We start from the raw sequence: 70143 nt of genomic DNA on the forward strand, positions 1-70143 counted from the left end.
TGTATTGACAATAATGTCGATGCCAATTGAGCTAAGACTCAATCGGCACTATGACATAATAATTAAATATTTTTATGTTACACAACGATATTTAAACATCATGTAAGGTTAATTTTAACAACCATAATATTTGGTTTTAAAAGTTTATACGTAACAATATCATTATGGTTGTTTAATTTTATTTTATTGTAAAATATAATCCAGTATGTGATAAAAATATGCAATGACAATCTTAAAGATACTAGTTCAAATATTAGGAGAGAACGCAAATTCAAATCTTAGAAACGATATTTTTAAGAAGGACAACTCTGAACTTCGAACATAAACTGCAAAATGGATATGAAGAATATAAAAAAAATTAAAATCTCTTTGATATAAAAATATTAAGATGGATATTTTGTAAGGTTCTAAGGGTTTGTTTGGCATTCAATAAAATATCAAGTAAAAGTGAAGCACATTCAATAATAATACTAAGGGTTATTTTGACATTGCAATTCCAATTTAAAAATGCTTTTAAAAGCCAATTAAGTTTTAGTTCAATTAGTATGAGTATTGTTATTAATGCAGGAGAACATGGGTTCGAGTACGTTGAAGCGCATTACCCTCCTATTTATAGGTTGGGGAGTGACCGTAAAAAAATATGATTACAAATTAAAATGTTTATTTTAGACATAAAGCTGAAAAATAAAAAATAAAATAATTCAAACTATATTTAATTAATTTAATATAATAATATATGAAATTTAAATTTTAAATACTTTTAAATAATTAATATAAATTATTTTTAAAATTAATGATACATAAAACATTTTAAAATTTTAAATATAATAATAAATAATATTTAAATAATTTAATATAATGATATTTGTAAATAATATTTAAACATTTTTAGGAAAAATATAATAATAAATAATATTTAAATAATTTAATATAATGATACATTAAATAAAAATTAATATAAATTGAGTTTAGATATACAAATACTTTCAAAAATTGATTTTGATTTTTAAAACTACGTGCTTGACAATGTTTTTTTTCTCTCTATTTGTATTTTTGGCATCTCAAAAATATTACCCATCCAGCGTATATATGAAATGGATTAGTTTAATCAAAAGTAAATTTTTAAAGATTAATTAAGTTAATATTATATTTTAATACGGATAAAAAATTATCAAAAAAATTATTTTTTATAAAATAATAAACATTATTATAAGAATATTTTTTTTGAAAAAGCAACTAAATATTATTAAAACAAAATTACTAAATTCTTTCATTCATGTTTTATGTAAAATCTAGAAAAATATACATAATGATATTTAAATTAATTAAAATATTATATTTTTTAATATTTTAACTTTATCATTTCAATTAAAATATTATCTATTTATTATATTAATTTTATAAATATATTTATTACATTAATTTTTCACCCAATCAATATGCCATGATCTAATAAAAAATAACTTTAATAAAAAATTCAAATCAAATATTAATATTTTAAAATAAAATTTAATAAATTTAAATTAATGCAACTCAAATAGAACCTTATCCATCAATTTGCGGGTCTAAGATAAAGTGGTCAATAATTGTAATTATGAGAGTGCTAACATGTACCGCGGCCGAGGACACGTAAATAGTACAAATAAAAAAATAAAGGAAATCTATCTTGGTAGTTTTTTTTTTCTTTTTTTTGGAAAAAGTATAAATTAATAAATTCAAATTGTTAAGTCAAAAAAAATTGAATAGTTAATAAAATTTTTTATAGTTAAATTATTAAAAAAGAATTTATTAATAATTAAGTGATTATAAGTATAATTTATCTTAAAAAAATAAAATATAATTATGCGGATGCGTGGAAAATTATATACTTAAAACACACGTAAGCATTTAAAAATAGTATACAATAAATAGTGAAATGAAAGATTTGAAATTATTAATAATAACACATATAATTTGCACCAAAATTAATCTTAATTGTGAGTAAAAAAAATTTAAATAAATAAATATATCAAATTAAGAAAGTTAAATGCACTCTAATTATATAATAATATTGAAATGTATTAAGAAAAAGTTTTGGTTAAAGCGGTAATTAATTTTATTTTATTTATAAATGTTAATTGTATTAATTCAAATCTCAACATATGTAATTTTTTCACTGATTTTATCAAAATAAAAAATAAAAAGATAAAAATATTTTAATAATAATATAATTTACTTATGTTGGACATATACTACTGCAAAACGAAATCATTAACACTGACAGTATAAATAAATTGAACATAAATAAATAAAATAATTATTGTGCCGGAAGAACCATTAAATATATATATTCATAAAACATAATTATATTTTTATTTATTTTAATATACATAAATATAATTTTAAAATCAATTTATAACTTGAAGACCATATTTATTATGTTGATTATTTTTTAATTTAATGCTTATTTTCTTTTCTAAATATTAGTATGTTAATTATGTACTATTTTTATGAGATTGCACATCAAACTTAAAATTTACCAATAAAAAAATGATAAAAGGTTACTTTCAATGTATATCAATTTGTTCATAAAAAATAAAAAATCAAATAAGCGTGCTTATTTCCCAATTAAATTACATATAACACACATGCTAAATTAATGAGACTTTATTAAGAATTGGATAGTCATTCATTTTTGGAGACACATATTTTGCAATGGCAAAGGGTTGCAATCCATTTTTGGTTATTGCATTGATTATTATATACTTCAATATTGCTGTGTATATTCAATAAAATAAATAATAAATAATTGAAAATATTAGTAAGTTATCGAAGAGTTAGAGGATTATTTTAATTTTTTTAAGAAAGACGTAAAGATATTTAACAATGTTCGAATTTTAATTCTAAATAATGATGATTAATGTATTTGGATTCTAATAGTTTTGTCATTATTTTTATTGTTTATTTATTTTAATCTTTTTAATTAGATCAAGACTTGATAAAATATGGGTTAGTTTATAAAAAAATTATTGAATATGATACTTTTTATACAATATTATGAGTGGAGATAGAGGTAACACGGTTCAAACTTATGCTAAGCGAGTGTCTGATAATAATTTTAATCACTACTCTGTACAAATCAAAATTACTAAAGGGGATACTTATATCTAGCGCATTGCGTATTTTCTTTTATACACGATCTTGTTGTATTGTTATGCTCTTAATTGATGAAGAAAATACTTGATTATTATTTAAACTAATTAAAGTGGTATCTCTGAAAATAAGTTGAATTATCTAATGAAAACTTCCTAGTGAGCAAACATTTTAAAGGATGTCGCTTTTACTCCAAAATTTAATATGGAACAATTTTTTTCCGATTATAATGTCTAGCAAGAGCAAATCATGCAAAGTCCCTAATACTCATTCTATCTTGAATCGTGTGGTATTTAATAAAGATAATCTGAATCTATAAAATTTCTTTATTTACTATATTATATAGTATATTTATTCTATAAGGCCATCTATTTAGTGAGCTATATATATTTTTATCGAAATTATATATTAGTATAATGTTACAATTTTTTCCATTTTTATTGTTAAGGGGGATTAACTTTGAGAGAAAATTCTCTGAAGTGTCGTCCGTCAAGTAATTAATGCAGCCCTTAATAATCGAAAGTATTGTCTCAAAATTCGAATTTTGTCTTTCAACTTTGTAGAGAGCCTCGTGAATTCATAGAGTGGAAATACCTCAATTAGTGGAAAAGGTATGTAACTAAAGTATGTGCAAATATTTAATCGTGAAAGATATATGCGGAAGATATTAATTAACTAAGTTAAAATTAAAATATTGTTTACTATAAATCAATTATGTTATGACTAAAATTTTAGCAGTTAGAATTTTAGAAGAACATTTAACATTTTTAAAAGGTGAGCAGCTTGCTTTTTTTTTTAATTTTGAGAGAAAAAGATGATATTAGGTTTAATTGTATGGTTATTAATTTCAATAATTTGTTTAAAAGTTAAAAAATTTAAATGATAATTATACCCCTATTAATATCAATGGCGTTTAGGATTTACAGTTAAATTATAATAAAAATCATAAAAAATAATCCATCAACAAAGCAGCCTTTGCTATCTATTTAGTAAAATCAGTTAAATTTATTATTACTAACAAAGAGTTATACAAAGACACAAATCAGACATGTATATATAAGAAGGGATTGTATGAAATTGTAATTTTACGTCATTTATATCCTTTTTTAATAGGAGAATGACAAATCATATTTCATCCTGATTTTCAGCCTTTTTCTCATGGAAAGGGATAGGGATGACATAGAATCACAGTTGCACACAATCCCTTCTTGTGTATATACATATATATTGAGAATAAAAAAGAAATAAGTCGGTTACTAAATAATGGGAAAGAACTTACAACCTCACTTTCTCTAGCATTAATTTTACGATTATATATAAAATAGGAAAATATTTGGTACATTGTTTTTCGACTTTATAAGCAGCGGTGAGGGGTCTACAAATGTCCTATAAAAGTATAGTAAAATATAAAAAAGAGACGTGACAATTTTTTAAAGTTACTTGTGGAATAAAAAAGTACACTGTTAGTGTACCAAATATTAACCTATATAAAATATGTAGTTTATTATAATACTTCGTCCCGCGATACAATTTCGCCAACTACTACTTTGTCTAAAGAAATATTTCGCCAAGGCTAGACTTCGAGAATGAACATTCATATAACACAAGAAATTCATTTGATCTATCTCGTGAAAGGTTGGTGTTAAAATTTTCTTTGCATAGCTCATATATGAGACCCTGCTTAATTAAGCATCATCCCATCTAGAAGTAAGGGCAAAGCCAGAAATTTTTTTGGGAGGTCGAAATTAAGTTGTATATTTTTATAAGAGCTAAAATGCAATTTTACCATTTTAATACTTTATATCTTTATAATATTTTAAAGGACTAAATCAAAATTTTATTATTTTTGGGGTTCAAAGTGCAATCTTACCATGTACTAACTTAAAAATTTAAAGGAACAAAATTAAAAATTTCTATTTTAGGGGGAAGGGGGGGCCTCTGCCAACCCTCTAGCGCCACCTCTATTTAGAAGGCTATAAGGCTCCCCAAGTGGCCAACCTTGATGAAACCTGCACCATATACATGTCATGTTCCAAGGCTAAGAGATGGTCACCCTTTCTTATAAAAGCTCGTCCTTAACCTAGGAAAGGCATCATATCTCTCCTACTACATATTTTTCTCCATGGAAGTAAAACACTTTGAATTCGTAACTCCATTTAACTTTATCTTTTGCAACCTTTAGCAACCTCTTGATTTGTCCCTCAACATAATTGCCTAAGTTGCTCTAATTTTGGCCCCTACCCCTACCCAAATAAATAAATTTTCTTATTATAGGGTCATTTATACTACAGATAACGTGATTAATTGAGTTAATGTCACAAGTCAATTTGGCATCAACTCGATAAGGAAAATTACTTAAAAACTATCTTTTAATATGGTAATAAATTATCCTAATAGTTCAAGAGTATGCTAGGATCTCACATGGGCAACATCTTTGTGGCTTTCGGATGAAGGGTCATATCATTAGGTTTGGGAAAATGCAAAGGCAAAAGGTAAGGTTCGAAGCTCAAGTCAAGGGACTGGTGGTCGACATAAGTACTTTACAACTTTTGGTGATTCCATCAATAAATGTGATACATGAACGGATGTGGCGAAATTTATTAAAGTAAATTCAACCTAGCTGTCAATTTTTAAGTTTAGAATATTAGTCGACTTGAAACTAATTTTTGGATAGAATACAAAACATTTTTGGGCTAAGATGTCTATATAGAGTTTGAAGATCTACCTTTTAGCTTCGAAACGTACTTTGAATCACTCAATTTTGAGTTCAAGAGTTCAAGTTATGACCGTTTTAGTGAAGACTGGGCAAACGAAATTTTTGGACGAGATTATTACGGGAAATTATGAGTTTCAAGCTTTAATTCGAGTTTAAATCGTATTGAGTTCGATTAGTAAGCTTAATATTTATTATATATGAGCTAAATATTGTATTTATTATATTTTATTATTAATTTATTCTGAATTTTAAGATTTGTTTAGGAGTTATTATTTATTCCCAATATTTTATCTATTAGATTTTTTTATTATTTTATTCATATTGAGTTGTTTAGGAGTTTTATACTTCTTAGTCAAACTTGAAAAATTGTTACAAGTCGACTGATCTTTCAAATTTTAAAATTTGTCAACTTGGTTGAATTGACTTTAATGAATTTCATCCCTTCGGTGCATGCATCATAATAGGCTTCAAATCTCAAGGTGAAAATTACTTCGAGGAATATGGTGATGTTGGGGACATTTATGTCGTGTACCACAATCTTTCTTTCTTAACAAATCAAAGGCCCTCAAAGATGATTGGCTCTAAATAGCAACTATTGGTTTTTTGATACAAAGGAAGAAAGAAAACATAGCAAAGATCAGCAATCAAATGCAACTTGCTATTTTTCAATTCGATTACACTTACAAATTACATACAATGTATAACTTTAAATAGAAAAACACCAACTGCAACTTGACAAGTTGGCAAATCTAAATACATGTAATCTACTCATTGGCTAATTTTTGTCTAATCAGCACTGTTTATATTAACTTATCAAAATGAAGATAAATAAAAGAATCTAGCAGCTTTATATAATAAGTTTGCAGCTTGTTAGCTTGTAACAAAAGCTTCGAGGGAGTTGATGGTTAAACTATTCGTCACATCGGCTTGTCTGGCACTCTTGGATTGTCCGTTACATTTGGACCATTCGTCATATTGTTTGCCAAAGTCTGTTTGCTTGATGATTCGCCAGCTGATAGTGTGCCATCATTCTCACTTTTAACTTATCTGCCAAATGACAGCTCGCCATTTTGGCATTTAACCTGTTTGCTAGATGTACGAGTTGTTGCATGAATGACTATCTCACAACAAGTGTGTTTTTGTCAAGGAAAAAGACGTTGAAAGAAAGATTTCCTGAAGTTGAAAATAAGGGTAAATCTGATAAAAGGAAAGTTGTAGCATAATCAAATGTAGTTTAGTATGATGATTATGATTTAGATATTTCATTTATTACATCAATAACTAGCCATTTTGATATATGGATGTTGGATTTAGCTTATAGCTATCATATATGTCCGTATTTGGAGTGGTTCTTTAATTTTAAAGAACTAAAGGGTGGCAATGTCTATAAAATAAATAATACTCCTCTTACTACATATGAGATTGGTTCTGTTTAATTGACAAATCATGATGAATCAATCATAACTTCAGATGATGTTCGTTTTATGCCGAATTTGATGAAGAATCTCTTTTTTGTGGGAACCTTAAATCAAAATGTTTTGAAGTGAGAGCTAAAGATGGTGTGATGAAGATTATTTTTGGTGCATACGTGGTAATGAAGGGGGCCCGCAAGAATAATAACCTGTGCCACTATCTCGGTCGTACAGTTTACTGCGACATCAATTGAAAATTAGGAATTAGAAGCATTTAAGCTATGGCATATGCACTTGGGGCATGCAAGTGGAAAATCCTTGGAATTACTCATAAATCAAAGATTATTGAAAGGAGAAAAAACTTGTAAAAGTAGATTTCTGTGAGCATTGCGTCAAAGGGATGTAGTTAATGGTGAAGTTTGGGATTGCAATCTATGATACTAAATGCATATTGGATTATGTTCACTTAGATGTCTAGGGTCCCTCTAAACTAAGCTCTTTGGGAGGAAAACATTATTTTGTAACTTTTATTTACGATTATTCTCGAAGAGAGTGTGTATATTCAATGAAGATAAATGATGAAATGTTAAGAGCTTTCCTTAACTGAAAAAAGATGATGGAAAATCAAATGGGCAAAAGGATCAAGCACCTTCACACAAACAATAGTGGAGAGCATAAAAGTGATCAATTTGCAAAGATTTGTGAATATGATGGCATCATTAGACACTTCACTATCAAATCTACACCACAACATTGCTAGAGAAAGTTCAATGTATGCTATCCAATGATGGATTGGGTAGAGAGTTTTGGGTTGAGGCTATAACATATGCATACCATCTCATTAATCGCCTACCATCTACTGTAATTGAAGGAAAAACACCATTAGAGAAATGGAGTGGAATGCCTGCTACAGATTATGATTCCTTACATGTGTTTGGTTTTGTCACATACTATCATGTTAAGAAATTATAGTTGGATTTAAGAGCAAAACAACAATGTTTTTAGGGATCACTTTAGGCATAAAAGGTTTTTGCCTATGGTGTCCAGAAACAAAGAAAATTATCTTCAGCAGGGATGTCATCTTTGATGAATCTACCATGTTTTCAAAGGTGAAAAAGGAGCAGTCAGGTGATACTCATAAGTAGGTGGAGTTTGAAAGACTGATAATTTCAGCAAGTGAAGAAGTGAAAATTTGTTGAGGTGGAGATTTGTTGAAGTAGCATAATCCTACATCTAAAAAATACAAAGCTGTGGAGATTTTGTTCTACTATAAATCGGGGTTGTTTCTCCACTCTTGAATCATCCCCAGACTTGTCATATTCTTCATAAGGCAGGTTTTTCCCTCTCATTATTTCTAATATTTCACTTGTATCTTTTGCAGTGAAATATATCTAGTGGTGTTCAAGGACGTAGACGTAATTTGTTGAACCTCGTTAAATACTTGGTATTCTTTATTGATTTTTATTTATCTTTCAATATTTTGTAGGGTATAATTGTAGTGATATATTATGCTATTAAATTACATTGTAAGGATATTTTGTTTAGGAGGTTGGGTTTAAGTGGGACCGTTTGTGATCCTCTAATCTTTCTTAGTAATTAAACCTAGTTTAATTTTTTAGTACAATAATTCACTCTCTTTTAACCTATTGGCACAAAAAAGACTTAAGTTTTCACTAAATTTTCCCAATGGGATGTTAGCTAATAAGCCCTTGAGCTAATGGCCTTGTAAAACCTCCACTTCCTAACCCTTGTTCAGTTTAGTTATTAGACATTTAACCACATAGATTTTCCTCCTTTTTCAGATGAGCGTGTGAGCCATAAAAATAGTAAGATTCTAAAATCTTATCTTTCATACAAAATTTTTAAAATAATTTATTTTTACTAATATTATACGAATAATACAATATAAATTATTCAGAAACTTCTTTAAACTCATTTCTGATCAGTGCAAAATTTGATACCAAAATTTTTGGGATGTTATATGATTTACGGAAACTGGTTTGGTTGGGGTTAGCTCCTCCAAAAATCATAGTCGTTGTGTAGTTGCTATTGAGTGGTAGATTAGCAACGGAAACTGAGCTGGCTAAAAGAGGGGTGTTGTCACTTAACTCTAACCTTTTCCTAGTTTGTCATAGCAAACCCGTAATCGTGGAGCACATGTTCTTCTCTTGCGATATTTCGTGGAATATTTGGCAGTACTCTAGTGCTTTTAGGGGTATCCAAATGGTTAATCCAATTGCTTCTTTTTCATTCACGGATGAATGCATGCTCTCTAAGAACTTATCAGTTGTTCTGGAAAATGTGCTTCTTCGTTGTTGTCTAGTCATGTGGCTGACCAGAAATGATATTATTTTTAGAAGAAAAGTCCTGGACTGTATGAAACTTATTGACGTGATTAAAATTAGGCTTGGAAACGTTGCTGATTTTTTTAGTGCACCAAGTAAGTTTTGTCCTCCTATAAAGTCTAAATCTTTTTTGCAAGTGAAATGGGAACCTCCCCCTTGCGGTTTTGTTAAATTTAACATTGACAGTGCCGTAAACCATTGCCTTGGACCTGGTGGAATTGGGTGCATTCTCTGGGAAGCTGACGGGAAGATGCTAGTGTCTTTTTCTAACCATATTGAAGAGGTTGATCTGATTGAGGTCGAATTGGTAGTTGTGAAGGAAGTCTTGAGTATCTTCTTTGCTTCTAGGTGCCGAACCATCACAAATTGACTGTGGAATCTGACTCTAGTGAAGTTATGAATTGGGTGCAATATCCTAAGAAGGCATCTCGTGTATAGGAATGTCATCCACTCTTTATTGGACACAAGTGAGGATGTAAAATGGTTCATTCCTTGGATTCCTAGGATGAAAAATGGTGAGGCATATAAGCTTGCCAAGGCTGTGATCACTAGACGTAATCGTATGCTATCTGTTCTGTAATTGTGGTGTTCTTTTTAAGAATGGTCTTAGACTAGATGATCTGATGCTGCGAGTGGATTTCATGTTGCCTATTACTATACCGGATTGTATTTACCTTTTCCGATTTAATTTATTTTTACCTTTCAAACAAAAATAATTATAACAGTGTTATCATCTTTTTCATATTTTTATATAAAATTTTTAAATAGCATAATTAAAAACAAACCATATATTTAGAGAGATTAAATTCAACATTGATTAATGTGAGCATAAATCTTTATTACTCTATATATGAAATGATTGATAGTAAATCTTAGTAAATATATTTTTATATAATTTTTTATTTATATAGTAAGTGTATTATAATATAATATATTTAAAAAAAGCTTATGAATAATAAAAGGGAAAAGATATTAACCTAAATATATAGAAATAAAATATAATCTGGGATGATATTGCAATCTTCATAAATATGAAATTTAAAATGATTTGTTGGCCAAAATTAATGGAACTGTTTAGCTGTCATTTTTCAGTGATTTCTTGGTTTCTACTCCCCAAGCTGACTTTCAAAGTTAGCAACTAAGTAATTGCTAATATTTAAATATAATTAAGACATTAATAATCGGGATCCTAATTAAATGTCACATGCTCATCTTCAATGCTTTTTCTTAAGATTCGAGTTAATTTGAAAAATGAAAAATTGAAATGTATTGAAATTTTGAAGTTTTTCTCTATCAAATACATACGTGTATATATGGGTAATTATCTGTTTACATTTGCTTAAAAAGATGATTTTATATTTTTTTCATAATTCTTTTATGATTAATGTTTTAATAATTTTATAATTAAATATATATTTTATTCATATAAATAATGTAAATTAAGTTTAAAGTAAACAATTTTTTAATTATTTGTTTTATATAAAAGAATTTATAACCGTTAAATATATATTAATGTAGATAATATGTTAGATTGATATGATAGAGATACTGAATCGATTCGATTCAAAATTTTATATGTATAACAAATACAATTATATTAATAAATTCAAAGGTTAGATTATTAAGATATTAATAGAAAATTATGAAATTTAACGGTTAAATTATTATGATATTATTAAAAAAATTATGAAATAATATAAAATTATGTTAATTTTACATAGATGTAAGAAATCTTTATATAATTTTGGAAACTATCTTATATAAAATGAAACAATCTTTGATGGAGAAGTTCATAGTGCGCAAGTGGCGAGCTTTATAAATTGACTCATCAATATTTTATAATATTTAAAAAATTAAGACTTACTGTTAATGACAATAAAAAATATTTTCATATATTTTTGAAATTAATTTAATTGTATATTTAATTTTGAAATTAAATAGATATTAAATTATACCTTTTTTAGACAAATAATATGTTTTTTTTTCTAATCTTTGTACCTAAATTTTTTTAGGTAACAAGTGACACCTATACTACTTTATTTTCCTAAGTTGGTATCTCTATTAATTAAAATGTTAGTTAAACGGTTTAGTTTTTTTTTTTTTTAAAAAGGCTTAACCCCCAAGCTAATATCAAAATTATACCCTTCTCCCAAGTTTATATATATTTTTTTGTCACAAGTGGTACATGAAATATATTTTTCTTGTTACCCATTTTATACAAAAATATTATATTTATTAAAAAGAGGATTCGGCTATCAATAGACAGTCACATCATAGACACTTTGAAAAATAATTTTTAATTACATTAATTAGTTTTTTTGGTACATTATCTTTCTCTCTCTCTATTTTTTTTTCTAATTTTCATTTTTCTATATTTATAATGTTTGACAATGCCAGCAATGCTCGAAATCTCCATCCAGGGGTTAAAATGCTAGCAATTAACTTTGTTTTCGAACTTCACCGCTTGCTTGCTTGCTTGACCTGATGAAATAAAAAAAAAAGTTCTTTCATTGATAAAAAATAATGTTTTCAAAACCGAACCGATAAGACGGAGAATCGACTGGGGTATCGGTTTGAAGATAGGGGTTGGACCGATACAAATCAGTTGAATCAGGCTAAAAAAATAGTTGAACTAGTTGAATCGGTTTTCTCTATTTTTAAATATATATTTTTTATTTTATGAATTTTTAGTAGTTTATTTGATCGAATTGAATTAACCGATCGAACCGAGAATTAGTTGCCTAGTCAAATTGACCATCGGTCTAGCTCTGAAAACCTTGATCGAAGTCATTAAGCTCAAAATGCTTACATATGTAGAAGAAGCCCAAAATGGGAGGAAGAATATATATATATATAAGAAAATAATATTTTTTGTCCATTTTAGCAGATAAGATAGCAGCAGAAGACATTTTGCCACATGATAAATTTTAATTGACTACCTTTTTTTAAAAATAGTCTTAATGATTGACAAATTGTTGAATTAAAAGAGGTATTAACTTATGAAAAATAAAGTAGCTTAGGCACCACTTGTGACAAAAAAAATGTCTTTGTAACAAGATGGAAAAAAAGGGTATAATTTAGGTGCCAATTTTTATGTTAATTTTGTTTTTTTTTTATAAATAGACTTATCAATTGGACTAATGAAGGTATCTACTTGTGAAAAAAATGTAATTTAGGCATCACTTATGAAAAAAAAAAGTTAAGGGTACCAGTATAAAAAAAAATTGTATAGTTTTAAATACAAATTTGTGGATTAATCCATTTTCTAACGTGGACGCTTCTAAATTGAAACAAGTTGTGCTGCTTTCCAAACCTTCTCTTATATTATTAAAATAACAGGTGGGACCTCACATCAATCTCTATATATAATATTTTGGTTATTTTAAAAATTAATATGAATGATAATTATTTGGTATATTGGTGGTGAGAAATTTCAATTTCACAAGCTGGTTGAGATTTTGCTATGTATCCTTAAGTTGTATCTAAAAAATTAGAAAATAGGGAGATTTTCGAAATGGCCTACCAGGATTATTGAAGTTTTCGAAACAGTTATATTAAATATTTGTTTATTATAGTAGAAAACTTAGTCAATTTTTAGAAAAGATAACAAGTTATCAAAAACCGTTTTAGATTAACCTTCATATGTAATGGTGATCGTTTTTAAGAAAAACTTAGTTAACTTTCCATTTATTTATTACCCTCAATTTTACTAAAAACTAGCAACGAAAAAGTGACATTCAACTTAGTTTTAATTTAATAAAAATAAGATTTTTTGCATAATTAATGGAAAACCATATTTCAATAACCGAGAATTAAATTAAGTGTCATACATACTATTTAAACTCAAATTTTAAGTCTTATGCCACAAATCGAAATTAAAGCAATTACAGTATTTGAATAATAAAAATAATAAATAATAAATCTAAAATATTTTAATAAGAACAAAAGCAAGCCGAGACCCTTCGGATGTTGTGTCTGTGTCCTAACCTGGTGGGTTATCTGTAGAAAATAGAAATAAAAAAAAGGAGTGAAATAGGAAGCTCATTGTGAGTTCCATTACAAGAAAATTAGTGTAAACGATTAAGCATGCAGAAACACGTCATATAGTATAATTCACAATAGTAGTTTCAGAATATCGATATTTCAAATAAGCTCAACAAGATATATAGTTATACCATCTCAAAAATCTCAGAATTGTATGCTCATGCTCTATGAATGTAATACAATTTTGGTTTAATAGAAAATATCCTATCCAAACGCTACACACCTTAGTAAAAGTTCCCTAAAACTCATCCATCCCTACACACTTGGTTGTGGATAAACCACAAAGTTGTAGGTTAATATGCTGCCAAATGGTTTTGAATGCACAACATATTTGCAGATAAGAGCTGCCAAAATATGTGTGGATGAACCACCAGTGTTGCAGGTTAATACGCTGTCAGATAGTTGTGAATGCACAACATATTTGCTGCTAAAAAAATGGGTGGGTGTACCACAAGTGTTGTAGGTTAATGCACTGCCAGATAGTTGTGAATATACAACATGTTTGCAGATAAGAACTGCCGGAAAAATTTGTGGATGAACCACCAATGTTGCAGATTATTAAACTGCCAAAACTTCTTCCTTTCAAAAGTCTCACCTCACCCCATGCAATGTAATATGGCATGCTTATAACAGATCAATACAGTCACGATTAATATGCTTAAAACAAATCGATATGACAACAATAAATACGCTTTTGACTAATCAATACAGTAGTAAAAGACATGTTTTTCATGGATTCGATTTAATAGTATTATAAGGCGAGTTGAATGTACAATCAATAACATAGATACAATATACATATATATTATTCACTTGTCATGCGTATATATAATAGCAATTCAGTTAATCAGATCATGGATTCTAGCATTATTCATATTATCAAGGACTCAATTAAATAAAATAAAACACTAAAAATAGTTTTGGGGATATCTAAGGACTAAATTGCACATAACACAAATTTTTGGGCAAAAATATAAGCAAGGGACACACGATCGTGTGGCCAGGCTGTGTAACAGACTGCGGCTGTGTAGAATTTGCAAAATTAATCTATAGGAGAGGCACAACCATGTGGAGGGTTCTTGGCCGTGTGAGATTCGAACTAGCCTAGGGTTTCAGAGGTACATGGCTGTATGAAGTATCGTGTGGTCCACATGCCTGTAGACCACACCCTCGTGTGGTAGATCGTGTGACCCAAATTCTAGGCATAGTTTGCCCCGATTCGCTTGTAAAAGAACACACACCTTTCACCGAAAGCTCGATCGACATCCCTCACAATCAAATTTAATCTGATGCACCTATAAAAAGTCCTTCAAATGAAATTTATACACGAGTTAATGATTGATTCCAAGTTTTGTCAAGATTATCGAAAGATTCTACAAAAACTGAGAAAAAATGTGTAATCGGATTACAAGAGTAACGTGGATAGGAGTTCTACAGAAATTTGAGATTAAACACTAGGTTTGAGATGTATTTACTGAACTTGGATGAAAACAAATGGGTGTTATCAATGAAGAAATCGACAACCAGTAGGAAAACAATTCAAACAAGAATTGATTTTGATTCGGGAAAAAAAAATTTCAACAATAAAGAGAAAATATTATGCAAAGAAGAAGATGGAAAAGAAAAGGGGGAAGAAATTGCGAAAAGAAAGAAAAATTCTATTTGGATTTGAAAAAGAAAGCAAAAATTCTAATGTAATTAGGAATAGGGCAAATACGTAGGGTTTTCAAACTTTAGGGGGCTGCATGGTATTTTATCTTTGCTGTTGAAAATAAAAGGAAATAAAGGGGGATTTGTGTAGCTCGAACTCAATATGCAAAGGGGGAGAAGCAAGTGTGTAACCATTAGGCCTAAGCCCATTACTTGTTAAGTTTTCACTCTTAACAATATATATTTTAGTGTGGTTTTTGTCCTAGTTTGCTGGAATAAAAAAAAAGAAGTGGGAGAAGAGTGGCTTGAACTTTGTACCTTTAAGGAGTGCTCTAACTAGTTAACCATCAAGCCTAATTTCGAAGGCCTTACTACTGAACCAGTAGGCTCATTCTTACTACTTCTTTAAAAGAAATAATTTTTAAGGCATTCTAAATTCTCTTACCCTATGCTTTTAAAAAAAATAAAAAAAATTTAACTTTTATCCCTATTTCTTCTAGTCCTATTTTTGGGATGTGACAAATCTCCCTCTCTTAAAAAAAATCCATCCTCGAATTTTAACTTACCTTAATCGAACAAGTGAGAATATTATTGACGAATCAACTCCTCGGGTTCCCACGTTCCTTTTTGGGTTTCATGGTTATGGCCTTAACTAGAGAAATTTACTTATTTATTAGAGTTTTAACCTCACTATCGATAATTCTAATTGGTTCTTCCTCAAAAGATAAGTCCAGTTAGAGTTCAATCTCTTCAACGGGAATGATATGGGGAGGATCGGAATGATAACGTTGTAATATTGACACATGAAATACATTGTGGATTCGATCTAACTCAGGAGGTAGCTCAAGTTGGTATGACATTGGGCTACTCCGCTTCTATACTCGATAAGGACGAATAAAATGAGGACTCAATTTTCCTTTCCTACGGAACCTTAGAACTTGTTTCTAAAGTGAGACTTTTAAGAAGACTTGTTCTCCTACATCGAATTCTATATATTTTCTATTTAGGTTGACATAGGACTTTTATCGATTTGAGGTCATTTTTAATCTTTCTTGAATTACTTGAACTTTATCTTTGGTTTCCTACACCAATTTAGGACCCATTATTTTTCTTTCTTTCAATTTCATCCAACATAAGGATGTACGACACTTTCTCCTATAAAGTGCTTTGTATGGTGCCATCTTTATGCTTGCTTAGAAACTATTGTTGTAAGCAAACTCGGTAAGTGGTAAAATTCCTCTCAACTGCCTCAGAAGTTGATGACACAGCTTCTTAACATGTCTTCTGGAATTTGGATAGTGATTTTAGATTGTGCATCAGTTTGTGGGTGGAATCTTGTGCTAAAATCGAGTTTTGTTCCCAACACTTCGTGTAGTTTCTTCTAAAGCCTTGAAGTGAAACAAGGATCTTGATATGATATAATTGAAATTAGTACTCCGTATAATTTAACAATCTCCAAAATATACAACTTTGTTAATTTTGTTAACGGATAATTGGCTCGAACTGGAATGAAGTTGGCTGATTTGATGAGTCGATCCATAATCACCCATACTGAGTCTTTCTTCGTGGGAGTTAGAGGTAACCCACTTATGAAATCCATTGTTATTCTTTCCCACTTTCATCGTGGAATGTTGATTGGTTGTAACGTCCCAGACAGAATTGATGTTTTACTTTTAATTGTTGACATGTCAAGCACTTTGCTACAAAATCTGTCACGTCTCTTTTTAATTTTAGCCACCAATATAATTCTTTCAAGTTTTGGTACATTTTATTACTTTCGAGATTCATAGAGTATGGGTTATTATGGTTTTCTCAAAGTATCTTTTGTTTTAATTCTGGGTCGTTTGGTATACATTTTTTTTGAAGTAAAGAACTCTGCCTTCACTGATTGAGAAGTCTTCAGTTGATCCATCTTCTACCCTTTTTATGTGCGGAAACAACTCAACATCTATAGGTTGTTTGGTTTTTATTTACTCCTCCAAGGTTGGTTTAATTTGTAATTCAGCTAGGATGCCTACATCATTGTAAAGGCTTAAGCTTGCAAGCATTGCTCTTAGTTTTGTTTTTGCCTTCCTGCTTAGAGCGTCTACTACAATATTTTCTTTCCTTGGATGATATTCAATTGTACAATCATAGTCTTTGAGTAGTTTGATCCATGTCCTTTGCGTTAAGTTAAGTTTTTTTTGAGTTAGGAGGCATTTCAAACTCTTGTGGTTTGTATAAATTGTGCACTTTTCTCCATAAAGATAATGCCTCTAAATTTTAAGTGCGAAGACTACTACGACTAACTCTAGGTCATGTGTAGGGTAGTTGCACTCATGAGTCTTAAGTTGCCTTGAAGCATAGGTGACCACTTTTCCATCTTTCTTTAAAACACAATCGAGTCCCACATCTGATCATCGCTATAAATAATATATTTTTTTCTTGATTCGGGCTGGATTAGAATGGGTGCTTAAGTTAGAACCAATTTTAACTTCTCAAAACTATTTTTTTGCTCCTTAATCCATTTAAAAGGCGTGTCTTTCTTTAGTAACTTAGTTAAAGGGAAAAACCCCTCGAAAAATCTTCGTTAATATCCCGCTATGCCCAGAAAACTCTAAATTTTTTAGACATTCTTTGGTTGCTTCCATCCTAGGATTGCTTCTATTTTCTTTGGATCTACTTAGACTCCTTCAGCAGATATAATGTTACTTAGGAACATGACTTTCTTAAGCTAAAATTTACACTTTCTAAGTTTTGCGAAAAACCTCTTTTCTCGTAAAATTTGTAAAACAATAATTAAATGTTTGTCGTGCTCTATTTTGGACTTCGAGTACACCAATATGTCATCAATAAAGACTAAGACAAATTGGTCAAGGAAAGGTTGAAACACTCGATTCATGTAGTCTATGAATGATGCTGGTGTGTTTGTTAACTCTAATGGCATGACTAAAAACTCATAGTGCCCATAGCGGGTTCTAAAGTTTGTTTTGGCTACATCCTCCTCTTTAAATTTTAGTTGGTAATACCCCGATCTTAGATCTATTTTTAAAAATACAAGGACACCTCGAAATTGATAAAACAAGTCATCTATCCTTGGTAAAGGGTTTTTATTTTTCACAGTTAACTTATTTAGTTGGAGATAATCAATGCAAATTCGAAGTGACCCATCCTTGTTTTTCACGAACAGCACTAGCACCCCATAGAGAACTACTAGATCTAATAAACCCACGATCTAACAACTCTTGAAGTTAGATTTCTAATTATTTTAACTCCTTTGACGCCATATGGTAATGAGTTATTGACATTGGTGTGGTTTCTAGCATCACATTAATTTCGAACTCTACCTCGCGATCTAAAGGTATCCTTGGCAGCTCTTCATGAAAAACATTAGGAAATTCACTAACGGTTCGAATGTCGCTTACTTTGGGTTCGACAACTTTAACATATTTGACATAATATAAAAATGACTCGCAGCCCTGACGAACCAACTTTTTTGTGACCATGGTTGAGATCACCTTTGACAAATAATTTTTTATGTTTCCTACCATTACAATTTCTTTGCCTTCTTTGGTTTTCAAGTTTGCCCTTTTTAAAGAATAATCCAAATTTACTTAGTGTGCCACCAACCAATCTATCCCTAAAATTAGATCGAATTCCCTGAATGGCAATTTCATTAGATTGGCGAGAAAATTTCCTCTTGTAATTCCAACTGAAATCTTTCATAAATTCTATCTATCTGAACTATTTGTCCTAATGGGCTTATTAATGTCATAACATTATTCGTTTTTTGTTTCTATTTTTTCTTTCAATTTTTCAACCATATTCAACGTTACATATGAATGACTAGATTCCATATCAATTAAAGCAAATAAAGGCACAAAATGGATAAGGAATGTACCTATGATGATATTGGCATCATCCTTATCCTATTGTCCTCTTGTCGTATCCACTAAGGTTGGTTGCCTCACTTTTACTCGGTTCATACCTTGTGCCAGTGTTTTTTGGCCTCGATTTTTGTTGCTTTAGTTGGGACCACAGTTTCCTTGTGTTTGGGTCTGATTTTGGCACTGATTTTATGGTTGAGTGGGTCTATTCCAACGGGGACAATATTTAATTTGGTGTTCTTTCGACCCACACTTAAGACAAGCGCCAATCTTTTTCCAACATTCTCCCGTGTGGTGTTTTTTATAATGCTGACACTTTGGAATATATTTATCATTGGTCTTGGCTTGTGGCTTAGCCCTTTTTGCAGGCATGTGGTTCAAATTGTTTAAACTTGATTCCCTTTTATTTGGAACTATTTTTTGCTTTTCTTGTTCCGTACATTTGATTTCTTCTAGGATTTTGGTCTCTCAGTAGGGACACAACTCCTTTTAAATTTTATTTTAGAGTGTATTCAAGATCCTTTAGAATTCTCTCTGACATTTCCATCTAGTACTTTGCTACAGTGGGAGTTGTTCTGGTGACTCATTTGAAGCCATGCAATGATTGTGGTAGGTGCCATCCGGACGAGTGTTGGAGAAGGATTGGGGCTTGTCTGAGGTGTGCACATCTAAGAGAGTTGTTCTGAGGACCAAGGATGATATGGAGGTGGTTGTGATTGGTAAGCGTCAAGATTACTTGTCTAATATGACCTTCACTCTTATGGCTGAGAAACTGGTTTGAAAAAGGTGTGAGGCGTACTTGGCTTACGTTAGTGTTTCTGATTGTGGGGGTTCTTCTGTTGGATATTAGAACAGTGATGGATTTTCCAGATGTCTTTTCTGAGGAGTTACCGGGTTTACCTCCGAATCGGAAAGTCAAATTTGGAATCAAACTTCTACCGAGTACAGCTTCGGTGTCTATCGCTCTGTAACGTTTGGCATCGAAGGAGCATACGAAGCCTAAGGCCCAATTATAAAAGCTTTTGGATCGAGGTGTCATTCGTACTAGTATGTCTTTGTAAGGAGCACCAGTTCTGTTTGTTAAGAAGAAGGATGAGACCATGGGAATGTGCATCGATTATCGGTAGTTGAACAAGTTGACTGTGAAGAATAAGTATCTGCTTCCGAGGATCGATGACTTGTTTGATCAATTTCGAGGGGCTTCAGTATTCTCTAAGATAGATCTTCATTCTGGCTATCATCAGTTGAGGGTTAAGGAGGTGAATGTTGATAAGACTACATTTAGGACTCGTTATGGACATTACGAGTTTCTAATGATGCCTTTCCGTCTGACGAATGCTCCAGTCGTATTCATGGATTTGATGAACCGAGTCTTTCAGCCGTATTTGGACCAGTTCATCATGGTATTTATCAAAGATATTCTGGTATATTCTAAGGCCGAAGAGGAGCATGATAAGCTTTTTAGAATGGTACTGCAGACTTTACGTGAAAAACAACTCTTCGCTAGGTTGAGCAAGTGTGAGTTCTGGTTATGAAAGGTAACCTTTTTAGGGCATGTGGTTTCTGCTAGAGGGATCCGTGTTGATCCGAGAAAGATAGAGGTTGTGCTGGATTGTAAACAGCCTAAGAACGTTTTTGAAATCTGTAGCTTTCTAAGTTTGGCGGGATATTATCGGTAGTTTGTCGAGGGATTCTCTCTGATTGCAGCTTCCTTGACTAAGCTTTTGCGTAAGGGTCTGCCGTTTGTCTAGATTGAGGCACAACAATCGAGCTTGGAGAAGCTCAAGTCTATTCTGACTCATGCTCCTGTTTTGTTACAACTTGAACCTGGTAAAGTGATGCATCACATGTTGGTTTAGGATGTGTATTGATGCAAGATGGAAAGGTTGTGGCTTATGCGTCTCGTCAGCTTAAGACATACGAAGGGAACTATCCAATGCATGATCTAGAGTTGGCGGCTGTGGTCTTTATGTTGAAAATCTAGAGGCACTATCTGTATGGTGAGAGGTGTATCATCTACACTGATCACAAGAGTCTCAAGTACCTTCTTACTCAGAAGAAGTTGAATCTTAGACAACGTTGGTGGATTGAGCTACTCAAAGACTATGGTTGCATGATAGAGTATCATCCTGGTAAGGCCAATGTGGTGGCCAATGCTCTAAGTCGTAGAGTAATGACTGATCTAAGGGCGATGTTCACTTATCTTAATTTATTTGACGACGGGAGTCTGTTAGCTGAGTTGCAAGTTAAGTCAACTTGGATTAATTAGATTTGAGTTAAGCAGTTGGGGGATGAGTCTCTGGGTTTGCGGATTTTTCTGGTTGAGAATGGCAGTACTTTGGATTTTGGGCTGAATAATGAGGGTGTTCTGCGTTTTCGATGACGGATTTGTATACCGAATGATATTAATTTGAGGCAGTCTATTTTGAGGGAGGCGCATAGTAGCCCTTATGCTATGAATCCCGGGGGTAATAAGACGTATCACGATCTCCGTGAGATGTACTGGTGGCTGAGTTTGAAGCATGATGTTACAGATTTTGTGGCTCGATGTCTGATGTGCCAGCAAGTTAAAGCTGAGCACCAGTTGCCTTTGGGGTTGTTGCAGCTAGTTAAGATTCCCTTATGGAAATGGGAACGAGTGACAATGGAATTCGTTAGTGGGTTACCCTTGACACCCATTAAGAAGGATTCTATATAGGTCATCGTGGATCGAATGACCAAGTCTGCTCACTTTATTCCGGTTCGGATGGACTATTCTATGCAGAAGTTAGCGAAGCTCTACATTTCTGAGATTGTAAGACTGCATGGGGTTCCGGTCTCGACTATTTCTGATAGAGATCCTCGTTTCACTTCTTGGTTTTGGAAGAAATTGGACGAGGCTTTGAGGTCGAGATTGGACTTCAGTATGGTGTTCCATCCTCAGACCGATGGTCAGTCTGAGAGGGTGATTCAGATACTGGAGGACATGCTTCAGAGTTGTGTGATAGATTTTTGAGGTAGTTAGGAAGATTATCTGTCGCTAACTGAGTTCGCCTACAATAACAGTTTCCAGTCTAGCATCTAGATGGCATCATACGAGGGATTGTATGGTCATAAGTGTCGCACTCTGCTGTGTTGGACTGAGTTGGGTAAACGTCGAGTTTTGGGTCTTGAGTTGGTTTCTGAGACCGACGATAAGGCAAATAGCATCCAGATGGCACCATACGAGGCATTATCTGCTTCGTAAGCTTTCGCTATTAAACACGATTTAAGACTAGTTAATTAAATGAATGAATGTTTTGACAATAGATAAAGGCAAATAGGAGTTTTTTTAAAACTGAAATGGTTTTAACGCGTAGAGCCCAATAACAAAACCCATTCTTTGTGACATTTCCAGATTCGGCCATAACGTCTAGGCCGAGTCTAGGGTGTTACAAGATGAATGCTCACAACCTCGATTACAACTCTTCAAAATCACTGTACCTAATCTACGCACTGAAAACAAACTGTACGCTGAGTAAAAACTCAGTGGTATTTCTATAATCCGAATATTTAAAAAAATAATATAATATAATAATAGACACAACTAAATTTATAAGGACATATTAATGTCTAGTATCATATCATAACTATCATTTTTCATTTATTAAACAATATCCTAATTCACACAATTTCTATATAAATGATTATTCACACGTCAACCATAGTTACTTGTACAATGACATCAGTCATGCAGTACTCAATTCATGAATACATCATTTCATCCCATACTCATGTATTGTCAACATATTTCACATTTTATTTTCAATTCACTATATCACTTCCATTTCTTATATCATTTCATTACAATATCAATTGTAAGACTTTATTATTCATTTACCCCTATTAATAAGACTCGAACTTAGACGGATACACGGATCCAACCAAAACACACCAGTTTGACACTCAGTGCCTCATCAGATAATTCGAAGTATTAGGTTGACACCCAGTTCTCATCGGCCATGCCGAAGTAGGTTGGTACCTAGTACCTCATTGAATTTATCCGAAGTAACAATTTTACACCCAGTGTCTCATCGCCTCGTTGTCGAAGTATCCCTAAACACTTTCAATCTTATGGCATGTCAACTATGTCTGACTCAGCTTGATATAGTTAATAGGGTATTCAAATCACTTTTCAATTATTCAATTCAATTTCAATCAAAATTCACACCAGTCACAAATTCTCATAATTTCAATTCAACTATTCACATATGCCCATAAAATTCAATTCCATTCAATTTTAAATATTACAATATCAATTACTTACCTCAATCTACTCACCATACACATTAAGTAATAAATTCAATAATTAATTATTAAATTCGGATTAAGAAATACAAACCGTAATTCCCGAGCTACTCCTCGTTAGCCTTGTCTTTTACTTTCTTAGTCGAGGTCTCCGGCTCAACATTAGCTACGAAAATTAAAACAATTTAAAACATTAATACACACAATTTCACATTAAATATTTCAATTATTATTCAATTTTTTGCTCACATTTCAATTTAGTCCCTAATCAAAATTAACTTTATTTTATTTAAAAGTAATTTCATATTTTCATTCAAATCCCACTTTAGACTAATTTCAATTTTCAAATTTCACCAATAACCCTAATTTTGAAATTCTCTCAATTTTGTCATTATTACTTAAAACTTATGATTTATTTTACAATTCAATCACTTTTTCATTCTAACTTGAAATTCTATCAATTTAATCCCTAATACTTCAATTTGTTCAACATGAACAACATCTAAAAATTCACTAACTTTTAAAATTGCAACATAAATCAAGTAGTATTTTGTTCTAGTATTTTAAAAACATCAAACTTACAAGAAAGGGATTAAATTGACGTACCAATTTGAGTTTGAACCTTAAAACCCTAAGCTTTTCTCCTTTTTCTTTCTTTCCTTTTTCTCCCTTGTTTCGTTTTCTATTATGTTCTCGTTTCTTTTTTTTTCTTTTGTTTCATTTATTTTTTTATTCTTTTATTATAATATAATATAATATAATATAATATTTACTTAAGTAATAAGTAAATAGATTATTATTATTTAAATATATTTATTTTATTTTAGCACATTTATTTCACTATTACGACACACTTGTCACCATGGCTTGATTGCTAATTTAGTCCCTTCAATTTTCTCTAGTCTATAATTCAACTTTTACCCTTTATGCAATCAAATCCTTATACCTAATTACTCTTAATTTAAACAAATTAACCTAATCAAAACCTAATTAACCACATAATTAACATTTACAAATCTATTTTTAGAAAATGAAGACTCGAAAATGCACTTTTTGATAACCGTAAATTTCGGGTCGTTACATTTCTCCCCCTTAATAAATTTCGTCCTCGAAATTCACCTGAAAAAGATGTGGGGGTATTCAGAACTCATTGTTTCTTTCGGTTCCCAAGTTGCTTCTTCAATACTATGACTTCGCCATAACACTTTCACTAATGGAACTCGTTTATTACATAATTCTTTTACTTCTCGAGCTAATATCTCAATCAGTTCTTCTTCATATGATAAATTAGGTCGGATTTCAATATCTTCTGTCGAAATAACATGAGAGGGATCTGATCTATATCTTCTGAGCATTGAAACGTGAAAAACATCATGAATCCTTTGTAATTCTAGAGGTAAAGCTAATCGATAAGCAACTGGTCCGACTTTTTCCACAATCTCATACGGCCCAATAAAACGAGGACTCAACTTTCCCTTTCAACCAAATCTCAAGATTTTCTTCCAAGGTGAAACTTTGAGAAACACCTTATCTCCAACAGAATACTCAATATCTCGTCGTTTCAAGTCTGTATATGATTTCTGTTTGTCAAAAGCTGCCTTCAATTTATCTCGAATCTTCTTAACAGTGGCCTTTGTTTCTTGAATTAACTCTGACCCAATCATTTTTCTTTCATTCAATTTTGTCCAACATACCAGTGACCGACGTCTACGACCATATAAAGCTTCATATGGTACCATTTGAATACTCAATTGAAAACTATTGTTGTAAAAAATCGGCCAAAGGTAAGTAACGTTCCCAACCTGATTCAAAATCGATAACACAAGCACGAATCATATCTTCCAAAATCTAAATAACATGTTCAGATTGTCCGTCAGTTTGCAGATGAAAAGCTGTACTAAAATTAAGTTGCATACTAAAAGATTCATGAAACTATTTCCAAAACCTTAAAGTAAACCGCTGATCCCGATAAGAAATTATCGACAAAGGAACAGCATGCAATCTCACAATTTCTTGAATATAAACTTCGGCAAGTTTTTTAAGTGACCAATTAGTTCTAACTACTATAAAATGGGCTGATTTCGTAAGTCGATTAACAATTACCCGAATAGGATTCTTCTTACTTGCCGGTAATGGTAACCCTATTACAAAATCCATCGTGATACAATCCCACTTTCATTTAGGAATATTAATAGGCTGAAGTAGTTCGATGGGAACATGATGTTTTGCCTTAACTCGTTGACAAGTTAAACATTTAGCCACATATTCAAGCACATCTCTTTTCATTCCTGGCTACTAATAAGACTTTCGCAGATTATGATACGTTTTCATTCATCCAGGATGCAAAGAAAAATAACTATCATGAGCTTCGCTAAGTATCCACTCTTTCAATTCAAAACATCTAGAACGTAAATTCGGTTATGAAATCTTAAAAAACCATAATCATCAATGCTAAAATTTTCTAATATACCATTTTGAACCATTTCTCTTTTCTTCACCAACTTGTCATCTTTTAACCGTGCTGACTTGATTCGATCAAATATCACCGATTTGATTTTTAGTTCAGTTAATAGGCTTCCATCGTCATTAATATTAAACTGAGAGAACATTACTCGTAATTCAATTGTTGCTTTCCTACTCAACGTATCAGCTACAACATTAACTTTACCAGAGTGGTAACCTATAACACAATAAAATTTTTTTAGAAGTTCTACCCAACGACGCTATCTCAAATTCAATTCCTTTTGAGAAAAGAGGTATTTGAGACTCTTATGATCGGTATAAATATAACATTTTTCACTATACAGATAGTATCTCCAAATCTTTAGAGCAAAAACCATAGTAGCTAGCTCTAAATCGTATGTCAGATAATTGCGTTCATGCATTTTTTGCTAACAAAATGCATAAGCAATCACTTTCTTATTTTGCATCAAAACACAACTAAGACCGCTCAAAGAAGCATCACTATAAATGACATAATCCTTTCCATAAGAATAAAAGACCTTTAATAGATTACCTTTAAAGTTATTCTTATAATCATATATTTCCTTTTTATTCAATTGGTCTCTTATTTCTTTTCTTTCCACTTAACCAGAAGTCCTTTCTTCATTTAATTTTCTCAAAATCATCTCTATAATTCTATAGTTCCTTTCTACATATATTTACCTAGCTTATCATTTGTATTCATTCTTTATCTTTTCTTTTCATTTTATTATTATTATTATTATTATCACAACTGTCTCATACAAATCATGACACTATTCTTTTAACATTTTTTTTTCAGATTCTACTTTGTTATACTTTTATATTCTCATTCTCATTTTCATTTCTTTTCTTTCTCTTTGCGAGGCAAACAATGCTTATCCCGGTTATGGATCAAAGTTATTACTCTTAATCCAAACCTTTTAGAAATCTATTGGCCTGGCCACTGCCAACAGTCTCCTCGAGGTAATTGTTCCTTCTAAGGTTTGCCTCTTTTATTACACAATTTAGAACTTTGCTATTTCTTTTTCTTCTTCTTCTTTTCACACTTTAGATTACTCTTTGTTCACTAATCCTTAAAATATTTTCGCTACTTTTTTATGCTCTCTAAAGTACTTCACTATTTTTCATGGTCAATTCTATTCTTATATTTTATAATCTATTTTGAAATTTTTTTTATATTCAATTTATCCTCTTATTAATACCCCATTACAGACTATTTCTTGGTTTTCTCAACAATTCTGAACAATCTTTTATTCCATGTCTTTTAGAGACATACTTAAAACATCATTCAAAAAATATCCAATATTCACCTCAATGAGATTTAAAGTTTTTCTTTTTCACATTTATCACAAGGTCGAATAGTTTATTTCTTTAAACCTTTAATACTTACCTTGGAGATAAGCTGAGACCCTATTTTATCTTGCTCTTTATGTTCGTATATGAGTACAAATTTTCTAGCCTCTTTACTTTTCTTAGTTGATCGTAATAGAATTGAACTTGTCATCACTCTTTTACCTAATTCTTTTCTCTTATCTTACTTTCCGATAACTGTAAATTTCGGGTCGTTACATTTCAAGTACCGAACAACACGTAGAGTCGTGTCTTAATGCTCTTGCCTTGGCTCATGCATAAACTGGAATAAAACATGAATCGATATGCCAAATCAGGTTTAGTCATTTCCAAATAAATCAAACAACCCATTAACCATTTGTACGACTCAGAATCAGATAAAACTGTCCTTGTAGCATACACTAATTTAGGATTTTGCTTTATTGGTGATTCTGCGGGCTTTGCTCCCAAAAGATCTGCCTCTAAAATAATATCAAGTGCATATTTCCTTTGACAAAGAAATAACCCCAAAGAGCTACAAGCTACCTCTATCTCCAAAAAATATTTCAAAATGCCAAGATCCTTCATATGGAAGCAAGAGCTGAGATACCTCATAAAATCATTCCTAGAAATAAGCAAATCATCAACATAAACTAGCACATTAATGCATACAAATCCCTTAATGTATGTAAAGAGATAATAATGAAAATATTATTGAATAAATCCATACCCTTTTAATGTAGTAACAAGTTTCGCAAACCAACATCGAGGAGTCTGTTTCACCCTATACAATGACTTGCGCAAATGACAAACCATTCTTGGCTTATTAGGAGTAAAACCTGGAGGAAGCTGCATGTAAACCTCTTCATCAAGATCACCATGCAGGGAGGCATTATGGACATCCATTTGATGTAACTCTCAATTTTTCAAAGCTGCAATAGCTAAGAAAGCACGAACAGTCACCATGTTGACCATAGGTGCAAAAGTTTCATTATAGTCAATACCTTCTACCTGATGATTACCAAAAAAAAAAACAAAACGAGTTTTAAGTCTCTCAATACTTCTATCAGAGTTACATTTAATCTTGTACACCCATTTACTACCCAATGCTTTCTTTCCAAGAGGAAGTGTTTCTATAGATCAAGTGTCATTATTCTCTAGAGCACAAATCTCTTTTTGCATAGCATCATGCCATACTGTATTCTTCATAGTCTCTTTGAAAGACTTTGGCTTAACCACTGCATTAATAGCTGCAAGAAAATTTTGGTGTTTTATAGTAAATTTTTCACAATTAACATAATGCCCTACAGGAAATAGAGTACTTGAGGAAGGCTCTGAAGTAGGTGAGGCAGGAGATGGACTTTTCTTTATGACGGTATGGTTGAAAAAATCTCAAAGCTTCATAGAGGGGGATTTCTCCCTATGCCCTCGTCTTAATTTAGGCGTATCATTACCCAAACCCCTTTATACCACCGTGTCATTAGAGGAAGAAAAAGATACCACGAATGTTGGAGAACTCGTAACTGGCAAACTCATAGGCTGTAAAGTAGCAAGTGCGGGAAATGTCGCAGATTGCAACCCCTCTGACTCACCAAAATATGTATAAAAAATTACGTTTGCTTTGTCATATGGCAGGACAACATTGCTAGGCTCAATAATTGCAACATTTCCATTCAAATACGAAAAACTGTCCTAAAAAAATTTCACATCGCGAGACATAAAGAACTTTTTAGAATCCATATCATATAAAAACCAACCCTTAGGGTATAAAAAAAACACAATTTCAACTTCGACTAGGAAACTTATCACCCTTAGAATGTTGATTACGAGCAAAACATAAGAAAATAAACATACGAATATCATCAAACAAAAAGGGAAACCAAACAACATCTCATAGGGTCTTTCATTGTGAATAAGAGGTGAAAGAGTTCAATTAATGAGATAAGAAGCGCCAATACACACTCCCCCTAAAAAGATATAAGCAGATTTCTCTAGAAACGCAAAGCAGAAACATTTAAAATGTGCTGATGGTTTCTCTCCACTCTACCATTCTGTTAAGGAGTACCAACACAAGATGTTTGAAATATAATGTTATTTGCAATAAAATAATCCTAAAGATAATTAAAATTTGTCCCCTTATCACTTATGACACACTTTATTTGTTGAGAAAATTGACGATCAACCATAGCAATAAATGACATGAAAACTTTGAAATCCTTATTTTTATTAACTAATAGATATACCCAAACAACATGAGAGAAATCATCAACCAATGTCAAAAAATAATGGATCCAAAAGATGAAGGAGTGTAACGATCCGGTTTTGACCTTAGTCGGAACAGTGGTTTTGGGACCACATATTTGAGTCAAAAAAATAGTTAAATATAATTTTTCATGCTTATGATGTGTGAATTAGCATATGTGAAAGTTTCGTCTGAAAATTCGTATTGTTTGTGTGCTTAATTTGATAAAAAGGACCTAATCACGTAAAATGTAAAAGTTGCTTGCTACTTGTTAAAAGTGCCCATTTGACTTGGCTTTATGATTGTGAGGTCCTTATAAGGTTATTTGACCATTGAATGAATTAAATGACTTAAATGGACATTATGTTATAATTCATTTATGGTTTAATAAAAGGGCAAAATTGGTATTTAGCATATTAAGTTAATTATATGAAAACAAAATAGAAAACAAAGCCATTTTATGTGTTCATCCACCAAAAATAAAAAGAAATAAAAGAGAAAGAAAACAAACTAGGGTTCGGCACTTTGATTTGGTGAATTAGGTATATGTTTTGCTCGGTTTTTGATAATTTTTATGTTTTTGTAATGTTGCTTCGTATACTATCAAGACCATGCCTCAATTTCTGATTTTGATGATGATTTTGAAATGTGCCAAGGATGAATTCATGAGCTTTATGTTGTTAATTGATGAAATATGAAAGTTTGATGTTGGGTTTATATGTTTTGTCTTTGGATTTTTGATAATTTTGACTAAAATGGGCTAAATTGTGAAATTTGTAAATTGAGAGACTAAAATGTTAAATAAATCTACATGGACTTAATGAACCTTATAGAAATTCGGTTAAGCTTGTGTACAAGCCAATTATGTGTATTTTTGTGATTTTGTGAATTAGGGACTAAAGTGTCAAATTGTAAAAATGTGAGGGCTAGTTTTCAAAATGCCCTAAATGTGTGTTTATGGATTGTTTTGAATGAATGTGTGATTGAATAAGTTGAATTTGAATTGATTTAGATCGGGAACTAAAGAATAGGGAATTAGATCGGGGAAAGTCGAAAGTGTCGAGTAACCGATTCCATCTATCTGAATCCCTACGAGGTTAGTCGATATACAATAAACGTGTTTGAATTGAATTCTTATTATTCATTTGACATTGAATTGTGATGCATGAATGTTCGAGCTAAATATATGCTATCCGTGAAAGTATCGACAAAGTTCCGACGTCTGAAAAGCCCCGTACGAACCTTAGGAATAGTTAGGATACATATGTCATGACATAGGATTTTCGATATCTGTTTTGCGTGAAAGACCATGTCTGGGACATTGCCGTCGTATCTAATTTCGTGTAAGACCCTGTCTTGGACAGTGGCATCGATATTTGATTACATGTAAGACCACATCTGGGATGTTGGCATTGTATATGTTCTTTGAGCTATCGGCGTATCCTTACGTTTCTGAATGGTTCAAACGGGCATTCCGAGAAAATGAATACCTTTGTGATATCATATCATATTCAGGTATGTTTACTTTGTATAGCCTATTTGTAAATGAAAGGTAAGTATTTGAATATGAGATTTGTGTAACATTGGTATACAAAGTATAAATGATTTGATGATACTTATTTGCTTTGAATGATATGTTTATTTGTATATGGCTTACTAAGCTTTTGAAAGCTTACTTTATGTGTGTTTACATTGTTTTATAGATATCAAAGCTACTATGAGCTCGGGGATCGTCGAGGATCGTCACCACACTATCGAACCTTATTTTGGTACTTTGAAAATGTATATATTAAAATATGGCCTGTATAGGCTAGAAGTTATGGAATTATGTTTTGTGGTGTACAAATTTAGCCATGTGATATGGCTAGTTTGTGTTTGTACTTATAGTTTGATAATGGTATATGATATGTGATGCTAATGTGGAATTGTGATATGTTTTGGTTGGCCAAAAGAAATGGTCAATGTTGAGAAGTTTTGGTAAGTTTTGAGTATTTGATTGAATAATGTATTGGCCATATGTTTAGGTATGATTTTAGTTTAAGTTTTGGTATGAATTGATTGACGAATTGATATTTGAAATGATTGGTAATGTTATAGCATGAATTATGTATGGCTTGGTATAGATATTGGCTGAAATGGTTGTGCATATATGCTTGGTTTGGTGCTTGTAGGTTGACCCAAATTAGGGTGGCAAATTGGATATTCAAATGGCCTATTTTTGTCTACACGGGCAGAGACACAGGCGTATGTCTTAGCCGTGTGCGATAAATGGTCATGTTACATGGCCGTGTGTCCCCTGAAGTACCTTACGAATTAAAGTCAGTATACCCTCCAGTTTTGACACGACCTAGACATATGGGCGTGTCTATTGGTCATGTGTGGCTTACGGGCTGGAACACGAGCATGTGGTCGGTCGTGTGGCCAAGTTAGTAGCCTCCCTAATTTTCATACAGTCTAACAACACGGGCGTGCTTTGTGGCCTTGTGGATAAGTCAATATGTATGCCCTATTTTTTCATGGCTTAGACACACGGGCGTGTCTAAGCTCTTGTGAGGCACACAGCTTGTTCACACGGGCGTGTGACCTTTTAAAAGTTGAAAAAATTTCTAAGTTTTCAAAAATTTTATATGTTATCATATTGGTCCCAAATGCATGAGTTAGGCTTTGTATGCTCGATTTAAGTTCTTATTGAATGTGAATGAATGACATTTATCGAAATGATACGATTATTTGTTAATGATTGTTCTGAATGTTATTATAAGTCTGGTAATGCCTCTTAACCTATTCCGGCGATGGTTATGGGTTAGAGGTGTTACAAAGAGTGTCATAAAACCCCTATAAATCACAATGAACTGGGTTAGAGGTGTTACAAAGAGTGTCATAAAACCCCTATAAATCACAATGAACTAACTCAAAAATAAAATTGGCTTTCTGTTCACTAATTGGAAAGCTATTTCTAGTTTTCTTAGCACGGTGAAAAATTTCACATGCTTTATTAAGATAATCTCTAGAGTTACTAACATAAGGAAGTAACTTTACTACTTTCTCAGAAGGGTGGTCCAATCTTCTATGCCAAAGTTTCAAAGAGGATGAAGCTTCAACTGAAATAGCTTTAACCATTGAAACTACAGAAAGTAGTAAAGTCCATCATGTCTCTTACCTGCTCTAATCAGCTTCCTCGAATGAATATCTTTAATATCACATATGTTAGTAGAAAATTGGGAAAAACAATCCATACCATCATTCAACTGGGAAATCAAAATTAAATTTCAGTTTAATTTAGGAATGTAAAGAACGTGTTTTAAGTGAATTTTTTTCGTCAATTTAACCGTTCCTTCTTTGGTAGCCACCACTATTTGGCCATCAGGTGGTCCTATAGAACATGCTACATCTTTTAGATTAATCAAACTTATGAGGTCACCCATAACATGATTTGAACACCCTATATTAGTAATCCAATTATTCTTGGACTTACTATTTAATCGAGTGGAAGTTGATTGTTTATTATCAAATATCACCAGAAGAGACTACCATTGCTCAGTAGTAAAACCGGGAAGTGTCAGCCCTTGACACTTGCGTTGCCCCTGCTATGTTCTGTGTTGATGTTGCTCCATTACTAGTATCTATAACAGTAGCGTTGGCATGCACACTACCTTTGCCACGAGAAACTTGCTGCATAGAAGATCCCACACTTGTCTTGCCACCACGACCATCACTTTTCATCTTTGGCTTCCCATACTTTTCAACCCACTAATCTGGGCAGCCATGTAAGTCAAAACATGTAGCCACCTCTTGCCCCTTGCGATGGTAATGAGTGCACAACAAGGTCAAATTATCAATATGATCAGCCCGACCTTTGTTACAACCCTTTGTGCGCACCGCAAAGCCAAAAATTTTAGGCTTCTCTTCCTTGACCTGTGTAATGTCATGTACGCGTTCCTCCTGAGTAATTTGCTGGAATATGCGATTCAAAGAAGGCAAAGATCTTGGGAATGTAGTATAGACTTAATCTGAGCATAATAATCAAAATAGAGACCAAGAAGAAATTGATAAAGTTGGTCGTGCTCACGACGTTGTTCATGCGCCTTCCCTAAGTTACATAAACATTGTCCACACTTGCAACAAATCAAAGGTTCATGATTATCTAATTCATCCCACAAAACCTTTAATTTACTGGAATAAACTACTATACTCATAGTCTTGGTTTGCTCACAACAACTAATATCTACTTTTAATTGTTGAATACGTGGACCGTTAACAATGAAAAACTTTTATGTAAACCATCCACAAATTTTTTGCATCATCATAATTGGAAAGCATCGATCTTACCTCCAGATCGATAGTATTGAGAATATAGGACACAAGCATACAATGGATGGTAACCCAATCATCCTTTGAGCAAGAGGGAACAAGATCTATAATGGTACCATCAAGAAATCCAAATGTGCTCCAAGAAGACAGAGCGACACGAATAGCATAAGCCCAATCATCAAAATTGTTGAGCTTTAATCGAATAGGAGTAATAAAGTCATTGGGTCGATCTTGAGGACCCAAGAAAAATGGAGAGTTAGGTTTAGTTTTAGGTGGTGGTGGAGGAGGAGGAAAAGTCTCACCGCTAGCCATTTAGAATGATGAAAGAAAAAAAAATTGCGCCAAAAAACTTACTCAAATGTTAAAATTGCGCCAAAAAACTTACTCAAATGTCATGACAAGAATAGGGTAATCTCTTCATTTTTATTGATAGATCTCAAGGATATATATATATATATATAGTAGTTATGTAGGAATCAAATTCCTAAAAAATAATATTTCATAATAATATCCCATTAGGAATCAAATTGCTAAAAGATAATATCACATAATAATATCCTAACATCCCTCTCAAGTTGGAGTATGCAGATCATAATATAATAATATACTACGTAACTATGACTAAAACTATTAATACATAAACTACCAATAAAACTATTAATACATAAATAACTTTTATTATATCATAAGTTATAATAAAATATATAATATCAATATTTATGTGTAATTTAGTATATTACAATACATGTCTATAACTAGTAATATATAAAATATTATTTTTATTAAATTAAACTTTGATTTGGATTTTAACTTTTACAAATTGTATTTGGGTATTGAGTTTAATTTAATTTAATTTTGAATTTAAAATTTGGGTTATAACTAATTTATTTTTGACTTTTGATAATCAACATATTATTTGAGTTTGGGTTTAGTATAATATATTTGGGGTTCAAAAATAAGTATTTCGAAACATAAGTATTAGGTTTATAAATTTAATAAGAAAGATAAAAGCTACTCAATTGTCAATATAATATAATAGTAAACAATAAAAGGTATCTTCATTAATTTAATATACACATCATATGATAAATTTTACACACAATTCTCAATTTAATTATTTTATATAAAGTAATTCTATTAAATATATAATTGATCCTTTTTTAAGGCAAATCTAAATCGCATTGTTATAATATAAAAGTAAAATGAAGGATTATATTTGAAATTAAAGGGTCTGTTTGATTGGCTGTAAAATGTTTTCCGTAAAATGAATTCTGGAAAATATTTTACTTTTCTGTAAAATGACTTACTGGAAAATATTTTCTGGTGTTTGATTGAATCTGTGTAAAATATTTTCTGCTGTTTGACAGATTTCCTGAAAATATTTTCCGGAAAAGTTGTTTTTTACATATATTAATATATATTAATAAATTTTTATATTTTAAATTGTTTTTACATATATTGCAATGATTTATTTATAATAATACTCAATAATAAGCTACAATATTGATCGTTATAAATTGAAAAAATATTATCCATAATGAGTACTAGTAAGAATATTGAATAATTATAAATTGCTTCGAAACCATAATGAGTACTAGAAATAATATTATCCAAATACATAATTAGTAGTACACCACATAGTAACAACATTGTCGAAGTGCATAATATTACACCACATAAAAGTATCAATATCTTCAACGCTGAGAAAATTTTTGAAGCCAAATTTTTCTATGCTTCTTACTTTTAACTAAAAACATTTTGGCCTCTGATTCATGACTCCCTAGATAATCACACACAGAACACAAGAAGTCATCATCAAATCCTTCTTCCTCCATCGACATCACTTGTTCATAAAGCTGTGCTGTATTGTCGGCAGTAAATTGTTTCAAAGCATTAGCAATTTCGCCAAGTTGCTCACCCACAAATTTAATTTGTTCATCAACGAGACTTTCTTGACCACTTTTTCTTTTACTTTTGGATGTGCCAGATGAAGATACATTTGTTCTTACCTCTTCAGCCTCTTCATTGTCGCAGTCTACAGGCATTGAATCTTCATTATCATCATCCAAATCTATGTCAGCAAATGTTCTGGCAAAACTCCCTGTTGCCATATCTTTGCCAACAACCACAGCCATTTCATCATAATGATCAATGCTTTTATTCAAAAATGGTTCATACTTCTTGTGTGCCTGTTGGATATTATACACAATTAAAATAACAAGTAAAAAACAATTGAAATATACTTAACATATATATACATATATTACCATCACTGTTGCATCGTATGTCGCTCTATCACATGTGATCATTTTCATGTTATCATCCCATCCAAAACCACTTTCACCTCGAATTTTGCATATAATCTGCCACTGGTTTTTTACTGTCCTCAAATGATTTTCCACGTGCTTTGTATCGCATTGGACTTGGAATCTAGAAGAAATGGCGTCGGCAACTCGATTAATAGAAACTGATTTGAAAGTATTAGAAGGATTATTTCCTTTTCGAGCCTCCTCTGCTAGAATTTCAAGGAAAACATGTTCCATCGGTTTTGTCCACCTGAATTGCTTGGAGATCCCTTCTTTGTTGCCCTTACCCATTCTACATTAAATAATTGTCATTATCAATAATTTCAATATCCAACAAGCTTAAAACATAATAATCAATTCAATATCCAACAATGTTAAAACATAATCAATATCTAACCAATTCAAGATATATATCAAAATCCAACAATCTAAAATCTGACAATGTTATTATCCAACCAACATTTACAAAAAAAAAACATCAGTCTAAAACATACATAACATAGAAATAATAACCCTAAGCCTAAATCTACCTAATATTTCTAGCCATGTAATCAGTCCACATAGTTTCTGCAATCTCATCTCTCTTAGCAGACCATTCTCTTGCTTCTTGTCTTTCTTCTCGCTCCGTGAGAGTTTGTATTATCGAATCAAACTCAGACTCCTCGTATAATCCTTGATTAAGTAAATCACTAGGATCAACTCCCATTATATGATTATGAATGATACAACAAGCCAAAACTATATCTACTTGAGTTTGAAAATTCCAAAATGGTTCAGCATCTAATACACGAAACCGTTTCTTTAAAATCCCAAAAACACGTTCAACAGTGATCCGTAATGATGAATGTCGAAGATTAAAGAGTTCCTTTTCATTTTCAGGCCATTCAGCACCAAACTCTTTTAAATGATATCGGACACCACGATATGGGGTAATACATCCAATTCGGATGCCATATCCAGCATCAGCAAGATAATATTTACCTACAATTTTACAATACGTAATTAATACTGATAAACTATGAGCTTATTGGAACTATTTGTGATAAATATTACCTTCTGGAATTCTTAATCCTCTTGGGCGTGAAAGTGCATCACTTAAGATACGAGAATCATGTGCACTACCTTCCCAACCAGCTAGAACATAGGCAAATTTCAAATCAAATGTAATGGCAGCCAATACATTTTGTGTCGTCCCCCCTTTACGGCTACGAAATCTTCTTTCAATGCTAAGTGGAACAGATGCACGAATATGAGTTCCATCTAATGCTCCAATACAATCTTTAAAATAAGGATAAAACCTTGGATTGTTTCTAATTTCACTAGGATTTGACTCATCAGGTAATCTAATAACTAGTCTATACAATTTCAAAATAGCTCTCAATACAACCCTAAAGTAATGGTGAACTGTCTGAATTGATCTATAATATCTAGATCCAATCACTCGAAACCTTACATTATGACCAATTATATGTAAAAATATAACTACTTGCTCCCTAATATCGACAGATTTAGACGATTGTAACAAATTATTCGTACTAAGAATATCACATAAATTAAAAAAGGCGATCGGTCTCATCCTTATTATATCAATGCAATGCTGGTCACCACTATATAAAATACTATTAATATAGTTTTCTCTTTCATAATCTCGATTCTCACGAGGGCGAGAAGCAATTTTCTTCCTAGTTTCTAATTTTTTAATCCAAAGAGCCCCAAAAGCTAAAACTGAAGCCACAACTCCGGCAATTGCCATTTGATTTTGATTACGATCCATCTACACAAAATAATGCCACACAAATATATGATCACTACTACAAAAGATGCAAGATTTTCATAAGATCACATAAAGTTACCATGAGTAAAAAAGTGCATACATACATATCAAGCTAATTGTAATTGCCCAATAATAATTTTTTTAAAGTAGCACTTAAATATTGATCATAGTTAATACAATACTTCAATTGGTGCAAGAGTTTTAAATATATTGATCATGTATTAAAGTTACCATGACTTAAAATATCTTTCATGTATTTGTTATATATTGATCATAGTTAATAATATGTTTTTATAAAGTTATTAAAATATATTGATCATGATTTTATAAAGTTAAGATCACTTAAAATATATTGCTCAAAAGCTATAAATGTTGATGCCTCTTTTTTTTTAAAATATAAAAGAGTTTTAAATACTTCAATTGCTATCAAGTGTGTTTTCTTTTTTTATTTCAATATAAACAAAAAAAATTGACAATGTTATAAATTTTTTTTATTTCTATTTTTTATAATTTTTTAAATTATAAATTGATTACTTTTTATAAAAAATAAATAATGTTTAAGTGCACTGCTACAATTACTATATATACAGTTAAAATTTCGGACATAATTAACAAAAATATCAGTCTTATCATAAATATAACAGCTCATCACTGCCATTTCCCAACAAATTACAGAAAAAATGTAAATCAATAATAAACCATACCCAAGCACATCCAACAACCATTTAATTCACTTGAACCGAATTATAACAACCACAAATGCTTATTAGAAGGCTTATCATAAATCAAGCACACCACAAACCTCTTATGAAAATATCGACCAAGGCCACCAACACGAGTACGAATGCTGAGGTAGAGGCTAGGACAGCAAGAACTATACAGATGGAGGTCAAGCATACAAAGAAATTAGAACCGTTAGGAGCAATAAAAAATAGAAGCTAAGACAACATCAGTCTTGCCATCATCAATAAACATAATCAAAATCCAAATCAATAAACATACAAAAATTGGGTCATCTTCAACAGTTTATTTTAACACAATTACATCCAACTTGTATAAATTAAAGACAACATCACATGTTTTTATCTTTTCACTTCTATAATAATTAAATTTATATCGGTATTAATTAAAAACTCCAACATTTCATCCATAATTCCTGATATAATATTAACAATAATCATCCTCAACAACTCTCATTACCATATTAACAATAATCTGTAGAATTATGAGCTAAAAACATGTGAACTTCGCTCGTGTGAATGGAAGTAAAAAGAAAAATAATTATTCATAATTTATGATTAGTTTCTTTAAAAAGAATTAACTTATTTTTAAAGGCAATTATTATATAAAATATCCAAAAGCCGTAAGCAGTATCTACATATAATTCAAACTGATTTTTACTGTCAAAACATACTAACCCTAAATAATGAGTTCAAAGTTTAATTAACAAAACCCTTGCTAATTGATTCAGCCATTCCATGCCAATGTATTAGTGTTTGAAAGAGATAGAGACAGTTGCCACAAACAGATGTGAACTTCATTTATGCAATTTAGGATTGGGATGGAAATTAGTGGGCAAGGCCTTCTGGTGTAACCTACCAAACAAACGAATGTGCCCTAAATTTTCCCAAAATGAGAATCTATACAAATTTGATGTGGTTGTGGTTGTAGGGTTGGATTTTTTACTTGGCCAAACCAGAATGCAACCTATCAACTTGTTAAAGCAAACCAACAGTTGATTGAACCTTAGGACGGTAGCGAAAGGAACCTTCTAGCTAACCGGGTCAATTCAAACTCACAACATACTCCATGGAATTAAGAATCCAGCGTAATTGGTTTTCTCCAGCGGCTCTTTTTTCTATATTTTTTAAGATGGCCCTGCTACGTCTGCCCATTACAGAGCAGGCCTGACTCTCGTGAGCAGGTCCGCTGGAATTGAAAACCCTTTCTTCCGCCCTCGCCACTTCTTTCGCTGACCCTATCCACCCCCTTTTCAGAATACCAGATCAAGAGATGAATTAGCGGATCACAGGGCTAAGTCGAAGCATGCCTGAACCTTCTTTAGTTTAGTAGTGAGCCGTACCGAGCAGCTCCTAGCAAGGGCTTCAAGATCATAGTAATGCCTGCTAAAATTTTCCTTGGGTACGAATCTCATGTTCAAAGCTGGTTTCTCTAGACACCATGGAAAAGATCACTGACGAGCTCAAAAAGTTTAAATTGTCAGTTTCATCCTCTTTATGAGCCTGAGATCATAATCATATGGGTCTACAATTCTCATTTCTTAGTTACAGAAAGCCCTTCTCAAGGAAGTAAGCCAAAAGCCACTCATCTGAGCCAGCGGATTCTCATTCTGCTGTGCCGGTGCGCAAAGCAAGCACGCTTAGACTGCGATGTACCTTATTCTGGCTAACAGCTTAATTTGTGCTAACAGGACCAGGACATCCCTTTCTGGGCATATTCCTTCGACTTTTGATGAAAAAAAACAACCTATTTTCCCACAACTTATTCTGGAATAACCTATTCTTAACAATTTATGGCATCGGATCGGCTAAGTATCTTGATTCGTCTAGGTCCTGCCTTGGTCTCTAAGCTTAAGCCTTGCTAACGGTTTTCAACCTTTATACCTCACTCAGGGCATAGCTCGAATCTAAAAAAGTTTTCTAAAGTGTTCAGAGATCGTCTGTGAACAAATCGGCTCTTGCAAGAGAAGACAGATCCATAGGCAGCAAAAGAAGACTTTCGCTAAACAACAGACAGCTTCACAAGAGAAAGGAAAAGGAGTCGATTCCTTATTCTATTATGGGTAACGAAAGTTGGAGTAGCAGGATTCGCATATATACCAGTGTATGTGAGAGTTTAACTACACATGCAGTTCAAAAAACCAAATAAAACCATTTTCGACAGAATATTTCCCACAGAAACAGAAACAGAAACAAAAACAGAAAATACAAACCCAGCATGTCTTACCTGAAATTTCCCACAGATCTGACGGAAATGGTGGTCGGAGAGAACGTATTGTGGGGGAAAATCAGTCGACAGATCTTGTGGGGGTTTGGAAATGGAAGGAAATGAAGGAATGAAGGTTTTAGAAGGCTGGAGAGAATATGGAAAATGTCTTACCGAAATGAAGGGTGTAAGACATTTTCCCCAATTTTGTAATAGCTTTTCCCGTGTCTTGGAATTGGTTTTACAAAAGGAAAATATTTTCCTGCTATCAAACACTGGAAAATGTGTAAAACCAATTCCGGAATTGGTTTTCCCCCTATCAAACACAGCCTAAAATATTTATAACTTTAAAATTTTAAAATTATTTGAATCCATCAGAGCTTACCTAAACTTCATATGAGGTCGAATCCAAAAAAATTTGAATCTGAAAAAGTTCGAACTCGAAAAAATCCAATTCTAAGAAAATTTAAATTTGAAGAAAGATAAAAAATTCTTTCTAAATTCAAAATAAAACCAATACATAAAATCGAACTTATATTTGCGAATGGACATTTGGTTTCTTGAATAAAACCAGTACTCAAGAATATCGTCCACGACCAAGCAGATTCAGATTCTATGCTTAAGGCATTAATATGCCTTCATATATAATTTGTCGGTCTATATTAAAATATTATTGAGCATAAGGATATGTAATTAAGTCATTGTGATGCTATTGGAATATCATTCTTAACTTGCAGTCTCTTTGGACCCAAATGAAGCTATTCTAGAATCTCAAATATTTTATGCAAAAAAACATATTAAAGAAACGTATATATGATAAAGCTCATCAACCCCAGTTCAATGAACCAACGCTTGCATGATTTAAAGAAACACCCAAAATAAAGAAATCAAGTATTTGTTTCGTTTCGTCCCTTTTTTTTCCTCTTTTATTTGGAGAAAACAATGTTTTGGAGTGGCCTATAAAATTCAGAAAATAAATTTGAAAAGAATACCATTGTTAATTTCCTTTGACCATAACATTCTTTACCACCAAAGCAATCTACATTTGCTAGAAACTTCTTGGCAATGCTTTAAATTCAGCACCCACCAAGGCAAATTTCCATCGACAATCTGAACCAAAACAGAAAACGAAGTATTTAATTATCCAAGAAAGAAAAAACATGGAATCAGGAGGAGAAACAAGAAGAGTAGTTGTTGTTGGAGGTGGCATTGCTGGCTCCCTCCTTGCCAAGTCTTTACAATTCAATGCTGTCACCCTTATCGACCCGTAAGCTTTGTTTTCTCTCTTTCTCACACTTATAACTAGTTTTTGTTCCTTCAATATTCCAATTCATTTCTTCCCCAAAACATCAAGACATAAGTCTACCCAACACTGCAACTGCATTGAATATCTTGGTTTATCTTGTTTTTCTTGCAACTGAAGTAATATATGTAGGAACTGAGACTTCTTTTGGGTAGTAACTTTAGCTGTTCGTATATATATAGGAAGGAGTATCTTGAAATTACATGGGCGAATTTGAGGAACATGGTGGAGCCATCATTTGCGGAAAGATCAGTGATAAACCATACAGATTATCTTACCAATGGACGTATTGTTACATCTGCTGCCACAAATATCACGGACACTCATGTATGGACAGCCGATGGCCATCGTATTGCTTATGATTATCTTGTGATTGCTACTGGACACAGGGATGTTGTCCCCAACACTAAGACGGACAGACTTAATCAATACAAAGCAGGTAAACACTACATCAAAAACTATTGCTCCTCTTTTCATGCATTATTCTTCACTATCACGCGTCAAGGCTATTAAGATGTTGCAAATGTTTTTCGAAATTAAAGTGTGTTTTCTTTTTAACCTTCATTGTTCCGACCCTTCATCTATTATAAGCTACTCAAGTTAATTTTAATATACATACATATATGTGCGGACAGAAAATCAGAAGATACAATCTGCCAATTCGATTTTGATTGTTGGGGGAGGACCGACTGGTGTTGAACTTGCTGGAGAAATAGTCACTGACTTCCCTGACAAGAAGGTGACATTGGTTCATAAGGGACCCAGGTTGTTGGAATTCATTGGAACCAAGGCTTCCAACAAGACTTTGCGTTGGTTGAAATCTAGGAAAGTTGAAGTAAAATTGGAGCAAGCAGTTGACTTGAATTCAAGCACTTTAGATGGAAGCCACGTATATAAAACCTCGAGCGGAGAAAGCATCAAATCAGATTGCCATTTCCTTTGTGCTGGAAAACCTTTGGCCTCAGCATGGCTTAATGACACTATATTGAAGACCCACCTGGATGGAAATGGAAGGTTGATGGTTGATGAGCATTTGAGAGTCAATGGCCGCGCTAATATATTTGCAATAGGAGATATCACTGATATTCCCGTAAGTCCTATCACCTCGAACGAGCCGGATTTGAGTATCCTAATACTCAACTCTAATTGCTCACGAGTTTAAGTAATCTGAACTCAAGTTTGAGTATAAATATTCCTTGGGATTATTCTTTTTATTAGATAAATAAGCTTAATCAAATTTGAGTAATTTAATTTTTATTTTGAATCAAATTTAAATTTTAAAAGTGGTATCCAATTTAATTCAAATTAAATTTCTTACAGCTCAATTCCATTATACTACATATTTTATAGATTAAAGTAACGTTTTAGACGTAAATGCAAATTATCCAGGAACTCAAACAAGGGTTTTTAGCTCAAAAACATGCCATAGTAGTTGCGAAAAACTTGAAGGTGTTGACGAGCGGAGGAGTCCAAGAAAGCAAATTGTCAAAGTATGAGCCTGGTTCAGCCATTGCCTTGGTTTCCCTTGGAAGGAAAGATGCCATCGCCCAATTTCCTTTTGCAACCATTAGTGGATGCCTGCCTGGCTTGCTCAAATCTAGGGACTTATTTGTAGGCAAGACAAGAAAGAACATGGGCTTACAAGCTTAATATTTTGATAGATATGCTTAAAATGAGCAATTTTGAGACTACGTCTTACTCTAACTTTTTTGTTGTTTTGTGTTGTTTTTTCCACTTCGTTGCTATTTTGAGATTGGTGAATAAAGAAGTTCCTTTGTTTGCGAGACGTGGTTAATAACGACTTTCATAAATTTCAAGCACTGTATAATTTCTTTTGAATGAAATGCATTCAAGGTGGGTGGGAAACTAAAATTTTGATTTTAAAATTTGAAATTTGAAATGTATATCCTTCAAATTTATGATTTTAAACTTAATCCAATAATAAGGATATAGTACAAATACTATTCGATTTGCAAGAAATTAATTTATTAATTGTATTTGCCTCAAGTTGATATTTCTATTTTTCAAATTGCTTGATTTTAATCCTAAAGCTAACATATTCCATTTGGATGGTTAACTTTTTTTTATTTACATTTCATTTTCTTGTTGAGTGGACATTTACGAGTATCATAATGATAAAACTAAAACGGAGACCCTAAAAAGGCAGAAAATTTTTTAAATCCACTTCAAAAAAAAATAATGAGAAAGAATTAAACAAAACCTAAAATGGTCAACAAGAAAAAAGACCAATGAGAGAAAATAAAAATAAGAACAAAGTTTCAAAAGAACTACCTCTTGATAATTCCACATAAAAACCCATTTTTTCAGTTTTTTTTTAGGGGGTTCTTTTGAAGTGGAAATCAATGAACAAAAGGAAGCAAAAACAAACAACAGTAACAACAAAAGAAGAAGAAGAGGAGGAGAAGGAGGAGGAGGGGAAGAGTCAATAAAGGTTATATAAATGAAACAAATTATTAATGGTAATTAAAAGCAAGAAAATGTTTTCCCATCAAATGACTAAGAAATCGAAAGATTTGGGTTCCATGTGAAATTATCAGGCGGGTCTTTTGAATTTTTTTGTTCTTTCTTTTAGTGTCTTATTGATTTTCCTTCTTGCCTACCATTTCCAAGCTCTGTGGATCTTTTGTAGTGTCTTACTAGTTTATAAATTGAAAAATTGGGTTTCATGTGAAATTATCAGTGGACTATTTAGATATTCTATTGGTATAAGTTGAGTATTCATGTGGAGATGAGCTCTTTCAATGAGGTGTTGTAGTGAACATTAAGAACAATGTTTAGTTTAAGTGTGGGAGAGAGTATGTTAAGTTGTTTAATTCTTTAGAATTTTTCAAACTTTTCAATTTTTTCTTGTTGCATGATGCTTTATTCATGATCATGATATTGAAATATTTTGGTTTATGCAAAGCATGATGTTATAAGTGTGGATATATGAATGGAGTAGTTGCATGGTTGATTGGTTAGTTCAATATGAGACGTTTTAGTTCTTATGTGTTAATGAGATGTAGATATCTTAATTTTGATTTGGAATTTTTGTATATGTTCATACCATGTGATAAATGGATGATGAGATTGCGGCAAAGTTATTGTCTGTAGAAGTGAATAATTCAATGTTTTTTTTGAAGAAAAATTTGCTGGATTTTATTATAATAAACCAACTCAAAAGTAAAACCAAAATGACATGGGTCATAAAAGACCAGTCCAAACTTATAAACAAAGAAAAGCCCACAAAAGCCAAAACCAAAAAACAAAAACAAACACCAAAAGAAAAAACAACCCAACAACCAAGATCCAGCAAACAGCAAAAAAAAGGGGAGCTCTAGAAACGTCTTCTCCAGCTGTACTCCAGTAATTAAAACCCCTTTTGAAAAAATAAACAAGAAACGTATGGGGAAACAAAAAGTCATCAGAAAACTTAATTACCCTCATATCAATCCCATCAAAACCTCTTCAATACCCCGATGTACATTGAAAGATCAAAACCCATTGGAACTCTCAGCAAAATCAAAATTGCAGAAAACTTTCTCCAACTTCTTCATCTCTTCTTCCCCAAACCTCACCCACGACCTCCATCCTCCTCCTGTCTTCAGCCATCGCCTCCACCGCACCAAGAGGTACCATATTTGTCAGGTAAGTAGATTCTCTTTTCTTGAGTCCTTCTTTTGCTAAACAATGGGCAACTCTGTTAGCCTCCCTGTTTGTGAAAAGAAAAACACAAAGATTAAATTGACAGCAGAGATACTGAGCATCTTTGATATACCCAGAAATTTTCGATCTATCCGTTTTCTCTTGCAGTTTCCTGATGATCGTTCGAGAATCACCTTCAACCTCAATCTCCCTCAACCCAAGTTGTAACCTCAGCTTCAGTACCTGAAGACACGCTACTGCTTCTGCAGAAAAAACAGACGGTATGTTCAAGTTCATCTCCGTTTTACAACAGATAATCTCTGCTTTACTATTACAAATCACTACCCCAGAGCACGACTCTTTGGTGTGGTTGTTGAAAGCTGTGTCAAAGTTCACTTTCAATCTGGATCCATCGGCGCAGACCATCTGTCAACACAGATCCGTCTTCCAGGTATAGCACTTTTTAGATCATCAAGTTCCTTTAAATATACTTGCACAAAACTTGCAATCTGACTGCCAGTTTAGTTTACCCCATCATGAATGAATTTGTTCCGAGCCATCCATAACACCTATAAAGCGCAGACAATCATTCTACACAAAGCCATGGGTCTAGTCTCAAAGGTATTTTCAACTAATCTGTAAATACTGAATTCTCATCCAATCTAGCCCATGCCATATGTAAATGTTCCCATATATCTTTTGCAGGAGGACATGCCCAGAAAATATGCTCCCTTGTTTCAGCTCCTGTTAGACACCTTCTACACATAAGGGAAGCCATCTTTCTGCGATAATGAAGATTACTAAAACTAGGCATATAGTTACAAAGTATTCTCCATATTGTAATTTTGATTTTAGGGTGTAGATTCATTTTCCATAATTTCTTGTAAATTTGCTTGTGGTCTGAATGTAATTGATCCCGACCTTCTTGTAAAAGAAGTCTGTGACCACTTCGGACCGAGAATTCTCCTGACGACTCACCCCTCCATACAAGAGTGTCTTCATGCTCAAACAAAGGAAGAGGAATACAGAGGATCCTTTTTGCAGTCTGTTCATCAAAGGTAAAACTGATCAGATCAGACTTCCAATTTTTAGAACTGGCATCAATAAGAACTTTGATGAGACTCTGATTATTATTCATATTCTGAATTCTGAGATTATCATCTCCAGGTATCCAAACATCATCCCAAATGGAAGCTTTCTGACCATTGCCAATCCGCCAACCCAAACCTTTCAAGAGGAGGCCCCTCGCGGCCCAGATACTCTGCCAGGTAAAAGAAGGTAGCCTCCCTAAACTGGAGTTTAAAAAATCCCCATCTTTAAAATACCGAGCTTTCAAAGTATGCGTAGTAAAAAATTAGGATAATTTAACAGGCATCAACCTTGTTTAGCCAATAAAGCAGTATTAAAAGAACTCAAATGACGAAATACGATACCACCTTTCTCCTTAGGCGCACATAAGGATTTCCAATTACACCAATGCATCCCCCGCCTATTATGATTATTCCTCCCCAAAATGAGCTCATAATATTTTCCAGTTCCACACAAAGCGATTTCGGTAAAAGGAAACAATCCATCGAATATATGGGAATAGACTGTAAGACAGCCTTGATAAAAACCTCTCGACCTCCTTGTGAAATATGCCTAACACTTCAGTTATTGATTTTCTGCATCAAACGATCTTTCAACTTATGAAAAATCATTTTCTTCTTACGACCCACCACATTGGGAAGTCTAAGATAACTTTCTAGATCAGTCGAGCTACGAACATGAAGCGCCTGAAACACCCTACTCTTGTCTTGATCCTTCACATTTGTGCTGAAAAAGACCGTAGATTTTTCATAATTAACGCACTGACCCGAACAAGACTCATACTCTCCAAGAATTTCTTTCAGCACATTAACCATCTGATTTGATACATCTTCGAACGGGATACAGTCATCAGCAAGCATCAGATGAGTTATAGGTGGGGCCAATCTGAAAACTTTAGCTCCATGAATCTTTTTATCCTGACTTGCCAACCTCATTAGCGCAGAAAGCCCTTATCCACAAAACAAGAAGAGATAGGGGCTTAAAGGATCCCCTTGATGCAAGCCCCTAGAAGGTTTGAAACTTAAACCTTCTGCCCCATTAATTAGAATGGAATACTGAACAGAATTAACACAATAGATAATAAACTCCATAAACCGTTCGTCGAATCCCATTTTTGACATTATGCTTTTAATGAAAGGCCACTCCACTCGATCATAGGCCTTGCTCATATCGAGTTTTAAAGCCATGAATCCCTTTTCCCCGTATCTTCTGTTTTTAAATGAATGAAGCACCTCATATGCCAAAAGCACGTTATCGGTGATGAGTCTACCAGGAACGAAAGCACTGAGTTATCGATGCACCGGTGATGAGTCTACCAGGAACGAAAGCACTGAGAGTTATCGATGCACGCATGTAAAACCTTTTGAAGCCGATTAGCAACAGTTTTTGCAATGATCTTATAAATAACAGTGCATAGACTAATGGGACGAAAATTCTGAAGATTGCTAGGACTGGCAGTCTTGGGAATCAGCACTATTTGTGTTTTGTTTATATCCCCCACAGAATGTCTAAACAATATATGCAAATGTCTTTACCAATAATATGCCAGAATTTCTGGTAGAAATTGCTGGAAAGCCATCAGCACCCGAAGCTTTGGTAGGTCCCATGCCCTTCAACGCCTAAACTATTTCGTCCTTATAAGTGGCCAACAAACTTTGGTTCATTTGATCTGATACGAACAAATGTACTTTGGAGAGAATGTCCCAAATCCCCAATTCCTCTAGAGGCAAAATGTAACGTCCTTAACCTTATACCGTCATTGGAATAGGGTTACGAGACATTACCAGTCAGTACAGATTAATTTCGGTTATTAATTAAAATAAATATTTACATACATCCTAGTTTTAAGATGTCATCTCTTTAATGGGCCCTCGAAGTCCAATATGAGCAGTAAATTTCAAAATTTATTCTACATACCGTTGCCAACCATAATTTACTCATTTCATGAGTACATTTACAATCTAAATGACTCTCATAAAACATCATAGGTACATGCCATTACTAATAATTAACACATTTTACCTTAATGAATTCGGGATCGAACTGGGATGCTGATATAACGTTTTATCTTTACTAAACCTGCGCACGGACACAAACCGTACGCTGAGTATGGTATACTCAGTGGTATTTTTATAATCCGAACACTTAATAATATAACAATTAAACTTAAAATCACAATAACAATTATAAGTATTCATTTATTTGTTTTATAGATAAATTTTCAATTACTTATCATATAAATTCTATACAAGTCATATAGCAAAAACAATAAAATATTTGTTCAATTCTTTTTTTTACTTACCGTATAAATTCTATACAATATATTCATAATATACTTGTTTTCATACTTTATTTCTTAACAATATGCTATTTTAATTCATTTTAACGTCAATCATCCATTTGAATTTCACTCATTTCATGAACCTTTTGGTTCATGTTTTCAATCTCATATCTCAATTTCAATTCTCAATTCAATTTCTCATTTCATTCTAATAGCTCAATCAATCAAATTCACTCGACTTATCTTTTCACTTATTTACCCCTATTAACAAGACTCGGACCTTGGCGGATATACGGATCCAACCAAACACACCAATATGGCACCCAGTGCCTCATCGGATAGTTCGAAGCAATATTTGATACCCAGTGTCTCATCGGCCTAGCCGAAGTAAAGTTGGTACCCAGTACTTCATCGAATCTATCCGAAGAAATATAGTGACACCCAGTGTCTCATCGACTCGAGGTCGAAGAATTCCTGAACAGTTTCAATCCTATGGCATGCCAACTATATTCGACTCAGCCCGATACTGTTAATAGGGTATTCAATTCACTTTCAATTTTTTTCAATCAATACACATTTTAATTAATCACATAAATTCATAATTCAATACAATTCAATTCACTTTTCAATAACAAATATCCAAATATCACAAATCTCATATTTAAAATTTTCAAACAATTTATATTTCAATTCAATTCAAATAATCAATATAAATTCAATAATTTCATCACATACTATATCAATCCATTTCATTTGTAAAACACAATAATTCTTACTTCAAAACACTTAATATACATATTAAGAAATAAATTCAACAATTAAGTATTAGGTTCGGATTATAGAAATACAAACCGTAATTTTTGAGCTAACTCCCGTTGACTTTGTCTTGTCCTTTCTTAGCCGAGATTTCTGGTACCACATTGACTACGAAATTAATACAATTTATAATCATTAATACATTACTAATTCATATCTTGAGTTATAGAATTCTAAATTAAGATCCGTTAATTTTTCCTGAAACTAGACTCACAAATCTTCTTACTATAAAATTTTCAGAATTTTTGGTTTAGCCATTAAGTACAGTTTATTTTTTAAATTCACCCCTATTCTGCTGTCTGACAGTTTCGTCCCTTCTTCACTAAAAATTAATTATCTCACAGTACAGAATTCGGATAACATTCTCGTTGATTTCTAATGAAAATATACTCATTAGGGATTCTAAACATATAACTTTAAGCCTCTAATTATTTTTATTAAAATTTTGGTGATTTTCCAAAGTCAGAACAGGGGAACCCGAATTCATTCGGACCTTGTCTCACAAAATTCATTATATCTCATAATTTACAATTCAATTGCTTATATCGATTCTTCTATAAAAAATTAGACTCAATAATATTTAATTTCATATTTTATTCATCCTCTAATTCAATTTCTATAATTTTTGGTGATTTTTCAAACTTAGACTACTGCTGCTGTCCAAAATAGTCTTAGTACAAAATGTTGATTTACTTTAATTTTAATTTAATTCTAACTAAATTCACTTACTTTTCTATCTTAATTCATACTTTATTTCTATTCAAATTTCATCCATACTCATTTAACTATTAAATTTCCAGCATACTTTCCTAATTTCAAAATTTCATCAATTTAGTCCCTACAACATAAAACTGATAACTTACTTTACAATTTGACCCTATTATCAATTCTAGCTTGAAATTTACTCAATTAAACCCTTAATTCACTATTTTATTAAACATGAACTATACTTGAAAATCTATAAACTCTCAAAATATCAACTTAATTTCATCAAAGTCTTGTTCTAAAGCTTCTAAAACATCAAAATTTAAGAAGAAATGACTTAATTGACTTACCAAATTAAACTTTGAGCCTTCAAACCCTAATTTTCCTTTTTCTTTTTCTTTCTTTCTTTCTTCCCTGTTTCTTCTCTGTTTCGTTTGCTTTCATTTTGTTTCTTATGTTTCTTTACTTATTTATATAATATAATATATAATATAATATACTATAATATAATAATAATTTAATATATATTTTAACACATAAAAAAATCTCAGATTTTTATGTTTATGCCGCCTCACTTAGGACAAATGGCATAATTGCCATTTTGGTCCTCTTCATTTTCTTTTATTCTACAATTTAACTTTCATCCTTTATTCAATTTAGTCATTTTTTCTAATTACTCTTAATTAAACTAAATTTACTTAATTAAACTCTAATTAACCACTCAATTGACTTCGTAAATATTTTTAATAAATATTTACGAATCCATTTTTCAGAAACAGAGACCCGAAAGTATACTTTTTCGGTAACGGTAAAATTCGGGTCGTTACACAAAAAGATCCGAAAAGTACTCACGGGCGATGCACTCCATCTCCCTACCATCTGAAACAAGAGAACCATCCCTTCTTTACAAAGCTTTGAGTTGATTAGCACGTCTTCTTTGGGAAGAAAATTTATAAAAAAAGAAAGTATTCTTGTCCCCTATTTTCAACCAATTTTCTCTTGCACGTTGCTCCCAATACTTTTCCTCCTTATCCATCTCCACATTTAAATAAAGTTTGACCTTGACTATTTCTCCCAAGTTCTCCTCTGAAATCTCCTCGTAATTTAGCTCCTCCAATCTCTTATTCAACCTTTTCACTTCCCTCCCTCTTTTGGTCTTAAACCTATTCCCCCAAGATCTCAACCTAGTGGCCAATGTTTCCATTCGGAATAAAAAAGATCTAGAGCTGCCTTCCCATAACTTATCTCCATTTTACATGACTCTTCCAAAACCCACCAGGCTTCAAAACGAAATCTATCGGATTGTCTACCTATTCCAACATCTTCCGTATCAATGAGCAAAGGACAATGATCAGAGAAAGAATGTGGAAGATGTCTCAAGGAATATCGTGGGAATTGTTGAAACCAACCATCATTAGCAACCCCTCTATCAATGCGTTCCCTAATATTTCGCTCAACAGTTCTTCCTCTTTCCCATGTGAACCAAGCTCCCGAAAAACCTAAATTTTCCAATTGACAAGCTTCCAAAGTCTTACGGAAAGCTTCCATACGAGCCTTTTCTCTTAACAAGCCTCCTTGTTTTTCATGAGCAAAAAGAATATCGTTGAAATCTCCCCCAACAAACCAAGGTAAAGAGTTATCCCGCCCTAATCTTTGAAGTAACTCCCAAGTCACTGATTTAAATCTAACCTCTGGAGCCCCATAGAACCCTGTAAACCGCCATCGAAAATTTTTTTCTTGAATCTCAACATCAATATGATTCTTTGAGAAGCTCTGCAAATTGACTACGTTATTCCCATTCCACCCAAGGCTTAATCCTCCTCTAGACACATCAACCGAGGCGTCAACACCATTAAAGAAACCACACTTTCTTCTAACAAACTCCATTTTTATAGCACTCAATTAAGTCTCCATAAAGAAGACAATTTGGGGACGATAAATCTTCAGCATACTCTGAAGTCTTCTAACTGCTCGCGAACTCCCCAATCCGCGAATGTTCCATCACATAATTTTCATTGCCTTCGGTCGGCTTGCCCAATGGCAGTCGCCGATATCTGTTTAGGATGAGAAAAGTTCTCCCCAGCAACCTCCAATGAATCTTGAGTGTTAGAAACACTAGAGATCAAAGAATTAGATCTTTGCCTTTTTTTTCCTTCATCATTGAGAAAAGGTTCATCCTCTAGCTCACAATCCATACATGACACCCCTTTCTCCTGTAAACGACCCAGTCCACTTGGAGTAGTCCTTTGGATGACACCATAATGTGCAAGGCCAGAAAGTTGACCTTTTCCACGATCCAAGTCATTATCTCCATTATGATGGAAATTATTTCCTTGCTGATACTCATTCAATTCAGAAGGAAATTTGGTACCTTTTAAATTTATTCGAAGAGGGAAATTGAAATTTCCTCTAGATTCTCTCCCTTTATTTTGGCTTGATTGTTGACTAGAAGATTGCCCAAATCTAGACTTTTCAAAAAAATTGTCGTCTCCTTCCCTCCTCAACCAAATGCTGTTGACAATGGAAGCCTTTCTCCCTTGAGCTATTAATGATAGATCCCAACCCATCTCTAATTCTTGCATTGCTTATTGTAATCTCATCGGACAGAAATTATCTCCATGACCCAAACGTCCACATAAAAAACAGAAAAGAGTTAATCTTTCATACTTAAACTTTGCATAAGTAAACTTGGACTCTGAGATCTTAATTTTCTTTTGCCGTGGTAAAGATTTTCGAACATCAAGTTGAACCCGAATCCGCATATAATTCATATACCTAGTAGATAGTTTCTTCGTGTCATATTCCAGAAATTTTTCAATAAAATTTCCAAATTGAACTGCTATAGAATCTCTAAAGAAGCCCAGAGGAAGATCATGAACCTGAATCCACCAGTCTGAAAACACCAAAGGGACAGCCATAGGGTCTTCACCCTCCACCAGTCGATGGAAAACCAAAAGGTGATTATTGAAAGTCCAAGGAGCGCCTAAAATAACTCGAGAAATATCCACCTCATTAAAAAACTTAAAAAGAAAACATTTTTCCCCCAGGTCTGAAATTTGCACGCCCTCTAAAGGATGCCAAATGTTAGCCATAATGTTTCTCATTGCAGGAAAATTTACCACATTAGCTGTAAGATAACACCCTACCAAATAGAAATCATACAGTGCGTTTTGTTCTTCAGAGTCAACCGGTAAAGAAAACGCTTCATCTTCACCATCATTCAGATTTAAGTCGGCTATTCCTCTATCCATCCAATAAAAAGAAACTAAACCCTCCAAACTGAAAGACAAGTCGACAGAATACCAGAAGACTCAAAGAAAGAAGAAAAGAAGATAGAAGAAAACCGGAAATCAAGACTAAATCATGTCAGAAGCGACAGACAGAGAAACGTGCCAAAGCGGCAGACTTCCAACGATTTTTTATTTACTAATAATAATTCAATGTTTAATTGTATTATATGATTGACATTTGAGGTTAAATTGAGATTGTATAGGGATGATTTAAGATATTATTTGGATTGAGTGCTCTAAATGAGCTACCTTTGTATGCATATGAATCCTTAACGCCATATATTGAGCCTTAAGCCTTTCTTTGGTAACTTTATATGTTTGAAATCTTAGCTTAAAAAATTAAACATAAAATTGCTTCATCTTTTTCAATCCCAGATTTGTTGTGTATCTTGGACTGGAAGTTGAATTACGAATGTCATGGGACTAGAGTAGGAAAATTAAGAGGGATGAAAATAAAAGAAAATTGTTAGGGAGGAATTACTAAGTGTGGAAACCCTTGCAAATTTGAATACTTTGTTGAAAAAAATTGAGGGAATAAAAGCATTATGAGAGTTAAATGTTAGGATCTAGTGCCCTTAGTATGGTGATATCGTCAAATATACTTGTAATTTTTCTAACATATTGGTTTAACAAAATTTCTTCATTTTCATTAATGTATTTTGTATAATGTCCTTAACGATTTTTGCACGCAAAGCAAAATGTAAACAAATATTAGCTAATTGATTATCTAACGTTTAACTAATATTAAGTTATATTATGTGATTCGATCATAATGCAGAAGACAACTTATATTAGTATAAAATCTAAATGATTCATAGTTGAATTGAAATTGAGCAAACCAATTAAAATATTATTATGTCTAATATCAAGTTCAATTTGAGAGATACATTTTCTTGGGTATCAGAGTAGATGACTCTCAAAAGATAAAGACTTGGATATCATTGTCTAGATTAACAATGCATCAGAAAGGACCTAAGTAGAATGAAGCTTAGTTCCATTTATGAATTTATGCACTTTTGATACTCATAGTGTGACTTACCTTAATCCTAAGTAAGTGGCGGACTATGTATGCATGACTCATATGCTTTGATGTATTAAAAGCTTGAGTTCAATTGGTAAGAAAGTTGAAAGTTGGTATGTTGGGTATACAACTTCTGTATGACGTAGCTTCACTTACAATTGTGAAATTCATATTCCAATAAAGGGTAAACGATATCCTCCCGTCGACATTACATGATAGATGGAAAAGTAATGTGACTATGAGTCATTTGTCTAAGATGAATGAATTAATTACTATTCATTAGTTACTGACTTTTTCATTAAATAATATGTAATGGTTACTATAAGATAAAATACAATCATATTGGGCGAACAGATTTAACCTAATGAGATTAAGGATGTCCTATAAGGGTAACATACATATGACAAGGTCATTGGACAAGCACTTGATAAGTAGTTTTCATAATGGTATATAATGGGGAGAGTTTAGTCATGGTACTTTAGTGGAATGACTTAATGACTAAATAATGTTGTAATTAATATACAAAGAGTCGAAATTTAATTAAAAATTATTTTAGCCTTAATTATATTTGTATAATTGGTCCCTCCACTAGCTTGATGTAACCTTGATGGTTTGCACTAGAATCAATGAGATGAATTGGATGAAAACGATGAAATAGATAAATAGATTGCCTATATCACTATTTGCAGTGAATGTGTTTTCTCGCTATGAATAAAATATAATTTAGTTATTAAAATTAATTTATTCGAATTATTTTTTAGTTAATTGTAATTAAATAATTGAAGTTCAAAATGAAAATTAAATTAATTCATCATTACGATTTCATTGAACAAGTTAGTTAAATTTATTTACTCATAGATTCTAGTACAATAAAGTCCATAACTTTAACGAGATTATAATTGGGTTGAGAAAACAACTTATTTAAGTTAATAAATAATATTTTTGAGAATAAGAAAATTGTTTATTAGGTTGGATAAATTATATGAGTTTGCTTAAAGACCATATAACACATATAATTGTACCTAATACATGATAAGGTCCAATTAGGTATGGTATATAATAGTGGGCGGCAAACCCTAATTCTAAAGAGGGGTTGCTGCCGCCCACCTAGTGTACCTTTTGTATGAGTATATTTTTTTCCTATTAAAATATTATTTTTTTTGCTTACACCTTGCTCAATTGAGACTCTTGTATTTGTCTCTATAAATAAAGACTGTGAGCTAGTTTGAAAACATACCATATTGAGTGTAGTTGATCTACTGAAAATAGAAAATTTCATTATAAAATAAATTCTATTTTCATGCGAACTTATTTTTAATTTCTAGCATGGGTACGGATTTGGTAAAATGTTTGTTGTTATAAATATAATAAGGCTTGAGTTGTAGAAAAAAAATTGTTGTGGAAAAAAATGTTCTTTAAATCGATTTTTTCTAACAAATAGTTTCAAAGTTAGGTTGTGCTATTTTAATGGTGTAAATCGGTTTACTAAAGTTCTTTTGTCTCTCTCTCTTGTTTGTTTGATTAAATTTGATAAGAGGTGACATCCTTGCATTAGAAGCATGTTTTGGATTTATTTATGTGAATGTATGGATGATATTATTTTATAAATTGTTATAAAATATTTTTTTCAAAATTTGCGGTTTCTAGATTTTAGATTGGTTGTATTTTAGATTTTATAATATTTGGGTTTGTAATTAGATCGTAGACTACTATCATCATGTAAGATTTTTTTTTTGTAAAATTAAAAGATTCATGTAATTCAAAAACGAAGATGATTTAAAACCTTGAATCAATTTTAAAATATTGAGTGGGAAAAAGTCCTTAAATGAGACCTATGGTCTCCATCGATGGTTTCAATGTGATGGCGTAATAATACTTCAAGTTTGTTTTACCTTGACTGCACTTTATAATAAGTATTATTATGTGGATTCACTAAGAAGACTTCCTTTAAGAGGACAACTAGTCATGTATGTTACTCATTGAGACTATTCGGTGACAACTCATGAAAGAGTAAATATTTATAATGGGTGTTGAGTCAATGGTTATACAGTCAAGATTATTTTAGTTAAGTAACTTCCTTCAAAGCTCTACTTAAGTTAAAACAATTACAAAACACAAAGAGATTATTAATATGTTTAGCATATAATGTGTTTAGATTCACGTATAAATTGGATGCAAATTCATGTTCTTACTGGTTATTTAAGATTACCCCATGGTAGCTTAATTCAATGGGTGTAGGAATTATATTTGCAACAAACTTACAAAATTTTCAAGGTTTAATGTAAGATGCATGCATCATTTTAATGCATTATGCATGTTGCAAAATTTTTTAAAATATTTTCTTAGTACAAAGATAGTTAATGGATGAAAATTTTAGTTTTTAGTTAAAAAATGACACCAACTGCCTTGATTAACTCACTACTACATCTTAGTGAGTGTAACTAGTACACTCCAAAAGCAATTAGAGAGTTGTGAAACCGCAAAAGATATTATGGATAAATTAGAGGACATGTTTGGAGGCCAACTTGCTTTAGCTCGAAAGTACTTTATCACAAGTTTAATGAATACCTAGCAAAAATCAGCACTCTGGTCAAAGACCATGTGATTACACTTATGAGTTACTTTGCGGAGGCCACGATCAATAGGGCCAGACTTGATGCAAACACAAAAATCAAAATTGTGTTCAAAGGATTATCTAAGGATTTCGTCGACATTAGGGTTGTATACAACTTACGAAGCAAACAATTGAACTTTTGACCACCTATAAATGAGTTATATTTTATAGAATAAATGTCACACAAAAATATCATAATTAAAAATGACAGTGCCCACAAGTGCACAGGTCAAATTGTAATATAGTTGTACAAAAAAATACTGGGAGTATTCCGAGGATCATACCCAAGGGATGATGAAACAAATAATGAATAAAAACAAATAAATAAAAGAAATAGCTAATTCCTATATTACGATGGATCATAAAATAGATTTAGAGGAATAAAAACAAATAAATAAAAGAAAGAAAGAAAAAATTAGTTAATTAATTAAATTGATAAAACAATCAGGAAGATTAACTCTCTTAGGGTTTGTAACTAACTTCGGATTAGGGGTCTAAATGGGTTAATCATTGATCAAGCAATTATTAACTACTGGCTCTAATTAACTTAATCGATTGATTGATACTCACTTATCTTCTGATCACACTTTCTCAACCAGGATAAATTATGATTTACTCAATTCAACTTATCTCTTGATTTAGTCTAGCCTATGATCACTTATTAGGGTTGTCAAGCCTAACAGTTTAAAAACACATAATTTATACAAACTAATTCATCTTGAGAAATCTCAAATCCTCTGTTAGTCACATTCTCATCCAATTGTTAATCTCCCCTAAGGGATTTAGCCACTCATGCTATTCATTATCTCAAATTCGATTGAATAAACCATGCGAGAAATACGATCGATTCAGAGAAGAAAAGAGATTTCAATAATTTTGGAGAACGAAGTAGCAAATCTTTCGATTGGAACAACGAAATAATACTAATGTAAAGGAAAATATAAACTGAATGCTTTAATTAAATAAACAAGTCCTTGAATAAAAATTTATTCGAGAAGAAGAACAAGCAAGTATTTAAAAATGAAAAAAAATAAACTAAAACTATTTCTAAACTACGAGGGTTTTTGAAGGCGTCTAAGATGACTTGATTACATTCAACCCCTAATGTCTTATTTATAGAGGTGTTGGTAACTCAAATTAAGTCTTCGTATAAGTTTTATTGCGCAGACAAAAATAACCCTCAAATACTTGGGCAGCAAGTCGGCCTTGTGTCGCGCCACACCCCTTGCGTGGTGCAATATGACACAAAAAGTCTACCTTGTGTCATTCGTTTGGTGCTTTGACGTCACAGGAAGCTTGTGTATCACTCGACCTTTGTTTCCACATTAATTAGGCCTTTATATCTTCACCCTTCACATTCAATTAATCCAATTAGCACAACCTAAGGCCCGTGTTGGCCTATTGGGTCACAACACCTTACAAAATGTGTTAAAAACACTTATTTTTATTAACTTTTAATCTTGAGGCCTAAATACTAAAACGTAAATTAAAATCCTAAATTGCTTAGAAAACAAGCTCCTTAGGTACAGAATTGACCCGAATTAACTTCTACATTTGATGACACGTCACCCTTTTATAACTTATTAGAAAACTTCAATCCTATAAGTTGATTTTGAATGGTAGTCAAAGTCTGAAAAATAGAAGCAAACTTAACAGTCGTTTCTCCCTCAAAAGGGAAGGGAAAGAAAGCTAAGCAGAAAAAGTTTAAGTTTTCAAGTCCACCAAAAATGGATAGGAAGAAGATTAGGAAGCTTAAAGACTAAAAAAGTCTAAGCGTCTCTTCTATAGTAAGAGAGGGTACTTCAAGGCTAACTATAAAGAGTGGAAGGACTACCTAGCCTCAAAGGGTAAATGCATGAAACTCTTGGTTATTGAAACTTGTTTACTGGAAGATTTAGTAGATCATTGGGTTATTGATTTTGGAGCTACTAATTATGTTTTTCTATCTTTTTAGGGGTTCAAGGAAAAGAAAGATCTCGGAGATGAGAATCCTTTCTTATGAACCAAGCATGGGAGCAATGTGGTGGCTAAAGTATTGGGAGAAGTACATCTTTATTTTGATCGTTTTAGGAAGACTATTTTGAAAGGGATTTTCTATGTACCAATTTTTAAGAGAAATTTAATCTCTAGCGCATATTTATTTAAAGATGGTTTTACCATGACTTTCAATAACAGTATTGCAATTTATAGAGACCGATCTCTTATCTGTAAAGGATGGATGCAAAATAATCTTTATTTTATTACTTGCTGTTAGAAATTGATCTTATGAATAAGAAACTTAAAACGTCTCACTCAAATAAAGCGTACCTACGGCATTTAAAACTTTTCCATATTAACCAAGATAGAATTACAAGGCTTGTGAAAGATGGAATCTTAAGTTCTCTTAAAGAACTACATCTTCCATAATGTGAATCTTGCATAGAAGGTAAAATGACCAAGCAATTTTTAAATGCAAAAGGTACAAGGGTCGTTAAACCTTTATAACTTGTGCACACTAACGTATGCGATCTTATAAATGTTAGTACACGATGTAATCATGATTATCACGTAACCTTTATAGATAACTATTTTAGATTGGGTATGTATACCTAATGCACCACAAGAGTGAAACCTTCAATAAATTTCAAGAGTTTTATTTTACAAAACTGGAGAAACCTTCAATAAATTCCAAGAGTTTTATTTTACATGAATAGCCACACAAATATAAAATGTCGTAAACAGTCAAACAAATACAGAATTTTGTGCGATTACAAAAATACACACTCTTTGGAATCAGTCACATAGAATCAGAGTACAGTATCAGAATGCTCTTACACACACAAACTCAATGTCAAATTTCTTCACAGTTATCAGACACGATTTTATTTCGTAGAGCACATTACAAACACGAACTATCAAATCAAAATTTTAGCACCAGGCTTACAGTTAATCACATGACCTTAAGTCGTATTAGAGTCTTTAGTATTTATACAAAGGCACCAACAACCGTTAGATGGCACAAGAAACTAAGTTATGCTACAGGGCCATAGAGTTGTGTGCTCTGGCTGTGTGGAATTGCCTAGGGCATTTGAGGGTCAACATGTCCGTGTGAAAGGAGGCACATGACATTGTGGCTAAGGCACATGACATTGTGGCTAAGGCACATGCCCGTGTGCCATGGGGACATGGTTATATGATTCAACCGTGTAACTCTCTGTCCGTTTGTACTAAAATAGGGTACAGGGCAGACATGACTGTATGAGGGTTTCACACATCCATGTAGGATCCCTAAATCCCCAAATTGGCCACATGATCGTGTGGACAGGCCGTGTGGCACCAAACCATCCTAACCTTAAACCCCCTAATACACACGCCCGTGTGCCTATGGGACATGGTTGTGTGGAAGTCGACTAAAATCCCCAGATCAGCTACACAGTTGTGTGGCCACACCGTGTGGCACCAGAATTTTCCCAAAAACCCTAAATCTTAAATTTACACGACTATTTGAACTGCTCGTGTGGGGGCACACGCCAATGTGGCCACCGGTGTGGTCACAAAACCACACCAAAATTGGCTAAAAATTGTACCTTTCTTTCCCGAAATACATTCCCAACATATGTAGATCTAAAACCCACCCCAAAAATGCTTAAAAATGACTCTTATCTGCTTTAATACCAAAAACCTACAGTTTAATTCCCTTAGTATTCAAGACACAACTAAACTCCGAGGAATCCAATATCAAAACTAAACAATTTAGAAACGCACCCAAAATTGCCGAATTCCACATATCCATTTCAGAATTTCAATAATGTAAAAGAAAAGTTCGAAACCCATACCTTAGTTTGTGATTGTACACCTAAACACCGACTTGATGATAAGAAAACTGCTACTTTCCGAAAATCATAAACAAAACCATTCTTTTTCTTCTATTGAAATGCGCAAAAAATCCAAAAATGAAAGAAGGAGAAAGAAAAATGATGGTGAGGGAAATGAGAGAACGTGAAAATAAATAATCAGGGAAAAAAATAAAATAAAATATAAATAAGATAAGATAAATAAATAAATATTAAAAATTTCAACAAAACAAAGCTAAATAAAAAATAATTCCCACATAACACACCCAATGACTCGAACCTAAAACCCCAGGCTAAAGTAACACACAACCAACCACCAGACTAGTAAGCCCATTCTGTAACTAGAACGCAAAAACACACATAATTGGTCGAGTTATGCATAGACCCTAGATGCAAATCCTAAAAAATTCTAACCTCAAAATTCGAGGTGTTACAACTAATCTTTCTAACCTTTCTTCAGATATATAAGCCAAACGTTTATGGCACAAGTAAACAGAATTTTCTTTTAGCATACTATGCTTAATTACAACATTGATATGATCAACAAGTAAGGATTCTGCAACAACATTATCAAGTTTCAATTTATATAAACCATCAATAAGGTTTCCTGAATCTAAAATGATAGTATTCTTACATAAATTGAAACAACCATGTCTAAATTTAACATTAAACCCAGAAACATCAATTTTTGAAATAGATGTAAGGTTCTTAGAAATTGAAAGTACATAAAAAGTCCAAAATAGGTCTAAGTGATAACTAGTATCCAAGACCAAATGATAAATCCACGTACCTTCAATTGAAGCCTTTATACGATTCCCTATATATAGGAAATCTTTAGTCAGGTTTGTAGTTTGGATCGAAAGAAATCCATGCTTCATGTTGGATACATAAGTAGTAGCACCGAAATCAAAGCACCAAGTATTATTAGGAACTTTAGTTAAATTTGACTCGAAACAAACAAAAACATAAAATTTACCTTTCTTTTTAAACCAAGCTTTATGTTTTTGGCAATCTTTCTGGTAGTGTCTTACTTTTTTTTTTTTACAGAAGTGACACTTATTAGTCATTCGTTCCTTTTTCTCGCCATTAGAAACATTTGATAGTTGATTTTTTCTTCTTCTTAAACTTGTTGGTTTTTTTTCTTAAGTCCTTTACCAGCTCCTTGGCCCACAAGATTAATGGAATTACTTCCTTGACTCTTTAATCTTCTTCTTAAATGAGCTTACTAAAAAATTCATTAACATCTCACTTATCTTTTAATAGTGTTATAGTTAATTTGAAATGGTTCATAATTCAGAGGTAGTGAGTTCAATATGAACTGAATTAAACGTCATCCCCAAGGTCTTTAGTCTTGTTGCAATATTAGTCATATCGATGATATGTTCTTGCATTCCCCTTGACTTATCATACTTCATGTGTAACACCCCTCGCCCAATTTTGTCGTCAAACCCAAGCTACAAAATGCTTTTACTATCAGTAGAGCAATCACGTAAACAAAAAAATTACACTACAATTTAATTACTACAATTTGCATGTTGACGCAGCTCGTGTGTTAGCATAGCTCGGCGTCAATACAACTTGTTGATTCACATAGCACACATATTAGTACGTTACAGACCAGTTTGTGCTAATATATTATAATGATTGTGGTGCCTCCAACCCGACCGGAATGGACCAACCCGAATCTTGAATGTCACATTAACCACTTATATGACTCTCCTTATCGGTCATCTGAACACACCATAAAACAAACCATCACACCATCAAACCATGTTTAAGCAAGTATTTTTAGTCATGCAAGCCTAAATCATGTTTCGATTAACACAAATTAGCAATTTAAGAACAACGGTAAAATCATCATTTTGCATGTCATAGGTGAAAAACTTGTAAATCCTAAAATTAATCCAACAAGTGTCTTGGGCATTTTATTTTAAACCATTTGTGAAATTTTCAAGTTAAAACAACATTTAAAACTCACTTAATTTCAAAACCAAAATTTAAGGACTAAAATATAAATTTTAAAAAATATCCAAATAAACCATTTTAAGAAATTGAAGTTAACATATTGAAATTCAAGGTTTAAATCCATGTCATGTAATTTTTCAAAGCATTTCATGGTGTTTAAGGCCTCTAATTTTATTGTGTAAAAATCAGGACTAATTTGCAATAGTTTCAAAACATGCCCAGGACACTCTAAAAACCTTTTCATGACCATGCGATTTTCACGTCGTGACATCGATCCCTTTTCGTGACATTCTATAAGGCTTGTTGCGACATCGATGCAAAGAATTACAGGAAAATTCTAGTTCTTACATATAACACTTTGATATTCAAATGCACATACTAAGTCGTCGTTTCATGTCATTTCGTGCTAATATGTTCTAATGATTGTGGTGCCCCAAACCCGACCGGAGTGGACTGACCTGAATCCTAAACGTCACATTAGCCACTTATGTGACTCTCCTTACCAGTCATCCAAACACACCATAAAACCAACCATCACACCATCAAACTATGCTTAATCAAGTATTTCTAATCATGCAAGCCTAAATCATGTTTTGATAACGATAAAATCCTCATTTTGCATGTCATTGGCGAAAAACATGTAAATCCTAAAATTAATCTAACAAGTGTCTTAGGCATTTTATTTTAAACCATTTGTGAAAATTTCAAGTTAAAACAACATTTAAAACTCACTTAATTTCAAAACCAAAATTTAAGGACTAAAACATAAATTTTATAAAATATACAGATAAATCATTTTAATAAATTAAAGTTAACATATTGAAATTCAAGGTTTAAATCCATTTTATGTAATTTTTTTAAAGCATTTCGTGGTGTTTAAGTCCTCCAATTTTATTGTGTAAAAATTAGGACTGACTTGTAATAGTTTCAAAATATACCTAGAACACTCTAAAATCCTTGTCGCGACCATGCAATTTTCATGTGCAACATCAATCATTTGTCATGACATCCTATAGGGCTTGTTGCGACATCGACTAGAAAAATTGCAAAAAAAATTCAGTTCTTACATATAACACTTTGATACTCAAATGTACATACCAATTCGTGGTTTCATGCCATTTTCCCTATTCTAACATATTGTGTAACATAATTAAATCATATTAATCATGCTTAAACACATAAGGTCGTACATTGACATGCTTTGGCATCCAAATCAATCATCTAAGCTTACATGCTTTTTTAAAATCTCAAACCAATTTACTCAGGATAACAAATTTGTATATAAGGCAATTTAAAGTGCAGTAAAGGTACATACCTTGCCATTTATTCATTTTGCATTTGTCCAAGCCCTCAACATATCATTTAATCCATGTTTACCACAAATCAATAAATCACATGCATGCCATTCAACAATTTAACTAAGCATCCATCTAACATACTTCATGCAATCATCCAAGCAATTAAAACATCCACAAAACATATATAAAAGTCCTTAAACTGTCTATGGAAAGTCCATTACAAACCAAAATAAATCCAAACTCTAATCCCTCAATACAAACCCACATTGACATCCCTTATCAACCCAAACCATCTCACATGTTTAACGAAGATGCCTTCGCCTTTGGATCTCACGCTTGGCCACTTCACCACTCCATACAAGTTATTTCTTTGCAAAAAAAGACACAAAAGAGTGTGTACTTAACCAATCTTAGTGAGTACTCTAAATGCTACAATAAAACACAAACACAAGAGTTAAAGCAAGCATGCTAAATACACTTACCACATAGCATCATCAGACATCGTATCATATTGATACATTGGCAACTTGTAAAGATGAAAATGCATAACAATGGCTCTCATTGGAGGCTCGGATCTTCGTTTCACCATGACTTCAAAGAGTCTACATGTCCCAAGTAAATGTAGCATAAAGCCAACACTCTCCAACACACCAACATGTTCCATGAATGGAGCAATGCTCTACATTCCCTTGTAGCTCCACATATCCTTATAATAAAATATATAAATGAGTACTCAAATCTTACGACATGCCAACTATATCCAATGTTTTCAAAGGTTCATAAGGCCAATATATCCATTTCACACATTTATCTTCCGGTTTATGTACACTACAGATATCATGCTTTATCATGGCAAAAAACTTACACATGTTCACATATTGCACTACAAGTGCTAACACTTTGCTCATTGAGCCACATTTACTTTCATGTAAGAGATGTGTGTATAATACCAGCTATCCAAAAGGAATATTTAGTCATATATCCAACACATATATGCACATCACACACTTTAGCATATTATGACATAAGTGAGCTTGTTTATAGAATAGCAAAGATTAAGTAAGAACACTTACTTAAAGGACTTAGATTAGATGATTTGATCACCTAATCCCCCTTTTAACTCACTATTTTGTGTATTAACTATTGCATATAAGATCACTCACCTTATTAACTAGCTTTCACAACAAGTTTAAGTGAGCTTTTGTTTGCCTTTGTCCTTTCTCGTTGAGGCTCCCAAATGAGTTGACACTTTACATACACATCAAACACAATAAAAAGGCACTACAAACAACAACAAAAAGAAGATTAAATCACTTTAAAATCATAGGTCAAAGCCTTTAGGTCTCTGTACCAAAAACTTAGCTAGTTTTGTCAGAAATACAATTTCACCACTCAAATCTTGTTTCTAAATCTTAATTTCGATCCTAATTGTCCTAAATATCATCTCATTATATATTTAAACCTTCAATTTAGTGAAATTTCATGGATCTAATTTCTCCAAAAAACATTAAGCCAAGAGAGCTTTAAAGTAGAGAACATTCAAATCTTTCAAAATTACTTAAAGATTTGTAAAATTAGGATTATAAAACTTCTAATAGGATCAAAATAAATTTAAAAGAGCTTTGAAACAGTATTTTATCTCAATAAAATGGGATCCACCATTTTCAAATTTGAAATCAATTTAAAATCAAATGATCTATTGAAATCGTGAATTAATTAATTAAAACTTAATTTAAAAAGCTAACACATAAAGTTTAATCATGAAAAGTCAAAATGTTACCTCAATTTTGCAAAATCGACGACCTATGAAGCTAATTTTAAAATTGAACATGTGAAGAACTTTTAGAGAAATTGAGGATGAAATCATAAGTATTCTTTGAAATTGAAAGGAGGTTTTGTGTTTGGAGAGCTTAGAAATAAAAAATGATGAACCAATTTTAGGAGAAAAACAAGGATTGGCGTTTGGCAAAATTTTTTGAAGATGTGAAGAATATGAGGGAACAAACGTGGGTGGTTTTAAATAGCCAACCAGATTTTAAAAATTGGGAATTTGTCCTTTTGACCACCTACAGTTTTCTTCCATTTCCAAATTGGTCCTTGGTTTTCAATTAACGTCAATTTCAAAATTATTTTCAAATCAAGTCTCGTTTTTAGAATCCATTTTAACCAAATTAATTCCCGAACACTTAATTTTAATTTAACCTAAAATTTTTAATTCTAATTATTTTAATATTTTATTTAATTATCCCTAATTATTTAATTATATAACCTAATTACTGTTTCCAATTCACTAATCCTTGGTTTACTAACTCGATTCTACTATCTCAATTTTTGGGATGTGACAATGACAACTCGCACATACATTCCAAAGACAGCTCACACATGCATGGTAAAACTGCTTGCACATACATTTCAAATATAGTTAGCACATGCATGGTAAAACAGCTCGTGCATACATTTCAAAGATAGCTCACACATGCATGGTAAAACTGCTTGCACATACATTTCAAAGACAACTAGCACATGAAAGACAGCTCACACATACATTTAATCACTTATATCTAATATGGTCTGAATACATTCACCATGTAAACAAGCATAAAATTGTCATTCTTGTTAAACGAATGCTTTTTTCACCACTTGAAGCATTACCAGCAAACACATATATTTATATGACATGTAATCATTAAAAATCCACGCCCCATCCATGATTCAAAATACCATAAATTCAAATTACACACATGAGTATAACATTGTCTATATATATTCCATATAACCGAGTTTAGAACAACGTAAAAGTCTAACAAGACTGAAGTTGGATAGTGTGAGCTCTTAATTGATCCGAATCTTCACAATTCGTAAAAGATAACTATAAGACAAGAAAACAACAACAGAGTAAGTATTTTAAATACTTATCAAGTTCATAAGCATAGGAAGTTAAACTTGCCTCATTTAAAACCTATATATAATTAACTAACTGACTTGCCAATTAAACCTAATCATGGCAATACAATTCTACAAGATGAGTTCACATAATCATGTCATACACTAATTTAATGTAACAGGTAACTCTAGTATAACTCAATACAGTATTAACATACCAATATCAATCCTATATTTAGCCATGGACATGTTCCTATTAATCCTTATCGAACTCGTTTCTCAATTTGTGTTTATTTATCTTGATAAACATCAATAAAACCAATAAGGGCACCGAAGTGCATACAGGGACACCAAAGTGCAACCAGGGGCACGGAAGTGCAATCAGGGGCACCAGAGTGCAATTCAAGGGCACCGGAGTGCAAATCATACATCAACATTTTTTTATAAATTAATTCATTCATATAACAATTTACATCCATTTGATACTACATATCTTCTCATAATTAACATACATTTCAAGTTTTTCGAATTAATCCATTATATGTCGAGCCAATATATATACCTGACAATTTGAACTAACAAGAAAAACAAATTATTACAACTATATTATGAATTAACAAAGTAAGTCCCATATGAACTTACCAGGCAAAAACAGTAGTAAGCGAAGTGACGAGGACTAATCTGTAACTTTTTCTTTTCCTCGATTTTCTACCTATTGTTTCACGTCTTGATCTATATGGTAATTCATTTTCAAATATCAATTCTAAATACCTTTGGTAACTCTTGAAGAGAGTTATATTTCATACCTTTAGACCTAGCTCATTGCTTGTACTTGGGTACATTTAGTGGCATTTTAAGGCATTTTATTAGTGTTTTTATCATTTGAATTAGAAGCTTGGACTGTATTTACATGTTAGATACTTTTAATTGCGCTTGGAAGGGTTGTGTTTGATGTTTTGGCAGGTGTAGGATGTCGAGAAAGAAATAAATGAGTGAAGGTTGTCGGGGCAAAAGGTTAGAAAATTTTCCACCTTGTATGCTATGGTAATTTCAAGAAGATGACCGAGTTAACACTCAACGCATACCAGTCTCAGCCCAACTCTACTTCTACCAGAAAAATCTGTCTAAAAAAAGGAGAGGATATCATGGATTGTTGGAGCTATCATAGGAAGAAAAGCTTATAAAAAGCCAAAAGTGGAAACCCTAAAGGGTGTGAATATTCGAAGGCAACAATAGAGGGTAACGGCTGAGTAAAGACGGAAAGAGAAAACTAAAGGTAGTCTCTCTAAGCCACCATAGGACAGTATACTGCTAGATGGTGGATTGTTTGGCGACAGTCATCTTCCCATGTTCTTCCATTATTTCTTAATATGTTCTCCCATGAATTGAATTGAATTGATCGAAACAATGTTGGGTGTTATTTTGAACTTGAATTTTAATTACCAACCTATGAGCTAAATTTCATTGGGTTGGGATTACATGATGAAAGCTTTTATTTTCTTTAAGAGTTAAAGCATATATTTGATTTAATCTACTGTTTCATTCAATTATTTTTATTTCCCAATTGTATACATACATTCCTTAGACATAGATGAGTGTGCAGTATGCCCACAAACTGAATCTAATTCTAAAAAGGTTGGATTAGTTGGACTAAAATTGAATGATACAAGCAGGTATTCGACCAAATACTTGTAGCAAACTCTAGACATAGAGTAGTGTTTGTATAGAATGAAAACAAAATAGTGCAGGGTGTCGTGCTAAGGCCTATAGACACAAGCCAAGTAACTTGAGATTTTGCTCTCGTAAGAAGCAGGTCACTTTAAGTCTATTCTAAGTAGTAGATTGAGTACGATATTGCCAAGGCATTTCTAAAAGTAAGGGTAAATTCTTAGCAATCCCAACCTTCCAAATCAACATCATAGACCTTCTATCTATTGTCGTAGTATCTTTGCATAGCATTCTTAGTTATTTATTTATTCGCTCGCATTTTATTCACATAATTATTCCCGTAATTGCCGTTGCATTTTTACTCTTGTCTTAGCATTTTCTAGTATTAGTCAATATACATTTCGCACATATCTTTACTATTTTAATTTACCACTACGTACTTAACTTGGTTTTTCCATAACATTAATAATAACTCATTATCATAACTTGACTATTTCTATACCTAATTTGATCCATGTAGAAACGATCTCACTTATCACTTTATTACTTGATTCGACGTGTATACTTGCACAATTCACATATCATATTCACACGTGACAACCTTATACTACTGTAATTCATGCATATGACAATTAACTTTCACTCTTCATAAATTCCCTAAAGTTTTACATTTCCTTAAAGCATAACTTTCACAGTTGAGCATCGTTTTACAATCTGATTTCACCTACATCCTTTTTTGACTCTTTCTTATCCATTTTCATCAAAATTTCGTGAAAACATTACAAGTTATTTAGTTTAGTCCTTATATTCAAAAACTAACATTTAAACTTTACAAACTAGTCTCTTTCACATTTCTAGACTAAAAATTCAACCATTTAACATCCAAAAAACTTCAATAATAATAATGGC

General features: G+C 32.3%; 3 protein-coding genes and 1 long non-coding RNA gene across 14 annotated transcripts; 2 read left to right on the forward strand and 2 right to left on the reverse strand.

The window, feature by feature from the left end:
• Positions 1-36564: 36564 nt before the first annotated feature.
• LOC121203673 (putative nuclease HARBI1) lies at positions 36565-37979 on the reverse strand. Its single transcript, XM_041074108.1, has 3 exons — positions 37957-37979; positions 37157-37422; positions 36565-37084 (listed from the first exon to the last, which is right to left on the reverse strand). Exons 1-3 carry the CDS (start codon positions 37977-37979, stop codon positions 36630-36632), a joined length of 744 nt encoding a protein of 247 aa, XP_040930042.1. The 3' UTR covers positions 36565-36629.
• Positions 37980-38485: 506 nt separating this feature from the next.
• On the reverse strand, positions 38486-41269 carry LOC107953155 (uncharacterized). Its single transcript, XR_001699101.2, has 2 exons — positions 40845-41269; positions 38486-38751 (listed from the first exon to the last, which is right to left on the reverse strand). It is a non-coding gene; the product is annotated as an uncharacterized lncRNA (long non-coding RNA).
• A 432-nt stretch (positions 41270-41701) lies between these two features.
• LOC107956509 (apoptosis-inducing factor homolog A) lies at positions 41702-43994 on the forward strand. Its single transcript, XM_016892143.2, has 4 exons — positions 41702-42090; positions 42309-42565; positions 42762-43216; positions 43516-43994. Exons 1-4 carry the CDS (start codon positions 41984-41986, stop codon positions 43774-43776), a joined length of 1080 nt encoding a protein of 359 aa, XP_016747632.1. The 5' UTR covers positions 41702-41983; the 3' UTR covers positions 43777-43994.
• A 1437-nt stretch (positions 43995-45431) lies between these two features.
• LOC107953154 (uncharacterized) lies at positions 45432-54230 on the forward strand. 11 transcript variants are annotated; one of them, XR_001699100.2, is made up of 6 exons: positions 45509-45774; positions 45940-46052; positions 46122-46222; positions 46297-46392; positions 46477-46829; positions 46939-48046. XR_001699100.2 is itself a non-coding variant. In XM_016888390.2 (2 exons), the coding sequence occupies exons 1-2, from the start codon at positions 45532-45534 to the stop codon at positions 45997-45999; spliced, it is 303 nt and encodes a 100-aa protein (XP_016743879.1). In that variant the 5' UTR covers positions 45446-45531; the 3' UTR covers positions 46000-46354. The 11 variants fall into 11 exon arrangements, 1 of the variants encoding a protein (XP_016743879.1); XR_005930497.1 differs by having other exon boundaries at positions 45514-45774; positions 46354-46392; XR_001699096.2 differs by adding an exon at positions 53844-54230 and having other exon boundaries at positions 45446-45774; positions 45940-46392; positions 46939-47049.
• Positions 54231-70143: the final 15913 nt, after the last annotated feature.

The sequence above is a fragment of the Gossypium hirsutum genome, chromosome A07, assembly GCF_007990345.1.
Source record: "Gossypium hirsutum isolate 1008001.06 chromosome A07, Gossypium_hirsutum_v2.1, whole genome shotgun sequence".
In the NCBI taxonomy this organism is placed as follows: Eukaryota; Viridiplantae; Streptophyta; class Magnoliopsida; order Malvales; family Malvaceae; genus Gossypium; species Gossypium hirsutum.

What these genes read in the sequence shown, in the direction of transcription:
- LOC107953154 (XM_016888390.2), top strand. Translation starts at nt 45,532, where the DNA reads ATGGGGAAACAAAAAGTCATCAGAAAACTTAATTACCCTCATATCAAT. An exon ending in AGAGGTACCATATTTGTCAG is followed by an intron (nt 45,775 to 45,939) that starts GTAAGTAGATTC and finishes TTTCTCTTGCAG; the next exon opens with TTTCCTGATGATCGTTCGAG.
- LOC121203673 (XM_041074108.1), bottom strand. Translation starts at nt 37,979, where the DNA reads ATGTATGCACTTTTTTACTCATG. An exon ending in TATGCACTTTTTTACTCATG is followed by an intron (nt 37,423 to 37,956) that starts GTAACTTTATGT and finishes GTCAAATCCTAG; the next exon opens with TGAAATTAGAAACAATCCAA. An exon ending in AGGATTAAGAATTCCAGAAG is followed by an intron (nt 37,085 to 37,156) that starts GTAATATTTATC and finishes GTAAAATTGTAG; the next exon opens with GTAAATATTATCTTGCTGAT.
- LOC107956509 (XM_016892143.2), top strand. Translation starts at nt 41,984, where the DNA reads ATGGAATCAGGAGGAGAAACAAGAAGAGTAGTTGTTGTTGGAGGTGGC. An exon ending in GCTGTCACCCTTATCGACCC is followed by an intron (nt 42,091 to 42,308) that starts GTAAGCTTTGTT and finishes GTATATATATAG; the next exon opens with GAAGGAGTATCTTGAAATTA. An exon ending in ACTTAATCAATACAAAGCAG is followed by an intron (nt 42,566 to 42,761) that starts GTAAACACTACA and finishes ATGTGCGGACAG; the next exon opens with AAAATCAGAAGATACAATCT.